We start from the raw sequence: 71,875 nt of genomic DNA on the forward strand, positions 1-71,875 counted from the left end.
AAACTGAAGAGAAGTGAAGGAGAATGAATAGTGCGGACATCATTAGCATATTCCCATCAGTCCTCTTGGTGCTATTAGCTGAGACGTAGTACTCCATGGCATGGCGCTCCCTCCCCCAGCCTGACCTGCCCATGCAGCTTTAATGCTCTCTGATCCTCCTGCGACTTGGCATTCACAGCCATTAAAATCCTATCCTGTGACGCAAGGTGGATCAGACGTAAATGGAGACTGACTCTGGCCATTTGGTTTTGTGTTTCCCCTTTCATTTGGTTCGAGAGCCACCATGGCTCTGCAGGGCCCTGCCGTCATAGAAGAGGACAGGTCAGGTCTGTATGTCAGGACCCATTCATATTCACCTAGATCATGTCAAGTGTTGTGGGCATATCACACCCTCTCCCTGGACAGATTGTCCCTGGTTTAATGTTGATTAGCAGAGTGTGAAAGAAGTGCAAACATCTGAGGCAGCCCGGCCGGTGGATAAATATTAGTCATCCTTCTTTGGACAGTGGAGTGCTCTCTATCTACACATACAGCGAGTGTTACTAATGGCTCAGTGTTTACTCTCACTGTCTGTCACGCATTACTAAACACATGAGTGTAACGTATGGAAAGACTTTTTTACATATTTTCATTGAATTTGTTATATCAATATATATATTATTTTATATCAATACTACAATTAACACCCCATCGTACACCGCCCTCCCCACCCACACAAAAGGTCCATACAGTGCCTTCAGAAAGTACTAATACCCCTTGACTTACAATATTCCACATTTTGTTCTGTTACAGTCTGAATTCACACTTGATGTTTTTTCTCACACATCTACAGTACACAGAACAGCCCATAATGACAAAGTGAAAACATGTTTTTAGATAATTTTTTTATTTACTAAAAATGAAATACAGAAATATCTCATTTATCTGATTCACACCCCTGAGTCAATACTTTGTAGAAGCCCTTTTGGCAGGGATTACAGCTGTGAGTCCACACCTGCATTGTGCAACATTTGCCCATTATTCTTTAAAAAATTCTTCAAGCTCTGTCAAATTGGTTGTTGATCATCGCTAGACATCAATTTTCAGGTCTTGCCATAGATTTTAAAGTAGATTTAAGTCAACACCTTGTATTCAGCATAAAAAGTGAATTGGTTTGGCAATTTTTTTGCAGTATTACTTTTGTGCCTTGTTGCAAACATAATTTATTTAGGAATGCCATAACAAAGGGGTTGAATACTCAAGACATTTCAGCTTTTCATTTTGTGTTAATATGTATTAATTTCTAATAATTTAGAAAAACATCATTCCACTTTGACATTATGTGGTATTGTGAGTAGGCCAGTGACAAAAACTAAATGTAATCTATTTTAAATTAAGGCGGTAACAGAACAAAATGTGGATTAAGTCAAGGGGTGTGAACACTTTCTGAAGGCACTATAAGTTCTCCGTCTCCCCTGCTGTTAAGCAGTTTTCTTGACAGGGGTACAAACAAAAGTGTTGATATCTGTTCAGCCTGCATATACATGGCCTTTGGAAAGTATTCAGACCCCTTGACTTTTTCCACATTTTGTTACATTGCAGCCTTATTCTAAAACGTATTAAATACTGTAATTTCCGGACTATTGAGCACACCTGAATATAAGCCGCACCCACTGAATTTAAAAATATATATTATTTTGAACATAAATAAGCCGCACATGTCTATAAGCCGCAGCTGCCTACCGGTACATTGAAACAAATTAACGTTACACAGGCTTTAACGAAACACGGCTTGTAACAAAAATAAATAGGCTTTAACGAAACACGGCTTGTAACAAAAATAAATAGGCTTTAAAGAAACACGAATTGTAACAATTTTTTTTAATTTGCAGTAAACAGTAGCCTACCAAGAAAGTCATTGGTCACTATCTTCCTCCTCCTGTGCACTGAAACCACTGAAGTCATCTCCTTCGGTGTCGGAGTTGAATAGCCTCAGAATTGCATTCATCCGATATTGGATCGTTTTCATTGTCGCTCTCGTCACTGTTTGACCTTAACCCGTTCGGCAATTTCATTGGTCTAATGCCGCCAAAAAACTGAGCACGTCACAGAATGTGTTTTTTGCTGAAAAAAATGTGAAAGCGGGAAAAATCCATATATTAGCCGCGTCATTGTTTAAGCCGCGAGGTTCAAAGCGTGGGAAAAAAGTTGCGGCTTATAGTCCGGAATTTACGGTAGTTATTTTTTCCCATCACACAATACCCCATAATGACAAAGCAAAAACAGGTTTTACATTTTTTTTTTGCAAATGTATTAAAAATAAAAAAGCTGTATTCAGAGCCTTTACTCAGTACTTTGTTGAAGCACCATTGGCAGAGACTACAGCCTCGAGTCTTTTTGGGTATGACACTACAAGCTTGGCCCACCTGTATTTGGGGAGTTTCTCCCATTCTTCTCTGCAGATCCTCTCAAGCTCTGTCAAGTTGGATGGGGAGCGTAGCTGCACAGCTATTTTCAGGTCTCTCCAGAGATGTTCGATGGGGTTCAAGTCCGGGTTCTGGCTGGGCCGCTCAAGGACATTCAGAGACTTAGCCTGAAGCCACTCCTGCATTGTCTTGGCTGTGTGCTTAGGGTCCTTGTCTTGTTGGAAGGTGAACCTTCGCCCCAGTCTGAGGTCCTTAGAGCTCTGGAGCAGGTTTTCATCAAGGATCTCTCCATACTTTGCTCCGTTCATCTTTCCTTCGATCCTGACTAGTCTCCCAGTCCCTGCCGCTGAAAAACATTGCCACAGCATGATGCTGCCACCACTATGCTTCATTGTAGGGATGGTGCCAGGTTTCCTCCAGACGTAACGCTTGGCATTCAGGCCAAATACTTAAATTTTGGTTCCATCAGACCAGAGAATCTTGTTTCTCATGGTGCACCGATCTTTTATATAGACAGGTGTGTGTGCCTTTCCAAATCATGTCAAATCCATTGAATTTACCACAGGTGGACTCACAATAAAGTTTTAGAAACATCTCAAGGATGATCAATTGAAACCGGATGGACCTGAGTTCAATTTCGAGTCTCATAGCAAAGGGTCTGAATACTTATGTAAATAAGTTATTTCTGTTTTTTAATAAACATGCATCCTGGGGTATTGTCTGTGGATTAATGTAGATTAATGTAGATTAATGAGGAAAAATAGTATTTCAATCCATTTTAGAATAAGGCTGTGATGTAACAAAATGTGGAAAAAGTCAAGGGGTCTGAATACTTTCCGAATGCACTGTAGACACCCAGGTAGAACTCTGTGTTCAGTGCATGTGTGGGGTCCGATATGACCTTGAGGCTATTGGCTGCTGATGGTCTCCTCGAAAATGTCCTGGAGAGAGGATGGAAGTTTCATGCCTATAATCTTCCCTGCTGTCTTGGCCAGTCTCAAGATTTTGGCTTTGAGCTGCACTGTCAGGTTACCAAACCATGTAACAATGCCGTAGTGTAGGATTGACTCATTGGTGGATATATAAAAGAGGAGCATGGTCTGATTAACTCCATAGACCCTAAGGCAACACAGGAAGTGCAAGCGCTGTTGGATGCGTGAGCACTCGCTCTCCACATCGGTGCACCAGCACCACCCACTGTCAATGTGGACCCCCATGTACTTGTATGAATTCACCTGCTCAATGTTCTCTCTGTGTACCACAATGGGGCTGTGGTCCCCAATGGACTTAGGGTCAATGATCATCTCCTCAGTTTCTTTCATATGCAGTTGTAGGTGATGTTCATTAAACCATCTGGTGAATCCTTCAAACTCTGCCTTGTACCCGTTGGTGTCAAAGCCTTTGTGTAAGAGCCCTAGGACATCGGTGTCGTCCGAGAACTTAATCACGTAGTCGTTTGTATACTGCGTGAAGAGGAAAGGGGAATAGAGGATAGGGGAACACCATTACAAGTGTGAATCATTTTGAATAAGATGAGTTTTGTGGTGGCAGCATCATGTTAGGGGTATACTTGTTACCAGCAGGGGCTGGGGAGTATGTTAGGATCAAAAGAAAAATGAAAGGAGCAAAGGATAGGTAAAAAGTTAGAGGAAAACAAGCCATAGTCTACTGAAAAGCTAACCCTGGATAGTTATATTTTTCAGTGGAACAATTACACAAATTATAATGCCAAAGACACACCAGAATGGCTTTCCAAGAGTTGTTGAGTGTTCATGAAAGGGTCTTGTAGTCCCAGTCCTGACCTAAATCTGCTTGTAAATCAGTGACAAGAATTGAATATTGTTGTCCATCAATGATTCCCAATCAAATTTACTGAGCTTGAGTATTTTTGAGAAAAGCAATGGATATTTTGCCATTAAAGTTGTGCAAGGCTAGAAGAATCTTATTCAAAATGATTCACAACTGGAATGGCTGCCAAAGGTGCTTCCACCATATATTAACTCTGGGGTGTGAAGACACGTCATTAACACATTTTCATTTCTTATTTTTGTATTCATTTGTAAAATGTTTTATCATTTTTATTTTACTTTGAAAAAAAGGAGCAAATTGTGTAGATCTATAGGAAATAAAGCCTAGCCTTACTAGTCTCTTTTTAGATGACATTTTAAGGCAGCAAAATGTGAAGATTGTGCAAGGGGTGTGTAGACTATCGACTGTATGTAGAAGCATGCGCATGCAATCCCGCCCTCATGAAGTGCATTATCATCCCCAAAAATTGTTGATATAAAAATTGTTTCATTATTGATATCAAATATGTAATTTTATTGCTATAAAAAAAGATATATATCAATATAAAAAATGTATGAATATATGTTAAAACATCCATGTGCTTATGCTATTCAGGGAAACATGTAGACATAGTGCTTGAGAAAGAAATGCAGTATCTCAAGTCTGTGTATGGACATTGCACATTTTCACAGTAAAGCATTAAGATTTCTTGATTTAATTCCTTCCCCCCAAGACATGTTTTCACACTTGCACAAAATTGCTGTACGAGTGCACTAGACAAATTAGGTCAGTGTATCCTGAAATGATATCAAATGAACAAATCTAATACATTAAACATGCACAGTAGTGAATCCTTGCAGAAGCTTAAAGCCCTGCAGTTTGGTTTCATAAGGAGTGAGGGAAAGCCAGCCACAGTGCTCAGTCGACAGCTCCGTTTCCTACTTGCTGAGACTGCTCACACACGCTGGCTGGGCTACTGTACGTGAGTAAAACAGTGATTGGTCGTGGGCTCTGCCAGTCAGTGAACAAATCCCCTCTGACTTCCTCTCCTCCTTTCCTGATGCAGCGTGGGAGGAGAGGGAGGGGCGTGGATCTGTCTTCTCTCAGCCACTGAGCCTCTCTCAGCCTGCCTCCGCTTGCTCTTTAGCTTAGCTCGTCACCTGCCCTTGAGTTCCTGTGGATAGATGAGACTGAGAGGAAGCCGTTCTGTAGTCTGGCTCTTCTAAACCCTATCTCTGCTGTATTTTTTATCTCTGGGCTGTTTTCATTCTTTTTTATCCTCTCTGCTCTGGGGCTGTAGTGGAGTTGGGTGGAGTGGAGCATTTGTCCCTGGCTGGCGGAGCTCAGATGGGAGGCAGCTCTGCCTCTGGCTGGGACTGGGGATGCTGAACGGGGGGAGGGAGGGCCTGTTTCAGCTGGGACAGCAGCTCCAGCAGCAGGGGGAGTACCAGGCCGCCCTACACTGCTTCCTCAGCTCTCTGCTGGGGTTGAGGCACGTGCAGAGCTTCACCTCGCTGCCCAACTGCCTGCATCAGGTGAGCCAACGACCTTGATGGCTGGATGATCACTCACTCTCACACACACATGTATACATGCACATACACGCACAAAAATACAGACACGCATACTGTAGATGCATGTTTGCACACACAAACGTCCAGGGTCAACAGACAAATGCACACACTTGTGGTGTACATACATATGAGCACACAGACACAAAACACACTCACCACAATACTGATACCATAAATACTGTAACATATAGTACTGACACTTTTACTGATTTGCAAATGCAGTGTGTGTATATGCCTGTTACTCATACTGTACATTACCATATACTATACAGACACAAGTCACACTATATATACCAATACAACCTTCACCAATGTGAAACGTCATGTTGCCACTCACAGCACAGGATCAGCATGTTTCCTGTTGACAGTGCACGGTACAAGGTGAAGAGAAGGAGTCTGTCTGTCTCTCTAGCACAAGAACAGACAGAAAAATGTCAAATGGCTCTTTTGAATGTAAGTAATATGCCATAATGCCAAACTGGTAAATATGTCATCTACTCTGCGCGAATAAGAGTGTTTGAACTGGTCCATGTATAGTGTATAATACAGTATGTCAGTAGGGTATTACCTACAGTTCTGACAGAGAGGAGTTGTCCATTCCTCACCACAATATAGTAGCTGATATGAGAATAGTGGACATGGGAAGGCTCATACATGGTGATCTGAGTAGAATGCAGGTAGTAAATTCATTGTGTAGCGTATTCATATCATACAATCCTGATATGTGTTTTCCTCTATGATTACAGATTGCTGAACTCTTCATCTCCGAAAATAATTGTATCCTTTACACACCAACGGAGGCCTTGTGAAACCAAACCCCTAGCCCTTATCTGACCCCCACTTCCAGAGAACTATTAGTACTATCTTTGCATGAAAAGCCTACACCTGCGAGTATAATGGGGAACAAAAGATTGTTTCCATTTTTGGTGGCAGCGGGCATGGTGAGTTCCAGCACAAAATGTGATTTGACTGTACAGAGAATGCACTGTAGAAAGAGTGTCTTGTGCCAGAATATAATCACGGCTTTGTACCAGAATGCTCAAGGTTTTGAATAGGGCTCAAGCCCTGTGTCTTTCTCCTAAGAGGTTCGTAAGTGCTTATCTCCCCACAACACAGAGTATGAGAAAATGAATTAACCTGTATTCTGCAGTGGCTGTGTGACACCACCACCGCCATTATCCACGATAGGACAGTGCAGTATAGTGCTCAGATAAGATGGGTGTAGTGTTGCAGGATCTATAACCTCTTCCCATGGCACTCCTTTCTGTTACTGAGACACTGAAACACTTTACACGCCAGCTCAACTTATCTGCCTCAGCAAGACCTAGCTCTTCACAACCCATCTCCCAAAATAGGTTGATTTACTGGGCTGACTTCATCAATAGAGCTATTCATAGTCTGCTCATGACCTCAGATCTCATTTAGTTAAGAGGCTCATCGGTCATGGCAGGGTTGTCTTTGGACATGAACCAGACACATAGGATCATGAATAATTCTGGCAGAATTGTTAACAGTAACATTATATAAACGTTATAGGCAGAGGTCATGGGTTGTGTCTCCATGTGAGCTACTCTGACTACAGCAAGTATATCATTAACACTGTAATGATTTAAAGTAGATAGTTTTATTCATTCACAAAGTAATTTGAGTTGTTATTATGGAACTTTATGTGAAACTCAGTATGATCCAGACATGTATTTTTGTCGACACAGAGAATAGGCCAGAACAGTTGGATACATGACAGAGTTAGAGTCCCTGGTCCCTGAAGACGAATTAAAACAGGATAGTCATGTGGCTGGTTCAGAGCCAGAGTTGAACAATGCTCTCTGGGTTGTACAGTTGAAGTCGGAAGTTGACATACACTAGGTTGGAGTATTTAAAACACATTTTTCAACCACTCCACAACTTTCCTGTTAACAAACTATAGCTTTGGCAAGGTCATCTACTTTGTGCATGACACAAGAAACTTTTCCAACAATTGTTTACAGACAGATTATTTCACTTATAATTCACTGTATCACAATTCCAGTGGGTCAGAAGTTTACATACACTTTTAAACAGCTTGGAAATGTCCAGAAAATGATGTCATGGCTTTAGAAGCTTCTGATAGGCTAATTGACATCATTTGAGTCAATTAGAGGTGTACCTGTGGATGTATTTCAAGGCCTACCTTCAAACTCAGTTCCTCTTTGCTTGACATCATGGGAAAATCAAAATAAATCAGCCAAGATCTCCGAAAGACAATTGTGGACCTCCACAAGTCTGGTTCGTCCTTGGGAGCAATTTCCAAACGCCTGAAGGTACCACGTTCATCAGTACAAACAATAGTACGCAAGTACAAACACCATAGGACCACGCAGCCGTCATACCGCTAAGGAAGGAGACGCCTTCTGTCTCCTAGAGATGAACGTACTTTGGTGCGAAAAGTGCAAATCAATCCCAGAACAACAGCAAAGGATCTTGCTGGAGGAAACAGGTACAAAAGTATCTATATCCATAGTAAAACGAGTCCTATATCGACGTAACCTGAAAGGCCGCTCAGCAAGGAAGAACCCACTGCTCCAAAACCGGCATAAAAAATCCAGACTACGTTTTGCAACTGCACATGGGGACAAAGATCATACTTTTTGGAGAAATGTCCTCTGGTCTGATGAAACAAAAATATAACTATTTGGCCATAATGACCATCGTTATCTTTGGAGGAAAAAGGGGGAGGCTTGCAAGCTGAAGAACACCATCCCAACCATGAAGCATGGGGGTAGCAGCATCATGTTGTGGGGGTGCTTTGCTGCAGGAGGGACTGGTGCACTTCACAAAATAGATGGCATCATGAGGAAGGGAAATTATGTGGATATATTGAAGCAACATCTAAAGACATCAGTCAGGAAGTTAAAGCTTGTTCGCAAATGGGTCTTCCAAATGGACAATGACCCCAAGCATACTTCCAAAGTTGAGGCAAAATGGCTTAAGGACAACAAAGTCAAGGTATTGGAGTGGCCATCACAAAGCCCTGACCTCAACCTATAGAAAATTAGTGGGCAGAACTGAAAAAGCGTGTGCGAGCAAGGAGACCTACAAACCTGACTCAGTTACACCAGCTCTGTCAGGAGGAATGGGCCAAAATCCACCCAATTTATTGTGGGAAGCTTGTGGAAGGCTACCCGAAACATTTGGCCCAAGTTAAACAATTTAAAGGCAATGCTACCAAATACTAATTGAGTGTATGTAAACTTCTGTCCCACTGGGAATGTGATGAAAGAAATAAAAGCTGAAATAAATCATTCTCTCTACTATTATTCTGACATTTCACATTCTTAAAATTAAAGTGGTGATCCTAACTGACCTAAAACAGGGAATTTTTACTAGGATTAAATGTCAGGAATTGTGAAAAACTGAGTTTAAATGTATTTGGCTAATGTGTATGTAAACTTCTGACTTCAACTGTATTTGGGGAGGTTCTCAGGGGAGTGAGGGAGGTGAAGAGTCAGCCTAATCTAGCTGACTGATGGAAACGAATAGATTCACAAGCACAGACTCCATTGCATCAACTCAGCATCAAATGCCAGAATAATAACTCCCTGTTGCTGAAATTCTTCTCAGAGCTGCCAGAATTCAGAAGTGACCTCTGTCCCTCTGGCCAAAAGCCATCTTGGCTCCACTTTTGTTTATTGACATTTCTTCCATGGAAAGTGTACTCATCCGTCAATTCCATTTCACTCGCAAATGAATTTGAAAGATTAGTGGAATCTGTGTGGGTACAGGTGGTCACGGGTCAGGTGACAGAGGAATGGATGAGACTGAGGCAGGAACGAGATCGGGTGATGGCGATTTCCTCCTTTTAATGAGTGGAGATCTGTCGGACATTTCCACCTGACCTAATTAAAGCGCCCCTGGCCCAGATGAGCAAGAGGCCATGAATTAAAGGATTCTTCCACCAACACCATGGTCCTTTTCTACTGCCACCCCGAAAATGTGTTAAATTCCACACTCCTCAAAAAGGCTCATTGCTCCCCGTGTTCTGTCATCTCAGGGAGAGGAATTAGTCAGGCAACTGGCCGGATATACAGTGAGGGGAAAAAGTATTTGATCCCCTACTGATTTTGTACATTTGCCCAGTGACAAAGAAATTATCAGTCTATAATTTTAATGGTAGGTTTATTTGAACAGTGAGAGAGAATAACAACAAAAAAATCCTGAAAAACGCATGTCAAAAATGTCATAAATTGATTTGCATTTTATTGAGGGAAATAAGTATTTGACCCCTCTGCAAAACATGACTTAGTACTTGGTGGCAAAACCCTTGTTGGCAATCACAGAGGTCAGACATTTCTTGTAGTTGTCCACCAGATTTGCACACATCTCAGGAGGGATTTTTGTCCCACTCCTCTTTGCAGATCTTCTCCAAGTCATTAAGGTTTCGAGGCTGACGTTTGGCAACTCGAACCTTCAGCTCCCTCCACAGGTTTTCTATGGGATTAAGGTCTGGAGACTGGCAAGGCCACTCCAGGACATTAATGTGCTTCTTCTTGAGCCACTCATTTGTTGCCTTGGCCGTGTGTTTTGGGTCATTGTCATGCTGGAATACCCATCCACGACCCATTTTCAATGCCCTGGCTGAGGGAAGGAGGTTCTCACCCAAGATTTGACAGTACATGGCCCCGTCCATCGTCCCTTTGATGCGGTGAAGTTGTCCTGTCCCCTTAGCAGAAAAACACCCCCAAAGCATAATGTTTCCACCTCCATGTTTGACGGTGGGGATGGTGTTCTTGGGGTCATAGGCAGCATTCCTCCTCCTCCAAACACGGCGAGTTGAGTTGATGCCAAAGAGCTCCATTTTGGTCTCATCTGACCACAACACTTTCACCCAGTTGTCCTCTGAATCATTCAGATGTTCATTGGCAAACTTCAGACCGGCATGTATATGTGCTTTCTTGAGCAGGGGGACCTTGAGGGCGCTGCAGGATTTCAGTCCTTCACGGCGTAGTGTGTTACCAATTGTTTTCTTGGTGACTATGGTCCCAGCTGCCTTGAAATCATTGACAAGATCTTCCTGTGTAGTTCTGGGCTGATTCCTCACCGTTCTCGTGATCATTGCAACTCCACGAGGTGAGATCTTGTATGGAGCCCCAGGCCGAGGGAGATTGACAGTTCTTTTGTGTTTCTTCCATTTGCGAATAATCGCATCAACAGTTGTCACCTTCTCACCAAGCTGCTTGGCGATGGTCTTGTAGCCCATTCCAGCCTTGTGTAGGTCTACAATCTTGTCCCTGACATCCTTGGAGAGCTCTTTGGTCTTGGCCATGGTGGAGAGTTTGGAATCTGATTGATTGATTGTTTCTGTGGACAGGTGTTTTTTATACAGGTAACAAACTGAGATTAGGAGCACTCCCTTTAAGAGTGTCCTCCTAATCTCAGCTCATTACCTGTATAAAAGACACCTGGGAGCCAGAAATCTTTTTGATTGAGAGGGGGTCAAATACTTATTTCCCTCATTAAAATGCAAATCAATTTAGAACATTTTTGACATGCGTTTTTCTGGATTTTTTGTTGTTGTTGTTATTCGGTATCTCGCTGTTCAAATAAACCTTCCATTAAAATTATAGACTGATCATTTCTTTGTCAATGGGCAATCGTACAAAATCAGCAGGGGATCAAATACTTTTTCCCTCACTGTATGTCCGGTTCTTTACCTGGATCTCCACTGATCTAACGCGACCATCGGTCCCAAGCATGGTCTTAGTGATATGGCCCACTGGCCAGGAGGCTTGAGGCATCTGAGGGTCATTACTACTATGCCAGTACTATCATTACGACTTGGCTAGTTTCCAGGCTGGCCATTTCTCGTTGCCATTTCCCTCTGTGCTGTAGGCTTGGTAGGTAATCCCAAATTAATCGGGCCCAGAAATTGTCAGCCAAGATCTGGCTGTGTCGCCACCGGCATCTGCCAATGAGGTTGGTATCAGCATACATGGCTTGAGGAAGTGACGCTTCTCAGCATCCCATTAAGAGCATATTCGGTGTAACCGGATCGGGGTCAGCGATGTCTGCAGAGAGATAGCCCAAGGGTTTGGAGTTCAGTATCCCTTCCACCTCTATCAGGATGGTCCACAAGACAGTTTCAGTGACAGTTTGGTCCCCCAGGATGACTCGTAAAGCCGTCTTTACTGATTTGATCTCTCGCTCCCATGTTCCTCCAAAATGAGGAGCTCCTGGAGGGTTAAATTTGAATGAGATTTGTTGGTCTATCAGCTGATCCTGGAGGCTGGGTTCCATGGCTTGGAAGGCTTCCTCCAACCTGGCTTCTCCTGTCTTGAAACGTGTGTCCCTGTCAGCCAGGATCTCGTAGGGTTTCCCCCTGTCGGGAGATAAACCGCCGTAGGGCCATGAGTAAGGCTTCAGTATCCAAACTCTCCAGTAGGTCCAGGTGGACACATCTAGTTATCAAACACTTGAATAGAATTCCTCCAGCGCTTTTCCACTCGACAACTAGCTTGATCATCAAGGGGCCAAAGCAATCTACTCCTGTTGACCAGAAGAGTAGTTTGAGGAGGCGCAAGCGAGCAGGGGGTAAATCTGCCATTTTGGGCACAGTGGCTCCAGCCTGCCATCTCTGACATTCCACGCAGGCATATTGGTGCTTACTAATGGTTCCTCGTCCTCCAAGTATCCAGTACTTCCACCTCATCTCCACATAGACTCTCTCTGGCCCTGGGTGGAGAAGCCTCTCATCATAACTCTTGATGAGGAGGCTGGTAATAGGGTGTCTGGAGTCAAGGATAATTGGGTGGATAGCATCGGGATCCAAGACTTCTGCTTGGTGCCGCCTCCCTCCGACTCTGATCTCTCTGAGGATTTGGTCATATTCTGGGGCAAGAGAGAGAAGACGGCTGTCCTTAGCTACCTCCCTACCGGCTTTCAGAGCTTTTAGCTAATCAGGGAAGATAACTGCTTGTGCATGGTGGAGGAGTAGTGTCTCTGCTGCAAGGGAGGTGGGTATGGAAGCCACCCCATCTGAGGTCTGGTTCGTGGCGGTGATCAGATCCGGCAGTGTTGGGATTGTGCTAGGTCAGGGAGAGCTGTTGTTGGCTCCGTAGAGATGCTGTAGCATTGGGCGGACTTCCTTATCTCACGAGCTTCAGTTGGTTGTGGAGGGGCCGCACGACTGGGGGCTGTCGGCCACTCGTTCTCTGGTTGGGACAAGAATGGTGGTCCCAAGCTCCAGCAATGGGGTTGAGCCAGTTCCTTATTAAGGGTTTTACCACGAGTTACGTCATCAGCAGGATTGTTTACGCTGTCAACATACCTCCAGTCCTGGACTTCTGTTAGGTCTTGGATTTCCGCAATGCGAGTTTCGACGAACACCTTATACCTGCAGGACTCTGACTTGAGCAAGTTCAGTACAGTGGTCGAATCACTCCAGTAGATGACCCTTTGGATTGGCAAGGTGAGCTTGGCTCGCAAGGTAGAAGCCAACTGGGCTCAGGAAAGGGCAGCGCTGAGTTCCAGCCGAGACATTGGCACCTGCTTCTTGGGTGCGACCCTGGACCTGTCCATGACAAAGGAGACATGGGTGTGGCCTGCCTTATCCTCCCCTCTTAGATAGGAAACCGCCCCATAAGCTCACTCCGAAGCATCACAGAACACATGCAGTTCCGGGCATGATCTCAGTTGGTCAGCACAGGGTGGTACATAACATCTTGGCATTTGGACTTCAGAGAGCTCCGATAACTCTGTTTCCCAACAGATCCATTGTTCCACTAGGTCAGCCGGGTGGATCGGTTCATCCAGTCCCTCGTGGTCTGCCACAGGTCCTGGACTAAGACTTTGGCCTGGGTTGTGTATGGCAGGATATATCCAAGGGGATCATATTGACTGGCCAGATGGTAGATGGTGCGCAGAGTGGGGGTTTCGGTACTCATGGCTGAGCAGTGCTTGTACCCCAGGGTATCCGGTATGCAGCTCCATCTCAGTCCTAGAGTGGGCTCTTGCGGGTTAGCGCCAGACTGCGATAGCCATAGTTCACTGCTACTGGACCTGGCTTGTGGCGGGAGGTGCTGGATAACCTCCGCTCTGTTACTCGCCCACTGTCGGACCTCGAATCCCCCTTTGGACAGGAGATTCCGTACTTTATCAAGGAGTGCTTTCGCTTCAGCCGTGGATGGGACGCTCTGTAAGCAGTTATCCTCATAGAAGGCATTCTCCACTGAATCCCATACTTCTGGGTCACTGTCTGGGTGCTCCCAGGCATGTCTCTGCAGAGCGTATATGGCACAGCAAGGACTGCAGGTGGTGCCAAATGGGAGTACTTGCCATTCATAGATTGTGGGCTCTACGTCTCGTTCTATATAGACAGTCATTCAGGCTTTGACCAGCAGCTTGGAATGAACAGTTGATAGACAAGTCTGTACTTCCCACCGTGTTGCTGGATAACATGGTGAGGGAGATACCAGGATTCGCTGAGTGGGTTTCCCTCTTCATGAGCTGTCACTTTGGTGACATAGCCTGCCTTCACAAGGTTATGAATCTCTCCGTTATGAACTTCAGCAAGCTCAGGATTCTTCACCAGGCGTCGCTCCGTTCCACGCAGTAGTGGGAGTACAGCCCGTGTCGTGGTTACCAGAGGAGGATGGTTGGGCACCCGTAGCAGTGTGGTCGCGTACCTCTGAACGCCATCCATTTCAGTGGTGGTAGTGCGCTTCTCCAGGAGATCTAATGCATAGGAGTCATGTTTCGAGCGGGTGACCTCCTGTAGCTTCCGGTTGGAGAAGGTGTCCATCTTCCAGAGCATCTCCACATTCTGAAGGAGGTCAGTGGCTGGACAGGGGGATGGAGCTGGATTGCATCCAGCTCAAAGGACCATTGAAAGATTAGTGGAATCTGGGTGGGTAGCTGGACAGGTAGGATGACTGACAGTGAAGGTGAACAGGTGGTCACGGGTCAGGTGACAGAGGAATGGATGAGACTGAGGCAGGAATTCCTTTAACCATAAAGTGGTATATTTACTGGGTAGTGTGGATTCATGAACGCACAGAACGTCTGGATTAGACGGAGTTAAGGAAGAGAAAGCAACGAGATCGGGCGATGGCGATTTCCTCCTTTTAACTCTTACATCTAGACGTTCCGCTAGCGGAACACCTGCTCCAATAGCCAATGATGGGCGTGGCGCGAATTACAAATTCCTCAAAAATACAAAAACTTCAATTTTTCAAACATATGACTATTTTACACCATTTTAAAGACAAGACTCCCCTTTATCTAACCACACTGTCCGATTTCAAAAAGGATTTACAACGAAAACAAAACATTAGATTATGTCAGCAGAGTACCCAGCAAGAAATAATCAGACACCCATTTTTCAAGCTAGCATATAATGTCACATAAATCCAAACCACAGCTAAATGCAGCACTAACCTTTGATGATCTTCATCAGATGACACCCCTAGGACATTATGTTATACAATACATGCATGTTTTGTTCAATCAAGTTCATATTTATATCAAAAACCAGCTTTTTACATTAGCATGTGACATTCAGAACTAGCATACCCCCCGCAAACTTCCGGTGAACTTACTAAATTACTCACGATAAACGTTCACAAAAAACATAACAATTATTTTAAGAATTATAGATACAGAACTCCTCTATGCACTCGCTATGTCCGATTTTAAAATAGCTTTTCGGTGAAAGCACATTTTGCAATATGCTCAGTAGATAGCCCGCCATCACAGGGCTAGCTATTTAGACACCCAGCAAGTTTAGCACTCACCAAAGTCAGATTTACTATAAGAAAAATGTTATTACCTTTGCTGTTCTTCGTCAGAATGCACTCCCAGGACTTCTACTTCAATAACAAATGTTGGTTTGGTCCCAAATAATCCATAGTTATATCCAAATAGCGGCGTTTTGTTCGTGCGTTCAAGACACTATCCGAATGGTAAAGAAGGGTGACGAGCACGACGCATTTCGTGACAAAAAAATTCTAAATATTCCATTACCGTACTTCGAAGCATGTCAACCGCTGTTTAAAATCAATTTTTATGTCATTTTTCTCGTAAAAAAGCGATAATATTCCGACCGGGAATCTGCGTTTAGGTAAAAAGACGAAAGAAAATAAAGCATGGGGTCGACTCGTGCACGCGCCTAAGCCCATTGTCCTCTGATCGGCCACTTACCAAAGGCGATAATGTGTTTCAGCCAGAGGCTGCCTCGATATCATTCAGCTTTTTCCCGGGTTCTGAGAGCCTATGGGAGCCGTAGGAAGTGTCACGTTACAGCAAAGATCCTCAGTTTTCAATAAAAAGAGCCAAGATGAACAAGAACTTGTCAGACAGGTCACTTCCTGTATGGAATCTTCTCAGGTTTTTGCCTGCCATATGAGTTATGTTATACTCACATACACCATTCAAACAGTTTTAGAAACTTTAAGGTGTTTTCTATCCAAAGCCAATAATTATATGCATATTCTAGTTTCTGGGCAGGAGTAATAATCAGATTAAATCGGGTACGTTTTTTATCCGGCCGTGAAAATACTGCCCCCTAGCCATAACAGGTTAATGAGTGGAGATCTGTCGGACATTTCCACCTGACCTAATTAAAGTTCCCCTGGCCCAGCTGAGCAAGTGGCCATGAATTAAAGGATTCTTCCACCAACTCCATGGGCCTTTTCTACATAATTAGCCAATAAAACTGCAGCATGTTTTCTGTTACACTATTGTATAGTCTATTTTAACTGAGAGTGCTGACTCTATGAGAATGGTGGCACAAGGCACATTATGCTTCAGACCACCCTTTAGAAGGAAATCTAAACCTTGACCCTGTCCACATCACATGGGTGCTACATAATGGACCTCGGATCATAGTGAAATTTCAAAGCACTTTCATTTCAGATTGCACATTTCACTTTGGGCTGATTTCTGTAACTTGCTTGAGGCATCACGTTGTATTGAATGCTTTTTCATGAAAAACTAAAGAGATGGATTGAGTGGGTACAGTTAATATGCCAGGAAATACAATGCAGTTATATCTGTTTGGTAATCCATACTGAATGTATTAGTTGTGAACGCATCTCCAGACATCTGATTTATTGGCCTGTGAAAAGTGCTGTGTCTGTAATGACCATCAACAGTCATTACATCAGTGGCCCAGAAAACCCTGGAGTTAACCCACAACTGTCTGTCATCAGCCCAATATGTCTACCTCAGCCGGGCTTTTATATACGAGCTATAGGGCTTCATTTTTGGCTGCCATTAAGCGAGCGCAGTTTTTTTCAAATCCTAGAGCCAGGATTGGTAATTTACCTGTCTAATATGACCTTGCATGCACTGAGATGGGAAGGGTGGCAATATCAGAGGTGTGTCCTTGTGCACCAAAGTGCCAATTTCAGTATGCGCTGGTGAGGATATTTAAGACCAACCCAAAGCTGGTTGTAGTGGTAACTTGGTTGGTTATGGCACTGATTTTGTCAACGGAAGGGCAGCCTATCCAACCAGGACGCACAGTGGCCATATGCACATGGAACAAGAGGGATGTGCTTTTCATGCCCGTAAACCTTGTATTGAGGTACATAAAAAAACAAATGTTTTTGCCCATTTAGTTTAATTTCATTAGAAACCAAGCACAGCAATGAAGGCTGTTTTTTTTGTCATGCCCAATGCATTCGCCAAGTAGTTAAGACTATCGATAAAGTGTTTGGCTTACGAGACATTTAGAAATAAATCTTAATCACCAAAGTTTTATTGAAAGATCAAGCTTGGCAGCTAAATGCCCATCATGGAATGAGAGATTAGATAATCTGGTGACACCCGTATTTAGATTTTTTTATTTATTTTCCTGTAACAACTGCTTGTTTTACATTTCATTTCATTAAAAAACTTTGCCTACATGCTTTTGCATTATTCACAATTCACATACAGTACCAGTCAAAAGTTTGGGCACACCTGCTCATTCAAGGGTTTTTCTTTATTTTACTATTTTATACATTGTAGAATAATAGTAAAGACATCAAAACTATGAAATAACACATATGGAATCATGTAGTAACCAAAAAAGTGCTAAACAAATCAAAATAGATTTTAGATTTTAGATTCTTCAAAGTAGCCACCCTTTGCCTTGATGACAGCTTTGCACACTCTTGGCATTTGTGAGTAGGTGTGTCCAAACTTTTGACTGGTACTGTAGGACTACCTGCAGTGCATACTCCATTCGTATGGTGCCCATGCCTCTTGTCCAGTTACCAAAGATACGGTCCTCCAAACATAGGCTATTCAAAAATGTCAGTCCAATAATGCCATGTCAATGGTAGGCCTATGCTATATCTTGCTTATTGAGAACGTGCCTCACACAAAACAATTTGTGGGAGCCTAGTATTTTTTGTTTGAGGAAAAGTGTGATGCGTAAAGATATTTCGGCCTATACTCCTTGAAACCAATTTCATCAATGTTGACTGTCAAAACACTGGAGCTGTGTTCGAATACCCATACTAACATATTGTATACTACATACTTAATGAGTATATACTACATACTTTATACTATTAGTTAATTTTTGTATACTGTAAATGAACAGTATCCTTTCAGTTGAGCATACTAGCGCTTCGCCTGTCTACCGGCAGTTGATGCTGTCGCTATGCAACCTCTTGCTAGCTTGTTAGCGTAACAAATTACTATCTAGACATCATACGACTTCGGGTGTGTTCGTAAATTCAATCTGGAGTGCCAGAGCACACTCTGGGCATTCGCCGCTCTCGGAGTGTTCAGAGTGCACACTGGATGCTTTGGCGGAGGAGTAGGGTTGATCCAAGCATTCTGACCTCACAAAGGCAGTCAAGCACCCAAGCTAACTGGCTAACGTTGGCTAGCTTGCTAGCTACTTCCAAACACAATTGAGAGAACACCTCACTTTGACCATTTTACTCGCCCTAACAGAGCTGGTTAGGCTGTTTTCATGTTATCCAGAGCATTGGTGAGCCGGTTATATTCAATGGTGTTGAGCATTCATAAATTCATCAGTTATTCTGTGCTCTGGCACACTCAGACGAGAGTGTTCTGAAATCGGAGTAGATAGCCAGAGCGAATGAACAATGTCCATTGAGAACGCACAACGACTATACCACTTAGCTAAGTTAAGAATGACGTGAATAATCAAGTCAATAAACATTGGGTAGATAGTTAGATAGCATATAGATAATATACTGGCACGTTCGATGTATTAGTAACCAACTAACGTTACTTTAGGTAGCTAGCTAACATACCGGTACATACTGCTATAATGCTATGTTATGCCGTTCATAAGGATAGCGTAGCTAACAAATTGTCGGCCAACGTAACTTATTTGAAAAGTCATTACATTATTACATTGCTCAACATTTTCTTAACATTTGTCATAATAAGTTAAAGCAATGAATTTGTATCTGCTCTCGTCGGACTTCGGCTGCATATTTCCGCCATTTACTTCAAATCTGAAAATGTTGGGAAGCCACGCTCATTTTCAGAAGAATTGCATTATGGGCCCTAAAAGCACGGAAATAGTGTCCACTGCTTGTATACACCATACACTACCGTTCAAAAGTTTGGGGTCACTTAGAAATGTCCTTGTATTTGAAAGAAAAGCAAATTTTTTTGTCCATTAAAATAACATAAAATGTATCAGAAATATAGTGTGGACATTGTTAATGTTGTAAATCACTATTGTACCTGGAAACGGCAGATTTTTTATGGAATATCTACATAGGCATACAGAGGCCCATTATCAGCAACCATCTCTCCTGTGTTCCAATGGCACGTTGTGTTAGTTAATCCAAGGCAAATTGATCATTAGAAAACCCTTTTGCAATTATGTTAGCACAGCTGAAAACTGTTGTTCTGATTAAAGAAGCAATAAAACTGGCCTTCTTTAGACTAGTTGAGTATCTGGAGCATAAGCATTTGTGGGTTCGATTACAGGCTCAAAATGGCAAGAAACAAAGACCTTTCATCTGAAACTCGTCAGTCTGTTCTTGTTCGGAGAAATTAAGGCTATTCCATGCAAGAAATTGCCAAGAAACTGAAGATCTCGTACAACGCTGTGTACTACTCCCTTCACAGAACAGAGCAAACTGGCTCTAACCAGAATGGAAAGAGGAGTGGGAGGCCCCGGTGCACAACTGAGCAAGAGGACAAGTACATTAGAGTGTCTAGTTTGAGAAACAGACGCCTCACAATTCCTCAACTGACAGCTTCATTAAATAGTACCCGCAAAACACCAGTCTCAACATCAACAGTGAAGAGGTGACTCCGGGATGCTGGCCTTCTAGGCAGAGTTACAAAGAAAATGCCATATCTCAGACTGGCCAATAATAAAGAAAATATTAAGATGGGCAATAGAACATAGACACTGGACAGAGGAAGATTGGAAAAAAAGTGTTATGGACAGACGAATCTAAGTTTGAGTTGTTCGGATCACAAAGAAGAACAATTGTGAGACGAAGAAAAAATGAAAAGATGCTGGAGGAGTGCTTGACACCATCTGTCAAGCATGGTGGAGGCAATGTGATGGTCTGGGTGTGCTTTGGTGGTGGTAAAGTGGGAGATTTGTACAGGGTAAAAGGGATCTTGAAGAAGGAAGGCTATCACTCCATTTTGTAACGCCATGTCATACCCTGTGGACGGCACTTATTTGGAGCCAATTTCCTCCTACAACAGGACAATGACCCAAAGCACAGCACAGCTATGCAATAAATATTTAGGGAAGAAGCAGTCAGATGGTATTCTGTCTATAATGGAGTGGCCAAAACAGATCTCAACCCTCTTGAGCTGTTGTGGGAGCAGCTTGACCGTATGGTACACAAGAAGTGCCCATCAAGCCAATCCAACTTTTGGGTGGTGCTTCAGGAAGCATGGGGTGAAATCTCTTCAGATTACCTCAATAAATTGACAACTAAAATGCCAAAGGTCTGCAAGGTTGTAATTGCTGCAAATGGAGGATTCTTTGACGAAAGCAAAGCTTGAAGGACACAATTATTATTTCAATGAAAAATCATTATTTATAACCTTGTCAACGTCTTGACTCTATTTCCTATTCATTTTCAACTCATTTCATGTATGTTTTCATGGAAAACAAGGACATTTCTAAGTGACCCCAAACTTTTGAACGGTAGTGTATTTTGGAGAATTTAGTACAACATCCGGGAACTTTTGGCATACTAACAATATCTATACTATGACCAATAAACATCCTACATACTCAATTTATGTCATAAATAGTACCGTTAGTGCAGTTAGTATGAGTATTCGAAAACAGCTTTGATGTTTTTTTACTGTTGTATTACTCATTACTGTAGCCTATGACATTTCATAAACTGTAGTATCAATCCACAATGGACTAGGATGAGTATATTCTGTGCCCCCAGCCGAATTGGAGTTGATGACAATGCAAAGACAGAACTTGAAACAACGGCATGCAGTATTAAGCCATGAAACGCGTTGCAAAATGCATCATTCGAACTGTATTTCTATATTTTGAAAGTTATATATCTTAAACTTGATTACTGACATAATGTAAAAAATACCAAAATATATATTTTTTGCGTGGAGTTTTTAAACTACTTAAATTCAAACATTATGGGTTAAAATACACATATACACTGAGTGTACAAAACATTAGGAACTTTCCATGACAGACTGACCAGCTGAATCCAGGGGAAAACTATGATCCCTTATTGATGTCACTTGTTAAATCCACTTCAATCAGTCTAGAGATGAAGGTGAGGAAATCACGTTGCAAAGCACCATATGGTGACAAATTTTTTAAATATTCAAATAAGTTTTTAGACAATTATAACTCAAAGGAAGTAAATTGAAAGAGAAATGTACTCTTCTGGAGTTTATTGTTTATTCAAAACAACACGAAAAGTCTGAAATGGCAATTGGAGTTACATTTAAGCAACTCTCTGAGGGTTGGATATTTACTCCATTTAGTGAAGTTTTAAAACCCAAAAATATCAACACCATGACCAGAGTAGTTTTAACACAAAATGGGGGTGGGACCATATAAACTCCATTACATTTGACTCCATACGAGTTGAATTAACTCTTGAGATTTTACTGTGGAGTCATAAAAGTTAGCCTCTTTCCTTTCACATGGACAGTTATGATTGGGATTTATAGGCTACTGTCTTCATAGGCTACCATTTTGTTATGTTGTTGAAAGAGGAGGCTTACATGTGCCCTTAAAACTGGGCTCAAGGGAGTGGTGCAGGCAGAGGACTTTCTTAGTGACACCATGAGTGAGACCAGCTGCTGTGTTTTTCAGATCCAGGTCAAATCATTGGTTTGTTTTTCAGCTCTGACAGAGGTAGAAAGCTGTAAACCACATTCTGGTGGCCTGTATTCCCTGTATACGAGACATACTTTAAAAAAATGCTTTAATTTGTATCTGTGCTACTTTAACAGAAGTCAATAGGTCACACACAACAATTCAGAAATAGAACCAAGCAAAGGCTGGTCTCACGTGCAACAGAGAGCTCCTGCTTTTAAGTAGGCCGTTTATGCAGGGCTGTATGTCTGTGTTTATTTTAAGCACATTTTCCTTGCCAAGTGTAAATGGTGTTGACTTACAAAGGGATGCATTTATTTCAGCATGCAGAATGCCTTTGACAAAGTGAACAAACTCGGCTCCTGAGTCTATATTTAGGGAAAACACATATTTAGTGTGTTATTATGGAATCAGATACAAGAGACTCTGGCACATCAACAAACAAGAGACTGTCCAGATTATTATAGTTCAGGCCTTCACAGAGAATCTTGGAATCTATGATTACAGTTGCTTGTCTGTTTAGAATGTTGGAATCTATGATTACAGTTGCTTGTCTGTTTAGAATGTTGGTGATGAGCTTGTTACTTGCTGAGGTCACGTTCAGGAGCCATTAAAAACAACAACACATTGCAGTTGAGCCTGGCGACAGCACTGTTTCTGACTGCAACAACTGACTTAATCCCTGAGACAACTGATCCTTCACCTATATAAACAGACGGCAAGGCCCTGCAGTTCATTCAGGCTGAGAAGCTGTTCTATGAGGTTGCTCTGATCGAGCTCACTGCTGTTCAGGGGAGCACAGGCAAGTACATTTAGATCTATACCATGGGGGCATTAAGGGAGTATTATCACTATAACTTGGGGATTAGGGATTGTCGTAATGGTACCCAAGGAAATGCAATTGCTAGAAGCCAACTTTGCGGTATACAGTATGATATACAGTGGGGGGGGTTTACCTGCTTTTTGTTATATGCAAATCTGAATTGATACGAGTGAGCAATGTGTGATTCTGTACAATAGAGAAACAAACCTCCACCAGAGAGCCTGGCGTATTCCTTACAGCCCAACAGGCACCATGTGATTTATTTAACCTTGGTCCATCTTTATTTGCTGTAAACATAACATAGCTCTGAGACAGTGTTCAACTCAAGTGTCCAGTCATCGGTCACCTGCTGCCTCTCTGCAGATGTCTGCATTCATCTCTGTCTTTCTGTCGGTCTCTCTGTCTGTCTGCCGGGAGGCTGCTCTCTGTCTCTCTTTCTCTGCCTGTCTGACAGGAGGCTGCTCTAAGTTACTCTGCCAGGAGGCTGTTCTCTGTCTGTCTGCCGGGAGGCTGCTCTCTGTCTGTCTGCCGGGAAGCTGCTCTCTGTCTGTCTGCCGGGAGGCTGCTCTCTGTCTGTCTGCCGGGAGGCTGCTCTCTGTCTGTCTGCCGGGAGGCTGCTATCTGTCTGTCTGCCGGGAGGCTGCTGTCTGTCTGTCTGTCTGCCGGGAGGCTGTTCTCTGTCTGTCTGCCGGGAAGCTGCTCTCTGTCTGTCTGCCGGGAGGCTGTTCTCTGTCTGTCTGCCGGGAGGCTGCTCTCTGTCTGTCTGCCGGGAGGCTGCTCTCTGTCTGTCTGCCGGGAGGCTGCTATCTGTCTGTCTGCCGGGAGGCTGCTGTCTGTCTGTCTGCCCGGGAGGCTGCTGTCTGTCTGCTGGGAGGCAGATCTCTATCTGTCTGCCAGGAGGCTGCTGATGCTGCAGCAGCTCAGTGTTGCGTGGGCCGGAGATAGCAGGAGTTATGAGACAGACAGGGAAGACTAATGGCCATGCTAGGCATTATCTCATAAAGAGTTGTGTGGCGCCATGGAATACTGAGGCCCCTGATTCAGCACTGTGCCTGCTTCTCTGCTTCTGGCATCACAATCACTCCACCAACCTTCTGTCTCTCTCTCTTTTCAATCTCCTGTTCAAACCTTTGCCCATTTCCACATTCTCTCATTCTCCGTCAAATATATTGGACCTACCCTATTTCCAATTCTTTCTTTTACCTCATCCTGTTCAAAGTTTCCGTCTGCTTATTGCCATTTCTGAACCACTTTACTCTTCTGTTTACCTACCTGTTACATTAGGCTGTAAACGTTTCTATGTAGGCTAATCTCCACTCCCAACAGGGTCAGGTCAGTTGTGTATTTGCCTGTGTAAGCTGGTAGCTGTGTCACTGCTCTTGGGGGCGTGGTGAGTGTTCTGTTTTGACTCACAGTATCTTCTCCCTGCCCTCTTACCTCTGCTCCCCTGCTCACTATCCTGTTGGCTCCACTTTACCCTGCTGTTCAAACTCCACTCTCATCTCCACACTGCCAGCCCTGCCAGAGACCACATCGCCAGCCTTTTGGAATCTGTTTATTTGCCGTGGAGAGAGACAGAGACAGAGCGAGAGGGAGTTAGAGGGATAGAAAGAGAGAGAGGGATAGAGCGTGAGAAAGAGAAGGATACAGACAGACATTAGCGGGCAGCTGACTGCGTCTGATTACATGACCTGTGTGTGTGTAACAGGCCCCCAGGAGGAGGCTTTGCTGGGCTCGGCGGGGACAGGATGGGCGTCCTCAGAGGAGCTATCGGATCAGGCCTCCCAGGCACAGCACCTGGAGCAGCTAGCCCAGCTCTGCATCGTCAGTAAAAGGTACGTAGAGATGAATAACGTGAAAGGCTGTTTCCGCTGTGTGTAACAGTACTGTATGTAATTAAAAAGAGGCTAATTTATTATGTGTTCTGTGTGTCTAAAGGTTCTCTGGGCCCAGTGAACAAGTAGAACACAAAATGTCCTCACTTGCAATAAGGACAGTGTTGCTTAGTACTGTTGGTTTTCCTCTCATTAAAAAAGATGTCTAGCTGTTTCTGTTCTGCTGACCTTTCTGTACTTTTGTTGGTCTATACTGGGTTTCAAGTAAGGACGGGATGAACAAGTAGAGAATTATCTTGTTAAAATGCAGAAAACATTAGGAACTGCATTTTTTATATCGATAATGCAATCTTTAATATAATTGTTTTTATTTTTTATATCGCTAATTACATTTGTAATATCAATAATATAATTGCGTATATTAATAATTTTCCAATTCTGCATATATTAGTATACACCAGTGGTGGAAAAGTACCCAATTGTCATACTTGAGTAAAAGTAAAGATACCTTAATAGAAAATGACTTAAGTAAAAGTCACCCAATAAAATAATACTTGAGTAAAAGTCTAAAAGTATTTGGTTTTAAATATACTTAAGTATCAAAAGTAAGAGTAAATGTATGAATAATAAAAAAAATCCTTATGTTAAGCGAACTAGACGGTACAATTTCCTTGTTTTTTTACATTTACGGATAGCCAGGGGCACACGCCAACACTCAGATATCATTTAAAAACTAAGCATTTGTGTTTAGTGAGTCCGCCAGACCATAGGCAATACGGATGACCAGGGATGTTCTCTTGATAAGTGTGTGAATTGGACCCTTTTTATCCTGCTATGCATTCAAAACGTAACGAGTACTTTTGGGTTTCAGGGAAAACAAATGGAGTAAAAAGTACATTATTTTCTTTAGGAATGTAGTGAAGTCAAAGTAAAAGTTGTCAAAAATACAAACAGTAAAGTGAAGTACAGATACCCCAAAAAACTACTTAAGTAGTACTTTAAAGTATTTATGCTTAAGAACTTTATACCACTGGTATAAACTGAGTGTACAAAACATTAACAACACCTGCTCTTTCCATCACATACACTGACCAGGTGAATCCAGGTGAAAGCTATAATCCCTTATTGATGTCATCTATTAAATCCCCTTCAATCAAAGTAGATGAAGGGGATGAGACAGGTTCAAGAAGGATTTTTAAGCCCTGAAACAACTGAGACATGGATTGTATGTGTGTGCCATTCAGAGGGTGATTTAAGATTTAAGTGCCTTTCAACAGGGTATGGTAATAGGTGCCAGGCGCACCGGTTTGAGTCTGTCAAGAATGGTTGCTGCTGGGATTTTCACACTCAACCGTTTCCCGTGTGTCCACCATCCAAAGGACATTAAGCCAACTTGACACAACTGTGGGAAGCACTGGAGTCAATATGGGCCAGTATCCTTGTGGAGCACTTTGGACAACTTGCAGTGTCAATGCCCCGACGAATTGAGGCTGTTCTGAGGGCAAAAGAGGGTGCAACTCAATATTAGGAAGGTGCTTCTAATGTTTTGTCCACTCAGTATAGATGGTATAATATACAGTATTGACCAGGGGTATTCAACTATTACCCTACTAGGGCAGGAAACTGCTGGTTTTCTGTTATACCTGATAATTGCACCCACCTGGTGTCCCAGGCCTAAATCAGTCCCTAATTAGAGGGGAACAATAAATAAATGCAGTGGAACTGGCTTCGAGGTCCAGAGTTGAGTTTGAGGGGTATAGAGGCATAAAAAGGCTGTAGTTATATTTATGCTGTGTATTTTGATACTCAGTCTAGCTCTTTATACTTTTCAAAGGCTGTATATGAGAGTATAATTTCTTTAAAAGGTGATTAACAGTGATATTATTGTGCCAGAGGCTATCTCACAGAGACATTGTTTGCATTGTTTAAATAGAACATTTCTGAACTGTCTATGTGGTGGAACTGTCTCCAAAATTGTTAGCTTTTCTTTTCTTATTTCTAACAGAAATGTACTGTATTTAAACCATAGACTGTCTCACATCTTCAGTTGATTGAACTCAGTAACACATTGCCCCTCCCCCTGATTGTTAGTGAAAGACGGATTATATCTTTATAGTGCTTTGAACATATGTCATTAGGATGGACATTTCCTCATCCAATAAACAAGTGCAGGAATAAGTGTTTGCATCTGTGGCCCCCATGCAAAAACCACCGGGTTGATTTCACTTGTGGAGTTGGAGAAAAGGGCCACCATCTCTAACGTTACCGGAACACATGGATCTGGTCCTTGATGCAGGGGTACTCTGTTAGGCCACAAAGACAGAAACATCAACATTTATTTGCCCATGTTGTCATTGGTTGGAAGATTAAAGCATTAAGCCTGATTGTCTTGAGAGGGTGGAAGGGGGGGACAGGTGCATAGGGAGAGGGGTGTGATGGTTGGATAAGGTGAGGAAGCTGGTTAATCTTGAATGAGATTGTAGAGATTGTCTATGGCTGTACCCAGGGTCTTGGGTTTCTGGGCAAACAAGGACAAGAAGATTGTAGAGATTGTTTATGGCTGTACCCAGGGTCTTGGGTTTCTGGGCAAACAAGGACAAGCACTAGTTGGTTTCTGCTGTTTGACCTCATTCTTGTACTATACTTTTGGTTTTGGGTCTCCAGCACAATGGTCTCATAGACTAGACGTAAGATAGTAAATGTAAATGTAATATATTGTTATGATTGGTATGGTTACATAAGACAGATGATTACTTAAGGCAAAAACTAAAGTGGGTGGATTGGTCGGCGTATAACCCAAAGGTTGCGAGTTCGAATCTCATCAGGGACAACTTTAGCATTTTAGCCAATTAGCAACTTTTTTACAACTTACTACTTTTTAGCTATGTTGCAAGTACTTGTTACTTAACACTTAACCCTATTAGCTTACCCTACCCGTAAACCTAACCTTAACCCTTTAACCTAACTCCTAAACTTAAACCTAACTTTAACCCTAACCCCTAACCTTAACCCTATTAGCTAACCCTACCCGTAAACCTAAACTTAACCCTTTAACCTAACTCCTAAACTTAACCCTAACTTTAACCCTAACCCCTAACCTTAACCCTAATTAGCTAACCCTACCCATAAACCTAAACTTAACCCTTTAACCTAACTCCTAAACTTAACCCTAACTTTAACCCTAACCCCTAGACTAGCTAACGTCAGCCACCTAGCTAACGTCAGCCACCTAGCTAGAATTTGTGATCTAATAAGAGATAACTGGAAGAGATGGACAGGAACTTCTTTTGGACTAATATAACGGGCTGTTGTAGTTGCCAGCCCCCATCTTCTCTTGTGGTGCTTCCTGAATCTTTCAACGCTGTGGCAGGAAGTCCTTCGGCCGTTGAAAGGCTTCTCTGTACTTTGGCGATAGGATGTCCTCAAAGGACATTCTAAACAGTGCAAAAGGACACCTGGCCATGACTAATTGAAGGGAATAATGGTTTTGGAACAGCGATCCTGAAATCTGCCACACTAAACGGGGCTTGCTCTCATCTATGGCCACACATGAGGGTGATGAATGACCTTGTGGGGTGTTACCCGCGGGCAGATACAGATACAGATACAGAGAGCGTAGCAGAGTTGGAATCAAGAGCCATTCTATGCTCACCTAACTAAGTTCCAAAGGGGGATAGCCATGGAAGGGTGCAGAGTAAACCAACCTGTGGGGGCCATGGCATTTGTAATTCACCCTGGAGCCAGGATGAGGGCAGCCGCTTGGCGGTTGGCAGGTCCTAGACTATTCCACTGGCTTCATAAGGTTGGGTCTCTGGCCCTGAGCCCACAGCCCAGCCTCGTTGCTCCAAATCTAATCACAGCTCAGCCCACGTGTGTTTGGATTTGTCATGCTGCTCTGCTTCAAACACTGACATCGATCCTCACACCTGACAATGCAGCACATCCCACTAAGCTTGATTAAGGTCAACCATTGTTGTGCTCCCTGAAAGGACTTATTTATGGGATTAAATTAACCAAGGGTGTCAGACAATATATATTTCAGCCCGAAACCAAGCCCAGGTTGATTCTTTGGAATGACATGAACTGCTTTTTCTAGTTCAAGTATTATGAGCATACTGATACAAAAATAATCTACTGATACTACTGATACAAACTACTACTGATACAAAAAGAATCCATAAAATGTTACTTATCTATGTGTTCCTGTCCTTTGTCTTTCAGACCTCATCTTGCTTTAGAGTACAGTGGGAAAGCCACTAAGATCCATCAGAGGGCCTTTGGCAACGACCACCCCATCACAGACAGGAGTCTGGAGCTGCTGGCCACCGTCTACGCAGAGATCGGCAAGACAGAATACTCAGGTAAAAGCCATAGCCATGCTGAGTAAAGACAGAAAAGCCATAGACATTTTGAAATGGTCATGAGTGTGGCTGAGTGTGACAGCATGTACTGTACTGTCAGTATGACAGACAAGCCTTCCTTCCAGCACATATTTGATAGTTTGTGGTTAAAAATGGACACTATACACTGAGAGGTGATGTAGTGTAGACCTTGTCACCACGTTAACACAAAGCACTCTCCAGTGGCATGACAAGCCCAAGAACAACCACCTTGCTTCAGCTCACACACCGCACTGTAAGTGGCATACAGAATTCCAATTAACCTTCGTACTGTACGATGTCAGCTCAAGGAAATGTTAAATTAAATAACACACTCACAGAGCTGTTGGACATCAAAGTGGTTTTATATAGAGCTGAACATAAAATACTTTGACAGTTTGAGGCCACTGTAATGTTGCGCACATGCTTCGCTTGCATGAAGAGGAAGATGCATTTTCTATTATTTTCCAAAGTTGACATTTTTAGGGAAGAGAGGTCTGCATTGGGTAAAATGTGCCCTAGATGTTAAGATCAACTGCTGAGTCAGCTTTCACAGACTAGGGTGCTCAGTAAAGCAGGTTATGTAGAACCTGGGTTGCTAAGACAACAGTTCACATTGTACGTTGTTATTCATTCCGGTTGACCTTCTTGGCCATATCCTTGGTAAAATAGATTTGTAAATAAATACAGAGAACAGCTGAAGCAAGAACACAGCTTGTCTTTGCAATGTAATCCAGGTCACTGTCAGGGTACACATTTCATTCAAATGACTCTTTCTTTTCTCTCTGTGTAACCTTAACTTTAACCTTAACAAAGCGTGATTTCTCTGTGTAACCTTAACGTTAACCTTAACAAAGCGTGATTTCTCTGTGTAACCTTAACGTTAACCTTAACAAAGCGTGATTTCTCTGTGTAACCTTAACGTTAACCTTAACAAAGCGTGATTTCTTTGTGTAACCTTAACTTTAACCTTAACAAAGCGTGATTTCTCTGTGTAACCTTAACTTTAACCTTAACAAAGCGTGATTTCTCTGTGTAACCTTAACGTTAACCTTAACAAAGCGTGATTTCTCTGTGTAACCTTAACGTTAACCTTAACAAAGCGTGATTTCTCTGTGTAACCTTAACGTTAACCTTAACAAAGCGTGATTTCTCTGTATAACCTTAACGTTAACCTTAACAAAGCGTGATTTCTCTGTGTAACCTTAACAAAGCGTGATTTCTCTGTGTAAACATAACTTTAACCTTAACAAAGCGTGATTTCTCTGTGTAACCTTAACGTTAACCTTAACAAAGCGTGATTTCTCTGTGTAACCTTAACGTTAACCTTAACAAAGCATGATTTCTCTGTGTAACCTTAACGTTAACCTTAACAAAGCATGATTTCTCTGTGACTTAAAATCGCTGTCATGGAGTTGTCATTATGGGTGTGTGCTGCACGCCTCCTATAAATTCCTTTATTGATAGTTGGGCCGTCTACATGTTGCTTATTCATTCTATTGCACAGCTATCATAACACAAAGCTAGTGTATTGCTTTGTAGCTGTGTACATGGCCATGATGAAGTCAACACAGAAATGTTTGTTTTGTATTTTGAACTTTCATCTTCAGCTCCATCTACCCAGTATTTGTCTGCATGTTTACTTGTACCTTGACTACAGGTTCCATTGACAGTTAGAGACTAATGTTTACTCATGGTTAACTCCTTAGACTCCCTGGGCCAGTGTGTGTCAGTGCTGTCCAAGAGGTTTGCTGCTGCCGAGTCCTTCGGAGACAAACTCAACAATGGTCTTCCCCATTCCCACTCCCATTCCCATCGGGAGAAACACTCCGAGGTCTGGCACAGGAAAGACCCCAGTCCACAGGATGACACACCAAAACCGAAGGTGACACTCTTTTGTTAAGAATACCTTTTTTTCCAGTCAATGTACTTAAAACAGGTGTCCATTGTGTCCTCACTTCTAATGATATCTCATCCACTCCTCAGGTCACCAACGGTAAAATCCCTACGTCCATACTGAAGAGGTCTGGCTCAGGATCAGACTCGGAGCCCAGCCACAGACGGAAAGGCAAGCGACAGGTCCGCTTCCGGGAGCCTGAGACCACTGTGCATGGTGAGAGAGACAGCAGGATAAGAGATCAAATACCAAACATAGGGAGGCCATGAGGACAAGACCTGTCCTAACTTTAAAAGTCTGGGCCCATTCAGTGCATGTAACGAGCCGAGGAGAGATAAAGCGTGTGTGTCAGACTATAGCTGATGGAGAGGGTTACCCTCCGGTGCATTCTCACCTCTACCCAATCACTCTGACTTCTTTACTGCACTCGGAGGCCCTGGTCTGCAGAAACAAGAAACACATTTATCATTGGACTGACTCAGCTCTATTCCACTGGGTTTGGGGAGTTAAACACTCACTATAACAAAATGTATTGTCAGGCGTGTGCGTACTTGTGCTGAAGTCAGGTGCAGGAGAGCAGAGAATAGTGAACAGGCGCACACTTTATTTCGGCAGGAGAGAGATACAGACGAACGCAGCTGTGTCCAAAAACCTCCAGCCAACAAGGCAAAGTGTAAAAACGCGCAAAACAGTCACAATTTATCAACTGTATACAAACCGGCTTCGTGAAATAACACGGGAAAAATGCACGCAAGCCTAGTGCGTACAAAAACACGTAACACACAAACAATCTTACACAAAGACCTGAGGGGGAACAGAGGAATAAATACATGTAGTGTGATTGGGGAATGAAAACCAGGTGTGCAGGGAACAAGACAAAACAAATGGATAAATGAAAAATGGAGCGGCGATGGCTAGAAAGCCGGTGACGTCAAACGCCAAACGCCGCCCGAACAAGAAGAGGAGCCGACTTCGGCAGAAGTCGTGACATGTATAAAACAATGCTTAGTAATACATTGGTGAGATATACTGCTAAATCTACTGTTCTCCTCATTCTCTATGGGGCAATGTACCTCACAAAGGGGTCTGCATTGTTATGGCGTAGCTGTAAAAGAAAATGAACAAGATACAGTAAAATCCTGTGATTAGATCGTAAAACACTGTCCCTTGAGGATACTGTAGTATTTAATGCAATGCTGAATTTAGAAAATGAACAAACATGATCAAGTGATTTACACTTCATGATGAATTATGTATGCAAATCTGTGACACAGAGATAGCTAATTACGTGCAGCCATCCATTGTAGCTGTATGCCACCAGGCATGTGTGTACTGTGGCTGCAGCTAGATGTCTAGGTGCAATGTGAAGCTGTTATTTACTTGTTTATTATCTATCGGTTTCGCAGACGTTCCATACTATGACTGTTTAGTTGGTAAGTCTGTCTGAGAGTGGTCCCAATTATTAACTTACTAAGAGCATGAAGCAAGTGTCACCCTCACTGACTGGTCATTACTGACTTGTAACCCATTTATGGAATACTGTTGTGTGGTGATTCATGTGAAAATATGCCATCATAGACATTTTAATATTGTACTGTGATGCATGGGTTTTCCTCCCTCCAGTGAGTTCGTTTTGCATGGCCCGTTGCCCCAGGTGGGAGGAGTTTGCACATTAAGTGAAATCTTCACCCACCGGGGCACCGGACCATGCAAAATGAACTGGCCCATTTGTATCCACTGTTGATATTGCATATTCCAGTCCAGTATCTGGTGTGTGGAACTTTTTATCCAGTTAACAAAGAGCCATAACCAAAAACACAAAAAAGCAGGCCTCTAGCTACAATGGGTGGAAAAAATTAATTTTGGCATCAGGAAGATGCCAGGCCCCTCACACCTGAACGGGCAGACTGGATGAACCATTGAAATTCATAAATCATTCAACAGTTTGTTGTTGATCTCTTTTGGTTCACAGCCTATGACACGTCACCGCCACGCCCCCACCTGGCCCTGTTCACCTGCTTGTTCCTGCTGATGTCACTGCTGGGCGTGGTCATGTACAGCACGGACCGCCGGCGCCCACAGCGTGTGTGTGAGGAGCTGGAGGCCTCACTGGCTGTCTACCTGATACACATGAAACAGCTGCTGTGGGGCTGCTGGATCTGGCTAACCATGCAGTGACTGGGAGCCACCAAAGGGGGAGACGTGGAACACTGAATTCAATCTCTTCCTCACTACATGTCTCTTAAGGTGTCCTTACCCAGCTTGGTCCACGAGCACACCTCAGTCATACACACTGACTATCTATCTATGGTGTTGAGATGTGCACCCCTACTGCTATGCTCACACCCATATATGGAGAAATGGGTAATCTCAGAGATACAGTACGTATCCTCCATGCCTGTACACTGGTGGTGGGTATGCAGCCATGCTTGTTTTGTCGATAAGACGTTTTGCACATCAGCAATGTTGACGCTCACTGATTATGCTCACTTAATTGCTACAATCATTTACATTTTCCATTCTTGACGCAATCTATTGTATGTGAGTAAATGTTTAATGGAATGCAAAATCAATTGTATTTATTTTATTACAATACTACAGTATGTAATTTTGTGTACTTAAAAGATTACTACAGATATGAATGTGTATATACCGTATAGTAAGGACTATCACAATATTACGCCTTGTTATTGCACATAATTGAATGTAGAAAATGTGAAAACTGCTTTAAATTGGCAAAAAACACCCTTACTGTCTAAAATAAGGATTATGGATTGAGTCAAGCACAATGTGACCATTTCTGAAACAGACACAGGACTGCTTCAATTCACAATGCCAGGTTGATCTAGCAAATTGATTGACAAAGCCATCTTTCTTTTACAGCATAAATACTGTAGTCTGACCATTTTTAGGTCAGATAAATGTTGTGATCCCAGTTGGACAAAGATGACAACTTTAGCACAATAATATGAATGCTCTCTTTCCTGGGAATGTACTCAAATTCAATGAGTGATTATGATTTTGACAGTGTACCTCTTGGTAAATGCTAAAATGCCACAAGCAATATCCTCTATCCTCTAAATGTGATTTATTTCTTATATACTGCATATCTGCATCTACTCAAATATCCAATACTTTTGTTTTCTTTACAGTACATTTTGAAAGGGCTTTTGTTGCATTTCTATTTTTTGATTGATCCGATATTCAGGTATTAATCTTAATGTCAAATGCTTTTAAAGTTGTGGATTATTTGGGGATTGAAACATACTTTAAATTAGTGCAAATGTTTATGATGCAAAGTAAATAAAAGGAATGTACATTAACTGTACGGTCCAATGATCTAGGGTAAGATGCAGCAACATTATGCCACTAATTGAAGCATCACTGTGGGACCTTCATTAACTGGCACCATTCAAATATAGAGCATTTAGAAATTGAGTCTCTTCTTTAACTGTGTTGAGCTTTAAAGGGCAATGTGATGCTTATCAAATACATGTCAATCTGAGCAATAAAACACAAGACATTGTTTCCAATAATACATACTCTTTATACAGCTTTCAGGGAACACAACTATAGGAAAGAGTCAGTGTTGGAAAAAATCTGAGCAATACGATGCAACCAATGTCTGAATGGAAGAGATACTGAGACTGAAAGTTTTCTCTGCACTCTCAAGCGGAACTACTGTCATTAGCAACACAAATACCTAGCAAGTAAACATGGCCTGTATCTGCACATTTTGGTTAGTAGCTGCATTTCACTGCTGACAATCTGTATGTGGTCACTTTGAAAAAAGTGCCTTTTAGAAGGATTTCTTAGTTTCTATATTTTTTTATTTAATTGAATTATTTTAAATAAAACTGTCATTGCATACCAAAGTCAGTGAGGGTGGTGACTAGCTTTTTATAGTCTGACATGCTTTTTTGTGTGTGTGTGTGTGTGTGTGTGTGTGTGTGTGTGTGTGTGTGTGTGTGTGTGTGTGCGCGCGCGCATGCATGCGTTGGTGTGAGAGAGAGAGCATGCATGTGTGCAATAAAATGATGATCCATCTTTCCACGCCGCAGTCTACATTTCCTTACGCACAACAACACAGAACTAGCCTTGGATAATGTGTCATCCCGTCTATGTTAGACTTCTCACTCACTGTCCAAAGAAAAATGTTGTGTCAAGATTGTGTCAAATAACAAAGGAGGGGCCAGCCTGAGCTTTTATTATTATCAGGATGAACAGATTGACTGATTTAGCTACTTATGTGATTTTCAGGCATTTCATCCTGAGATCTGTTCCAGTCAGTTTAAGTTCATTGACAAAGTTCTTACAAAGTACACTTTTCATTTTTTTTTAAATACTGTTTGGTAATTGTAGATACTGCATAATAGACTGAAAATCACACATCATACTGTTGCTGCATGCATGCAAAGAATTCACACATTACTGAAAGCCTATCATGAATGTATTCGACTGTTACAAAATAATATATTGCCCAACACAAAACAATGTCAGCCTGCTCACACTGTCTATATTCACACAGTACATGCAAAAAATGAAAACAAATAAAATATGATCCATTTGAACCGTTCTTTAACCACCTTGTGTGAGTCATCATCTATGTGCAGCTAAATGGGAAATCACGGTAAAAACGAGTCTCAACGCACCATTTCTATCCTCATTAAATGGCCTTGATTTTCTGAGCTCATTGACGCTCCAGTGTGTGCCTTGAAGGGCAAGACATGTCAGCAGTAACTCATTATCAAATATAAATATAGCAAGTGGACAAATGGAATGAATCAGCTCCACAATACAGCCAGAATCTCTTTACCCTACAGTGCTTTACAGTCAACAGCAGCGTTTTCAATGGGAAAATCAGGAACCATATCTGAGGAGGAGTATGTCCAAGCAAGATATAACAATGCACTCTAATAACAGTTCATGGATTTCATTTGATTGTATATGCACTGAGTGTACAAAGCATTAACAACACCTGCTCTTACCAGGTGAATCCATCTGAAAGCTATGCTCCCTTATTGATTGATGTCACCTGTTAAATCCACTTCAATCAGTGTAGATGAAGGGGGGATATAGGTTAAAGAAGGATGTTTAAGCCTCGAGACATGGATTGTGTTTTGTGTGCCATTCAGAGGGTGAATGGGCAAGACAAAAGTTTTAAGTGCAGTATGGTAGTAGGTCTCAGGCGCCCCGGTTTGTATCAAGAACTGCAACGCTGCTGGGTTTTTCACACTCAACAGTTTCTTGTGTGTATCAAGAATGGTCCCCCATCAAATGGACATCCAGCCAACTTGACACAACTGTGGGAAGCATTGGAGTTAACATGGGCCAGCATCCATGTGGAATGCTTTTGACACCTTGTAGAGTCCATGCCCCAACGAATTGAGGCTGTCTGAGGGCAAAAAGGGGTGAAACTCAATATTAGGAAGGTGTTCCTAATGTTTTGTACACTCAGTGTAGATTGACAGGGACTGGCAGTTGGGGTAGGATAGGAGGATATGTGTCAGTAATGTGCACGTGCCCTCTTGGTGTTAGATCATGCCACTCTTAAACTGGTTGGCATCGGAGCCCCGGTGGGATGAGTGTCCCAGCAGCAGCTCCTTCTCGTGGATCAGACTGTCCAGAAGGTCCTCCTGGCGGTAGTTGTGGTAGACCTTGAGGAAGGCCATGACCGTGATGCCCAACCACGTCAGCCACGCTGCCCACAGACCAAACTGCACAGCAGAGACGGGGGGCAGGGGGGGGACGTTTAACAGACATTACATAGCCTCGCAGACTTAAACAAGCGCTGGGAGTTTCCAAGTTCATTGCAAATGTTTTAATAAGTCCCCGGTACAGTCTAAGATATCAACCCAGTGTATGACAATATACATCCGTCTGACCCTTACCTGGGCAATGGCAAACTGGTCATAAAACGAGGAGTTGTCCAATCCTAACTCCAGATCAGTGTCCTGCATGTCCTCACAGCTGAGATACAAGACAAAGTTAGTTTAGGAAAATAACTCTTCGGACTGTCCAAGAGCCATATGATGAGGTCATGAGCCTCACCTGCTGGGCATGCCCCCCCCCTCTGTGATGGCGTCACACCACAGGTTGAAGCCCACACTGATGATGGTGCTGGAGAGGAACACTGTGAACACCACCAGGGAGCTGATCAACAGATTCAGGAAGGCATTGAACAGGGAACTGCACTCAGAGACAGAGTGAAAGAGCAAGAGAGAAAGTGAGAGAGAGAATGTAAGACAGTTTCAATAATGTAATTGTTCTATCATTACCATCCCTGGCACATTTGCCTAATGTTGTATGTATTGGACTTGATTAGATGATAATTAATTTAACTGTGACTATGTTGCATTCTAATGGACGATATGACCAATAGAAAGAGATTGGTGGTGTACCTGTATGCCAATAATTAATGAATTCTTAGTTTTAGATAGATGTTTTTTAAGTGGATGGATAGATTAACCTATCCACCCTATGTCAGAATGAAACAACGACAGACTAATGAAAACCTCTGCATTGCACAGTGGCAAAACGGTTTTTATAAAGATTGCAAGCGTCTAATCATTATATAAGGCCTATCCATCAATGCAGTTTTTGTGATTGCACCTCTGTTGAAAGGCAGAAAATGGCATGTCTTCCCTCGGGCTGATTGAACATATTGATTAGGGAGCAAAACAGCGAGATGGGCAGATTTTGCCATAGCAAAAACATACGTTTACATTTTTTTAGGTCTAGATCTGTAGACCTCAGAAAAAGCAATTGAACGAACGGCTGTAATTAATGAAGAAGGATCACTGATCTTTCGTGTGTGGGAGTGGATGGGCATGGGCTACTTGAAACACATCCCATCTATTTTTCCCCATTTAAATAATTCAGATAGAATAAACACAAAGAAAACCTGCAAATCAAAACACAACAACCACAAGTGATTAGGACACTCACTCGTCGTGGCCTTTGAAAAGAAACAACAGCAGTCTCCATGACTGCACTGCGGACAGGATGAGAGATGCTATCCCGACAAAAGTGATGAAACTGCAGGAAGACTCCGGTCCCCACTCCTCAACGATAAAGCGCTGCTTTGAGACTGTGATGTTCTCATTCTGCCACATACCACGCGTGAAAAGCAAGCATTTTCCATGAAAGTCCTCCGTGTTTTCGGAGAGAGGCACTACGGCAATAAAACCAAACACAAACGCCAAAAAATAGAGGATGCATTGGGCGAAAATTAAATTATCAAGGGCCATTATTGCGTCTCCTTTCTCTTACTGCGTTCGTTGCATTGGCGATTGCGCAGTAGAGACATTTGAGCGTGGGCGCAGCGTCAGCATCATTCGTGCTGGAGCAGCAGGCTCAATGGGACCGATTCAGACAAAGCCTCGTTTACATTAACCATAAGCACTCCTCCTTTACATTGCACCGGTTGTCATTCATTTCAATGTGGACGCCGACAATGGAGTGGAATCGCAACGCCCCCTTGCGGTTGAAGGCTCTGTTGCGAGACATATACTTTATATTTTTCCAAACTTTGTGTTGTCTTCAGTCCAGCCAGAGGCTGCATTCCAAACACTTAAAAAACACACCCTCTCACCTCAGCCCTCAAATTAAGTGTACACTTCTGATGACGTATCATGACGTCTGACGAGTTGACACTTGCAAGGCAAGGGGTGAGGGAAGAATTAATTAATTTTAAATGGACCACTCTTGCCCGGAAATGTATCACTACTCGTTCATCCCACTGTTGTGTTTTCAGTCATCATGGAACTGTTGTGTGTGCCTTATATTCACTACAGTTAATTATGATTGCATTTCATGTTTTGGCTAGAAGACAACGCATCCACAGACATCGTATGTTAGCCATCCTACTAACGTTATATCGAAAATTACAATGTATAAGTGTGATGTCAGGGAAAGTAATGTGCACAAGCTAAAGTTTCCAAAAGATAACCAAACAAAAACATTACTTTTGATACGTGTTTGAGCCGTCCTGTGCATTACTAGCACAATTTCTAACTTATTTACATTCATTTTTACTTACACGTGTATGTTAACTTCTCCATATTAATGTAGGTTTTAAGTTTTGGCTGACTTTTCTTAGCGGATGTACAATCATCGCAAATTAAATTATGGGGTGTTTCAGGCCCCGGAGTGAACATAATTGTACACTCACAAACTCAATCAAAAATGAGGGCTGATGGGCTTACGTTGTCAACTTCCCTTGCATGGCTAATAATTTGGACCAACGACAAAGATGCCTGCGGGGATTCTCCCAAGGGCATAAGGTGGACGCAGCCAGAGTCTGGCAAAAAAACAGGAAGTTACCAAAATCACAGAAGAAGATGGCCTTATGGGATAGCTAGCAAGTTCTAAGCAAGTATCCATTCCTATAAGTGAGTACAAGTAATGTTAAATAACGTTAATACACATTGGCTGTTAAGCCAATTATATTAAATGACTGTTGCCTCCAGTATATGTTAATTGTGATGGTAATGACATTTGTTTTTGATGGTAACTATTAGGTGGAGGTCGCTAGCTACAATGTGGTATCTTCAACCTAGCCTAGCTGTCATAATAGTTGAAGCCGTGTTGAATGGACCAAACTGCAGGCGGAATGTGGATACTCATCTTTTAATGTAAAGAATAACAAATGAAAGCAAAGTATACACAGGAAAACAATAAACACGACACTCACGACAGTCTAACAGGCTTACTACAAACAAAAGGACTAGCAGTGTTAGCACAACCACCCACAAACCCAAGTGACAAACATACTCCTAAATATATGACTCCCAATCAGGAACAACGATCTCCAGCTGTTCCTGATCAGGAGTCACAAGACTAACACAGAAACAGACATACTAGCCACGTCCTGACCAAAATACTACACCACTACTCCCTCTGCTGGTCAGGACGTGACACTAGCTTTTAGCTAGCTGGCTGCTCTGCAAGCTAGCTTGACTTGCTATAAAGTTAGAGAAACAAGTTGATGAACAAGTAACTTAAAACCTGATTTATTATCATCTGAAACAATATGTTTCTCCTGTCTTGAATTGAAAAGGTAATATTTTGCAATCTCCCAAAATAAATGTGATCTCTGATGAGAGGCTCTAGTGATGCTACATTTGATGCTCGGAGGCATGCATAGAAATTGCTAAAGGCATCTACAGGGAATATGTAGACTGGGCCGACGGAGCGTAGTGCAGTGTTGCAATATCGTTTCTCATCATAAAAGAGGTGGCTCCTTGTAGTGGTCCAGTTGGAGTGAACCGTGCGCCAGGCTCCAGATTTAAACTGCTACTGTTACAATGCCTCCTAGTAGGAGGGAGGTGCAGGAATCAGGAGCAGGAGAGCAAGGAAGTTCAAGTGGCACAAACATTTATTATTGTAGTCCCGACTCAAATACAACATGAGGAAAAAACACGCAGAAAACGAAGTCGCCACACACAGGGAAACTAACTACACACGGAGGAGAAACCTCAACTCCTAAACAAAATCTCGAAAACGGTAAACACTACTGAATAAAACGAAAACCCTGTGGTGCGAACACACACCCCTAACGTAGAACACATACAAACAATCCCGCACAAAGACTAGCAGGCAGTGGGATGTAAATAAACCCACCGAAATCAACTAAATGAACACAGGTGTGAAAAAACAGACAGACACAAATGAAAATGAAAAATGGATTGGTGGCAGCTAGTAGGCCGGCGACGACGACCGCCGAGCACAGCCCGAACAGGGAGAGGAGCCACCTTCGGTGGAAGTCGTGACAGCTACTATATGGTCTGCATTCCATAATGATTCAAATAGGCTATATGTGACTTGTATCAGGAAACTAGGCATATGTCGTGCGTCACTACTTCATAGGAGAGCAATTTGAAAGTAAACTTACATTTTTTATCAAAATGCGTTTTTTGGCAGAAATGCCTTCTGGAACATGTGAAATTTTATGTGCCTTAATACTAAACTTCTATCCCATCTGTAAATGCGAATAAAATTGTTAAATTACAAGCCTAGTTGGTTTAGCCATGGAAAAAGGTAGGAACCTTCCCGCTAGCCATGATTGGCTGAGATAATGGATGGGCTGGACATGCCGAGAGATGAGTTCGGATTGGTCTGCCATGTAGCACGCTTTTGTCTATAATATGAACTGCTCAGTATGTGTAGGTAATCCTTTCTAACGCTGCATTTTTGAAAGATTTCACGTAGTAGAACTGCAAAAGTGTTGGTCTCCACTTTCTGGAGGACCGAGTTTTGAAATTTGAGTATGATAGCTAAGGAGATGGAGAAAATGCAGGTGTTTGATTGCAAATGTGTAGAGGGAATCGAAAAGAGAACACACAGAAGGTGATAGTATAAAACACCTGTCTCAGGATTACATTAATTAAGGGCAACCATGGCATTCGTGACAGAGAGGGAGAAGCATCCATCCATGTAAGATAGTCTAGCTAGCTACATTTTCAGATATTACACGTTTCTAATTTTGTCAGAAAGTCATTTTTATTTCAAGTTAAAGCATACTGTTAGCTGTCTAGGTAACGTTAGCTGGCTGGCTCACTAGCTATCATTACGTGTATGATCTATGTAGTAATATTATTCATATCTCAGAGCCATTTGCATTGCTAGTTATAGCCTAATGTTAGCTAGCTAGCTAACATTGAACCTGGTTGGTTAGCTGCCTGCAGATTCATGCAGGGTAGTAACGTTATGAGTTGGGATTATGGTTCATTGTTTAGCTAGCTAGCTATGTCTAAACAAAAGACTCAACTATCTATGGAAGTAACCATTTCAATAGAATGTTCTTGATGTCAACTGCGACAACTGTCGATAGACATAGCTGGTAAATTCGCTCTGGCTATCTACTTCTATTTCAGAGCACTCTCGTCTAAGTGTGCCAGAGCGTAGAATAACTGATGTATTTATGAACACTCAACACCCGTTGAATATGGCCGGTGTCAGTAAACGTTGGCAAAAAAGTTAAATTGTTGCCAGCAGCACAGTTGCAGTCACCAACACTCTGGATAACATAAAAACGACCTCAGATCTGCTAGGGTGAGTAAAATGGTCAGAGTGAGCTGTTCTCTCATTTGTGTCTGGAAGTAGATAGCAAGCTACAAACACACACAACCCTAGTATAAACCAGCTTCTAGTATTGAAATCTTTCCCATTGTTCCTTGAATGTAATGTATGATATACCATTTTGTACCTCTGAGTCTCTACTTTTATCCAATTTATAAAACACAATTTAAATGTTTTACATAAGATCGAATCGAGCCGGTCAACAATGGTGGCCATCAATGGTGGCCAAAGGAACAATGGTGGCCATCTTGAAGCATGTGGGGACAACAGACAAGGATAGGGATTGGTTGAATATGTCCGTAAACACACCAGCCAGCTGGTCTGCGCATACTCTGAAGACGCGGCTGGGGATGCCGTCTGGGCCGGTAGCCTTGCCAGGGTTAACACGTTTAAATGTTGTACTCACGTTGGCCACAGAGAAGGAGAGCCCACAGGCTTTGGTAGAGGGCCGTGTCAGTGGCTCTGTATTGTTCTCAAACCGAGCAAAGAAGTTGTTTAATTTGTCTGGGAGCAAGACGTCGATGTCCGCGACGGGGCTGGTTTTCTTTTTGTAATCCATGATTGACTGTAGACACTGCCACATACATCTCGTGTTTGAGCCGTTGAATTGCGACTCTACTTTGTCTCTATACCGACGCCTTGCTTGTTTGGTTGCCTTGCGGAGGGAATAGCTGCACTGTTTGTATTCGGTCATATTTCCGGTCGCCTTGCCATGATTAAAAGCGGTGGTTCGCGCTTTCAGTTTTGCGTGAATGCTGCCATCAATCCACGGTTTCTGGTTAGGGAAGGTTTTAATAGTCACAGAGGGTACGACATCTCCGATGCACTTGCTAATGAACTCGCTCACCGAGTCGGCGTATACATCAATGTTGTTGTCTGAGGCTATCCGGAACATATCCCAGTCCACGTGATTGAAGCAATCTTGAAGCGTGGAATCCGATTGGTCAGACCAGTGTTATATTGACCTGAGCATGGGCATTTCCTGTTTTAGTTTCTGTCTATAGGCTGGGAGCAACAAAATGGAGTCATGGTCAGACTTGCCAAAGGCAGGGCGGGGGAGGGCTTTGTATACATCACGGAAGTTCTAGTAGCAATGATCCAGAATACTACCAGCTTGTGTCGCTCATTTGATATGCTGATAGAATTTAGGAAGTATTGATCTTAGGTTAGCTTTGTTAAAATCCCCAGCTACAATAAATGCAGCCTCAGGATGTATGGTTTCCAGGTTACATAGAGTCCAGTGAAGTTCTTTCAGGGCCGACGAGGGATCTGCTTGTGGGGGTATACACGGCTGTGACTATAATTGAAGAGAATTCTCTTGGAAGATAATGCGGTCAGCATTTGATTGTAAGGAATTCTAGATCAGGTGAACAAAAGGACTTGAGTTCCTGTATGTTGTTGTGATTACACCATGAGTCGTTAATCATCAGGCATACACCCCCGCCCTTCTTCTTACCAGAGAGATGTTTGTTTCTGTCGGCGCGATGCGTGAAGAAACCGGGTGGCTGTACCGACTTTGACAACATATCCTGAGTGAGCCATGTTTCCGTGAAACAGAGAATGTTACAATCACTGATGTCTCTCTGGAAGGCAACTCGTGCCCTAATTTCGTCCACCTTGTTATCTAGAGATTAGACATTGGCGAGTAATTTGCTCGGAAGCAGTGGATTGTGTGCTCGCCTTCCGAGTCTAACCAGTAAGCCGCTCCGTCTGCCTCTCCTGCGGCAACCGCGTTGTTTTGGGTTGGCATCTGGGATAAGATCGCATGTCCAGGGTGGAGATCCGAACAAAGGATCCGCTTCAGGAAAGACATATTCCTGGTCGTAATGATGGTAAGTTAACATCGCTTTTATATCCAATAATTCTTCCCGGCTGTATGTAATAACACTTGAGATTTTCTGGGCTAACAATGTAAGAAATAATACATAAATAAACAAATAACTGTATAGTTTTCTAAGGACCTGAAATGAGGTGACCATCTCTGTCGGCGCCATTTTCATCCTCAAGGCACACCTGTTAATTGAAATGCATTCCAGGTGACTACCTCATGAAGCTGGTTGAGAGAATGCCAAGAGTGTGCAAAGCTATGAAGAATCTCAAATATAAAATATATTTAGATTTTTGTAACACTATTTTGGTTACCCAATGATTCCATATTTGTTATTTCATAGTTTTGATGTCTTCACTATTATTCTACAAGGTAGAAAATAGTACAAATAAAAAATAAAACTTGAATGAGTAGGTGTGTAGGGGGGAGATCAGCTTTAATATTGTAGATAGAAGCCACAATCTATCTGCATCATTTGCAATCCCTAATATATATTTTTTTGTAAATATTTACTGTATATTATTATTATTTTTTACATATTTTCCTCCTTTATTATTTTCCCCTAAATTTATAGCGATCCTCAGGAACAACCACACTAACATGACAGAGGAAAGAAAGGTCATTAGAATGATAACTAACACTAAAGTGACAGTTATAAATGTATGTGGGTATAACTGACGGTGGCTACCAATATTGCCTAATATTTAACACAATACAAATTGTAAAAAATACAGCGAAAATAATTAAAACAACTGTTGATGCAATATGAAAAACAAATGGTCTAGTAATCATAAACCCAAATTGAGAACCTTTTGTTTGATTAAGGGTGAATTCGTGTGTGAGAGATATATTATGCATAACCTACCTAAAATCATGAGATTGCTATGTGCACTGGTAAGACCAGGGATATTGCCTCTGCGTATTTAAACAGGTTGGAAGAGGAAAGACTAAGTAACTATTGTGACTTCGTAGAAAGTAGAGAATGAAACTCATTCTATCCTCTATTTCCCTTTCTACCAAGATATACACTTGCTCTTATTCAAGAAAGCACACCAGATATACCCTGGCATTATGTGGCTGAGTGATGAGGAGAAATGTAAATGTTTTTTTGTCCATTGTGTATTTCCGTTTGCAGAATATTTAGATAAAGCCTGAAATAAAAAAGGGCTAACTACAGTTAAATAGTAAAAATATTTAGCTTCTATGTGGTAAATTGCACTTGTGTATATAGATTGTGTATAGGATTGTCTCCCATATGAATCCTCTCTTTGCGCCAGACTGGGTTCTGACTTCTGTTTATTTTTTTTCTGTATATATTTGTCAGTATATGGAATGTACAGTTGAAGTCGGAAGTTTACATACACTTAGGTTGGAGTCATTAAAACTCATTTTTCAACAACTCCACAAATTTCTTGTTAACAAACTATAGTTTTGGCAAGTCAGTTAGGACATCTACTTTGTGCATGACACAAGTCATTTTTCCAACAATTCTTTACAGACAGATTATTTCCCTTATATTTCACTGTATCACAATTCCAGTGGGTCAGAAGTTTACATACACTAAGTTGACTGTGCCTTTAAACAGCTTGGAAAATTCCAGAAAATGATGTCATGGCTTTAGAAGGTTCTGATAGGCTAACTGACATCATTTGAGTTAATTGGAGGTGTACCTGTGGATGTATTTCAAGGCCTACCTTCAAAGTCAGTTCCTCTTTGCTTGACATAATGGGAAAATCAAAAGAAATCAGCCAAGACCTCAGAAAAAAATTGTAGACATCCACAAGTCTGGTTCATCCTTGGGAGCAATTTCCAAATGCCTGAAGGTACCACGTTCATCTGTACAAACAATAGTACGCAAGTATAAACACAATGGGACCACGCAGCTGTTATACCGCTCAGGAAGGAGACGCGTTCTGTCTCCTAGAGATGAAAGTATACTGCTCAAAAAAATAAAGGGAACACTTAAACAGCACATCCTAGATCTGAATGAAAGAAATAATCTTATTAAATACTTTTTTCTTTACATAGTTGAATGTGCTGACAACAAAATCACACAAAAATAATCAATGGAAATCCAATTTATCAACCCATGGAGGTCTGGATTTGGAGTCACACTCAGGCTGATCCAACTTTGATGTAATGTCCTTAAAACAAGTCAAAATGAGGCTCAGTAGTGTGTGTGGCCTCCACGTGCCTGTATGACCTCCCTACAACACCTGGGCATGCTCCTGATGAGGTGGCGGATGGTCTCCTGAGGGATCTCCTCCCAGACCTGGACTAAAGCATCCGCCAACTCCTGGACAGTCTGTGGTGCAACGTGGCGTTGGTGGATGGAGCGAGACATGATGTCCCAGATGTGCTCAATTGGATTCAGGTCTGGGGAACGGGCGGGCCAGTCCATAGCATCAATGCCTTCCTCTTGCAGGAACTGCTGACACACTCCAGCCACATGAGGTCTGGCATTGTCTTGCATTAGGAGGAACCATGGGCCGACCACACCAGCATATGGTCTCACAAGGGGTCTGAGGATCTCATCTCGGTACCTAATGGCAGTCAGGCTACCTCTGGCGAGCACATGGAGGGCTGTGCGGCCCCCCAAAGAAATGCCACCCCACACCATGACTGACCCACCGCCAAACCGGTCATGCTGGAGGATGTTGCAGACAGCAGAACGTTCTCCACGGCGTCTCCAGACTCTGTCACATCTGTCACGTGCTCAGTGTGAACCTGCTTTCATCTGTGAAGAGCACAGGGCGCCAGTGGCGAATTTGCCAATCTTGGTGTTCTCTGGCAAATGCCAAACATCCTGCACGGTGTTGGGCTGTAAGCACAACCCCCACCTGTGGATGTCGGGCCCTCATACCACCCTCATGGAGTCTGTTTCTGACCGTTTGAGCAGACACATGCACATTTGTGGCCTGCTGGAGGTCATTTTGCAGGGCTCTGGCAGTGCTTCTCCTGCTCCTCCTTGCACAAAGACGGAGGTAGCGGTCTTGCTGCTGGGTTGTTGCCCTCCTATGGCCTCCTCCACATCTCCTGATGTACTGGCCTGTCTCCTGGTAGCGCCTCTATGCTCTGGACACTACGCTGACAGACACAGCAAACCTTCTTACCACAGCTCGCATTGATGTGCCATCCTGGATGAGCTGCACTACCTGAGCCACTTGTGTGGGTTGTAGACTCCGTCTCATGCTACCACTAGAGTGAAAGCACCGCCAGCATTCAAAAATGACCAAAACATCAGCCAGGAAGCATAGGAACTGAGAAGTGGTCTGTGGTCCCCACCTGCAGAACCACTCCTTTATTGGGGGTGTCTTGCTAATTGCCTATAATTTCCACCTGTTGTCTATTCCATTTGCACAACAGCATGTGAAATGTATTGTCAATCAGTGTTGCTTCCTAAGTGGACAGTTTGATTTCACAGAAGTGTGATTGACTTGGAGTTACATTGTGTTGTTTAAGTGTTCCCTTTATTTTTTTGAGCAGTGTACTTTGTTGCGAAAAGTGCAAATCAATCCCAGAACAATAGCAAAGGACCCTGTGAAGTTGCTGGAGGAAACAGGTACAAAAGTATCTATATCCACAATAAAACGAGTCCTATATCGACATAACCTGAAAGGCCGCTCAGCAAGGAAGAAGCCACTGCTCCAAAACCGCCATAAAAAAGCCAGACTATGGTTTGCAACTGCACTTGGGGACAAAGATCGTCCTTTTTGGAGAAATGTCCTCTGGTCTGATGAAACAAAAATAGAACTGTTTGGCCATAATGACCATCATTATGTTTGGAGGAAAAAGGGGGAGGCTTGCAAGCCGAAGAACACCCTCCCAACCGTGAAGCACGGGGTTGGCAGCATCATGTTGTGGGGGTGCTTTGCTGGAGGAGGGACTGGTGCACTTCACAAAATAGATGGCTTCATGAGGAAGGGAAATTATGTGGATATATTGAAGCAACATCAATCAGGAAGTTAAAGCTTGGTCGCAAATGGCTCTTCCAAATGAACAATGACCCCAAGCATACTTCCAAAGTTGTGGCAAAATGTCTCAAGGACAACAAAGTCAAGGTATTGGAGTGGCCATCACAAAGCCCTGACCTCAATCCTATAAAAAAAATTGTGGGCAGAACTGAAAAAGTGTGTGCGAGCAAGGAGGCCTAAAAACCTGACTCAGTTACACCAGCTCTGTCTGGAGGAATGGGCCAAAATTCACCCAACTTATTGTGGGAAGCTTGTGGAAGGCTGCAGGAAACATTTGACCCAAGTTAAACAGTTTAAAGGCAATGCTACCAAACACTAATTGAGTGTATGCAAACTTCTGACCCACTGGGAATGTGATGAAAGAAATAAAAGCATTCTCTACTATTATTCTGGCATTTCATTCTTAAAATAAGGTGGTGATCCTAACTGACCTAAGACACTAGGATAAAATGTCAGGAATTGTGAAAAACTGAGTTTAAATGTATTTGGCTAATGTGTATGTAAACGTCTGACTTCAACTGTATGTATGTATGTACATATACACAGTGTGTATGTGTATATATATTATTGTACTGCTCTAGGGATGTAATTGTTTGGATAACCTTATTTATTTATTTATATTTATTTTTATGCGATGCGCAATACAGAGAACACCGGAAGAAGAATGATAATTTAATTACCATAGTGAATTATTGTAATGTTTGTTTATGTGTTGTGGCAGACCAGGGGGTTAGGTCAAAACGTTTACACAGATCAGACACAGACAGAGTAGGATTAGCTCAGTTTCAAAGGTGTTTATTAAAATAATAGTCCAAAAGAAAAGAATAGGTCTCCCCCAAGAGACCCTCTCCGGGATACCATCTTCTGGACTCCGGGTCTTGCTGTATCCTGTGGGGATCAAAAACTGAACTCCCTCCTGTTACCTCTGGTACCGTCCCCAACTAAACGGGAGTCCTTTCCTCCCTCAGTCTCTTCCCTGTGTGCTGCCCTTCTGGCAGCTTTATGGGACTTGTACATCTGGTGAGCAATCAGCCCTTGATTACTCACCAATCCCCAATCAGCCCCAATTAGTCCTGGCCGGAGAGCCCATCGAGACCTGGCACGTCCAGCAGATGGAGCCATCGCCTCGTGATGTATACTCCGTCTGTCACCAGGTCTCGATGAGTCTCCCCCTGGTGGCTGACCTGCTGTACGTTGAAGGGACAAGAACCATCTGGTGACCCGATCGTTTGTGTCCCTGGCCATCCAGACCAGAGGAGCATGGGTGAAGTGGGTACCTAACAGGTAATACTTGAGTGTGTCTAGTGCCCACTTCACCGCTAGACACTCTTTCTCAACAATAGAGTATTTTTTCTCTGGGTATCAGCTTTCGGCTGATGTACATGGGGTGCTCCTCCCCATCGTGTATCTGGGACAGAACGGCCCCTAGTCCCGTGTCACATGCATCCGTCTGGACCAACATCGGCACCTGGAAATCAGGCGTTACGAGAATCGGATGGGAGCAAAGCGCTTCCTCCAGGCGACTGAACGCCACTTCTGTCTCATCCGTCCATTTCACTGTTTTCTGGAGGCAGGCCCTGGTTAGATCGGTGAGGGGGAAAGCTATAGCCGCAAAGTTGGGGATAAACCGGCTATAGTATCCTGCCAGTCCCAGGAAGGACTTGACCTGTGTCTTGGTGCGTGGAACGGGCCAGTCAAGTACCACGTGAACCTTCCTCTCCTGGGGCTTGACGTTCCCTCGTCCGATCAAATACCCCAGGTACTCCACCTCCTCAAACGCTAGTTTGCATTTCTTGGGGTTCGCGGTCAACCGGGCTTGTCTGAGCGCATCCAGCACCGCCTGGAGGCGCAACAGGTGCTCTTCCCAACCTTGGCTGTGGATGATGTTATTATCCAAATATGCCACTGCGTACTGCTGGTGTGGTTGAAGTACTTTGTTCATCAGTCGCTGGAATGTGGGCGGGGCTCCGTGGAGACCGAATGGGACCACCCGGTACTGATACAATCAGTCTGGTGTCGAAAACGCTGTCTTGTTCCGGGAGGAGGCTGCCAACGGTACTTGCCAATATCCTTTGATCAGGTCAAGAGTGTGCTGATGTACCGGGCCTTTCCCAAATCGGTCAATGAGCTCATCCACCCTCGGCATGGGGTAGGCGTCAAACAAGCTTATGTCGTTCATACCCCGGAAATCATTACAGAAGCATAGGCTACCGTCCGGTTTGGGCACCAACACGATGGGGCTCATCAACGACCCCCATCCTCAGCATGGCCTCCACTTCCTGTTTCACGACCTTCCTTCAGGCCTCCGGAATCCGATAAGGCCTCTTTCGTACCGTTTCCCCGGGCCGGGTACGGATGTGGTGTTCAATGAGGGTCGTGTGGCCCGGCTTCTCGGAGAACACCACCGTGTTCCGATCGACGAGCTCCCTGAGCTCTTGCTTCTGGGCCGGGTCGAGGTCCTCATTGCTCGGGACCACCACTGGTACCATTGGCGTCCTGGGTCCCGACCATAACACGGCCAAGGCTGTCCTCTCATGCCATTTTTTCAACAGGTTCACGTGGTAAATCTGTTGGGGTTTCCGTCTTCTGGGCTGCCGTATGCGGTAATTGACAGGTCCCAGCTTCTCGATCACCTCGTAGGGCCCGTGCCATGTTGCCAGGAACTTTCGGCCATGGGGATCAAGACCAACACCCTGTCTCCCACCTGGAATTCTCGGGGCTGGGCTCCCCGATTGTAGACCTGGGCTTGGGCGCGTTGGGCCTTCTCCATATGTTCCCTCACGACTGGCCATATGGCTGTCATCCGCTTCCTCATCGTCTCCACGTGCTCTACCACGCTGCGTAAGGGGGTCGGTTGGGCTTCCCACACCTCCTTGGCGAGGTCCAGTAGGCCGCGTGGCCTCCTCCCGTAGAGGAGTTTGAAAGAGGAAAACCCCGTGGAGGACTGGGGCACTTCTCGGATTGAGAACATTAGGTGGGGTAGTAGCTGGTCCCAGTTCTTCCCGTCCTGCTCGATGATCTTCCGCAGCATTTGTTTGAGCATTTTATTGAACCGCTCGACAAGCCCATCCGTCTGCAGGTTAATGACGGAGGTCCGGATCTGCTTGATCTGCAGGAGAGCACACAAATCTTTCATTAGGTGGGACATAAACTCACTACCTTGGTCTGTCAGGATCTCGTTCGGGATGCCCAGCCGGCTAAAGAGGTGGAACAGCTCCCGGGCGATTCCCTTGGACACCGTTGCCCGTAGGGGAAAGGCCTCGGGATACCGGGTTTTATAGTCTAAGATTACCAGGATGTACCGGTGTCCTCGTGCTGTTCTGGCACCGACTCCAGACCCATAGATACAGGTTGGTCAACCGTTTGCTTCCGGGCCGCTCAGGTGATGGGTCGTCCTCAGTCTCGTCTTCGGACGGCTCGTACCTTCTTCCTCAGCTTGTGCCCCACAGGGCCGCGAACAGTGGACAATCTCATCCCACTAGGAGAGGTACCAGCAACTCTGGTACTGCACCCACCATCATCTGGCAGTTCCCTTGTGGTGTCACGATATTGGCCCATACGGTTGGATACCGCTTTGTGTCCCCGTGAATACAGGAAATGGACATCTCCCTACCACGTTTGGTCTCCTGGTTCAGCAGGCTCATGGTTACGAGGGTAACCATACTTCCGGAGTCCAATAGAGCTTCCATGTCATGTCCGTCAACCTTCACCGGGACCATGGGTGCAGTTGATTTGTGGTGTGCCCAACAGGAGGTGATGTAGTTCACTGCGTGACCCACCTCGCTTCCGGGGATGGCTGATGGCATCGACTCCTCTCAAGCCGGGCATTTCCAGGCCATGTGCCCCCGGGCACCACACTCAAAACACCTCCTTTGGTCTCCATCTACCTGGGGTCATTGGTGGCGGGTCAGCCCTACCCCAGCCGTCTCTCCACGGGTTTGCGGTCCTTTGGCCCTGCCGACTGTTGTTTCAGGGTACCCCGCATTGGGGCTGTCCTTCCGACTCCTCGAATGGGTCGCAGACTCGGACCAGCTCCCACTCAGCAGGGCCTGTGTGTTCTGATGTGTCTCCACTGCTTCCAGGAGGCCCTCCAAGATCTGGGGAGTGCATAGACTCGCTGCCCTCTTCATGTCATGGGGTAGTGCCCGTAGGAAGCGATCCATGGCCACTTTGTCTAGGATGAGAGGTGACGCGTAGTAGGTCGCTCATCTGGGCTTGGGGGGATGCGTCGGCTACGAACCTCCAGTTGTGGAACAGTTGAGCCCTATGGGCCAGGCTGTACTCAGAGGCTGAGTATCTCCCATTTGAGTCCATCGTAGTTAGCCGCCTGTTCATCGTTCAGGTCCCAATATGCCTTTTGGGCATTCCCAGAGAGGAACGGGGCCATCAGACTGGCCCACTTCTGCCTTGGCCATCCTTCCTGTAGTGCTGTTCGTTCAAACGTACAGAGGTAGGTTTTGATGTCATCATCTTCTGTTAGCTTGATTAAAAACTGGTTTGGATGTGATTCAGTAGACGCTCCTCCTTGTAGCTTCCTGATTTCCGCAATGAGGCGGACGTTTTGTAGACGCTGCTCCTCCAGCGTTCGTTCCTGAACCGCCTGTTGGGCTTGTTGAGCCCGGATGAACTGAGCTATCAACTCGTCCATGCTGATGCTGCGTAAATGTCAACCTTGATCTGACCACGTTGTCAGAGTGCCCGCATTCTCCACCTCTTGTGGCAGACCAGGGGGCTGGGTCAAAACGTTTACACAGATCAGACACGGACAGAGTAGGATTAACTCAGTTTCAAAGGTGTTTATTAAAATAATAGTCCAAAAGAAAAAATAGGTCTCCCCCAAGAGACCCTCTCCGGGATACCGTCTTCTGGGCTCCGGGTCTTGCTGTATCCTGTGGGGATCAAAAACTGGACGGGAGTCCTTTCCTCCCCTCAGTCTCTTCCCTGTGTGCTGCCCTTCTGGCAGCTTTATGGGACTTGTACAGCTGGTGAGCAATCAGCTTTTGATTACTCACCAATCCCCAATCAGCCCCAATTAGTCCTGGCCGGAGAGCCCATCGAGACCTGGCACGTCCAGCAGATGGAGCCATCGCCTCGTGATGTATACTCCGTCTGTCACCAGGCCTCGATGAGTCTCCCCCTGGTGGCTGATCTGCAGTACGCCACAGTGTCAATTAATCCCATAAGGGATTGCCAATTGCCGATTTGACACGAAAATAACATTTCATTCATTCATTCAAAATATTATAGAAATCATAAATGAACTCGGTAGGTTTGGTGCTATACTATAATTTGCACATTGCTACAGATGCCTTTTGCTTGGTCAGCATTTCATAAACTTCACTGTGAAAAAGGTGATATGTTGATATGCTTCAGTTTGCTGCCATATGAGTGGTTTCACGTTTGTCTCCAGTGATCATAAGGTAAAATTGATATAAAACTATTGTCATTTATATTTACAATCCCCTTGTCCAAACAGCTTACTCATGTACCTAACTCTTATCAATAGCTCTTATCAATTTGTAAATAACCTTGTGTAAAAGTGGTGGAATTATGAGGGAAATAAGTCAAGGTCAGAATACGGAGTGTCTGTAGAAACACCTTCATTTAATAGATCTCCACCCCAAACAAATAGCGGGTGAATAGCATGTTATTCTCATGCTTAAATTAAAGGTCAGAATGCGCATAGAGAGAAAAGTGCATACAAAAGGAATTACTTTCCATTTACGCGCGCTTAACTTGGGTCAGAATTCCCCCCAAATAGCCTACTCATCATCAATGTTAATTCACTTGCTAATTATCGCTTTAATAATAATACTGTTTTCCATTGAAAGTAAGCCTACAAAAATGCCATATAAGGCCCTGTACAAGTCAATTTGCATTCATTTGGCATGCATGGTTTCCTAGATGACTGGACCTCTAATAACATATTCAACCTAAGACAGTGCCATTTGTCATGTGGTTTGGTTTCATCAAAGTAGCTTTGCAGTCAAGGGAACAGTGCACGCTGCACATGTACATTCACACTCATGTGTACCCCCACATGCATGCACGGACACACACACACACACACACACACACACACACACACACACGAGTGATGGTTTCCTGATACGTGGTGACAGCCTTCAAGGAGACGTAGGTAACTGTCAGACTCATTGGTCATGCTACAGTGAAGCCATCTGGTGTACAGTAAACCCAGGTACTTCTCCCTCCCCTTCACTCCATCCCTCTCCTTCTCAGCCACCCACCCAGCTCCATGTCCCTGCCCGAGACACTGCCCTCCAGTGGGCATGGTACCTGATGATCTGCCTGCTCTCTGGTCTTAACCACTGTCTTGCCTTTCCCCCACTCCATTCAACATCAGGTAGGATGCCCATGAAACGACATTGTTTAGTCTCCCCTCGACCTAGGCTACTGTTGAGGATGATTTCAAGCCCTTATTACAGATGACAATATTAGGGGGTGCAACAGTGTATATTTCCATACAGCCGTTATCTGTATGAGGTAATTTTATATTATTGTGCTAACTCAGTGGAATATTCTTTAGCAGCCACCTAATGTATATTAATCTAAACTGGAGGAAGGTTAAGGACGCTCGTTTTGAAGATGATGAGGGCAGAGATGAAGTAGCAATGAAAAGTACATAATAAGGGTCAGAAAGAGGACTCACATGGAGAAATGTTCCCTTAGTAAGTATTAATCGTCCTGTATTTTCCAGAGCATGCCTCCAGTCGCACACAAACAAGTCTTTATAAGAACGGTTTACAAACATCAGGCAGACATTTGTATCCATCATGTTTGGTTGGACTTTTTAGTCTCGTCTGCGATGCACATGATTTATGTGTCATTTTGTTGCTGTGCAGAGCCCAGGTTTCCACGATTGTTATCAGTTTTCAGATTAGTGTGAGTTATTGGATGTGTGTGGTCAGAAAATGGATTTCATTCCCAGACTGCATGCCCTGATATCTTTTTGAGCATCATTATTTCCAGACAGGTTTTTGTTCCTTGAATATTTCCACTTTATTTGTGCTCATATCGTGAATTACTATACAATGCTTTTTTTATTTGCACTGTAAGATGTGGATTAAGATATTCTAATATATGAAAGGTTTTTGGTATTTTCAAAAACATTCAACAGAGCAGACAAGCCTAGTCATGATTGCTGAGGTGTAAACTAAAGCATCCAAAACACCAGCTGGCCTTGTCCCTCCGGCCCATCCCCCAACTCGGTATCAGAGTTGTCACACCTGGTGAGGTCATGCTGGGAGGCCCAACAACTCCAGAAGGTAACACACACACACACACACACACACACACACACACACACACACACACACACACACCTCTGAATAATGCAGTGTGTGTGTGGGCCCTGCTTGTGGACGGGAGACCCAAGGGAGACCCCAAGCAGAAGTGTGTCAAGTTGAAATGTGTGTTAAGTTATTCAACCCCCTCCACCTCCCAAATCGAGAGATGGGGGAGGGATGCTAACCTAAATGCAATCCCAGGGTACTGTGCAAATGTGAGGAGAGAAAGCAGCAGCAGCTAGCATTGGGAGGTCATCCATTTTTCATGAGTTGGAATAGCAGCATGGCAAACATCCTTTTTAAAAAAGGGGGAAAACTGACAACAGTTAACTGATGTCCAAGGACACCATTTGGTGCTTTTAGAAATAGTTATAACAGAGTTTATCTTTATTCTTAGTCAGTCCAAACGACCTTGCATCTAGTCAGATCATTGAGACAATACATACAGTGCATGACACAGAATCCACTGGGTTCAAGAAGTAGGCTTTTCAATCATTGAACCCTTATAAATAATTACTAAGAGATTGACTATTGATGAGCTGTTTCTGGTGTATGTAGTATAACTGTATAAAGAGGAGGGGGTCAAGAGATTCGACCAGCAGCCAATAGAAGGGAAGAGGTCTCCAAATGAATCAGGACCTGTCACAACAAAACTGACAAGTCAGATGGAGAGGTGATGATGAGAGGTGACAGTAGAGGTTATGTGGTATAGCAGGGTCACTGGACCAGAGGCCATCCATGACAGCCATGGTGACGATCACCACCGTGCTCAGATTGTAATCTTTTTAGAGCTAAAAACACGTCATGTGTGTAGATGCAACCACACCGTTTGATTTACTTGTCCATGCATAATGTGAAGCCATTACTGTGACAAATCAACAAAAGCATTTCTGTGAAAAAAGAAGAAGAAAACAATGTTAATAACAGTCTGCAGTCTGTAGATTTACTGTGGTTTGAAGTTTAGAACAACAGTAGCATTATACAGTCTTTGGACAATTTAGATTTTACAGAGACACTGATTGTTTGTCACTCTACAGTATAGATGTTTTCACCCTGGCTCCCCGTTGGCCCGCCACACCCTGCTCCGCCCGCTGGTGGGGAAACTTCCCAGAACCCCTCTGACCCACAGGCTCCACTTTCTCTGCTAACAACAGAACCACAACAAATAGACACAATCAGGCCCTCATATCAGCTGTCAGAGCAGCTTACCGATCACTGTACCTGCACACAGCCAATCTGTAAATAGCATAACCAACTACCTCATCCCCATATTGTTTTTTATCTTCTTGCTCTTTTGCACCCCAGTATCTCTACTTGCACATCATCATCTGCACATCGATCACTCCAGTGTTAATGCTAAATTGTAATTATTTCGCCTCTATGGCCTATTTATTGCCTTACCTGCCTTACACTTCTACATTTGCACACACTGTACATAGATTTTTCTATTGTTATTGATGGTACATTTGTTTATGTGTAACTCTGTGTTGTTGTATGTGTCGCACTGCTTTGCTTTATCTTGGCCAGGTCGCAGTTGTAAATGAGAGCTTGTTCTCAACTGGCCTACCTGGTTAAATAAAGGTGAAATAAAAATAAATATCCTGAGTTGGGGAATGGAGGGGGGATGAAATATCCTGTGGCCATTAATCTTTCCTCGGGCGTTGAGGGTGACTGAAACCACAAGGCCAGGCACTGATTAAATGTTTCTAATAGAGGCCATTCATCTCCCTGTAAAACTCCTCCATGTGTCACCACCACACAGACAACTATCTTTGTTCAGCCTGCCTCTCTCCATAGAGACATCGAGGTTTTCATAATGATGCACACAAGTTGATCAACAAGCTAAAATCTTACAGTGATGTCTTTGGATCTGTACAATAAATTACAAACTTACTTTTAGATTACTCATTTGTTGATGAGCATCCCCTTCATGAACATCCCAACCTTGTTTCAGCATAACCAATCTGATCATGACGTTATAAAGGATATGAATATTTCCGAATGTATGTTTTACATTAACGACCACATGTTTATGGTCATCGTGCACTCTGACTATCCATAGCTGCTGTTGTTTTAATGGAAGATGGTTCGATAATATGCTACTTAGTATGACTTGTGTAGACACGTTTATTTTTACACATTTGTCATCAATATCTCCCAATCTGCTAATTTATCAAACCCCAAACACTTTTGTTCTCTCTGTCTACCACAAGTGGAGCCAGGGCCTAGATAGATGATCAAATCACCACACCAGACTGGAATACAGATTTGTGGCCATACAAAGAGGTAACATTGAATACAACATGGAATAAAACCTCCAGGTGATAGTAATCTTTATAATATCAATCTAAGAAGACGGCCTACTGGGGAACAGTGGGTTCCTTGCCTTGTTCAGGGGCAGAACAACAGATTTTTACCTTGTCAGCTCGGGGATTCGATGTAGCAACCTTTCGGTTACTGGGCCAACGTGCTAACCACTAGGCTACCTGCCGCCCTAATGGGGCGTGGCTGGAGTGGAATTGGTGGAATGGTATCAAATACATCAAACACATGTTTTCCATGTGTTTATGCCATTTCCTTCGCTCCGTTTCGGCCATTATTATGAGCCGTCCTCCCCTCAGCAGCCTTCACTGCCCCAGGCCCAGCGGTGATCAGCGAGGCCCAGCAGAGCTCCATCTGCTCTGGGTAACACCAGTGGCCCCTACCAGGGAGAGCAAGGGGTGGTGGTCACGGATGAGTAACTATGACAAGGTTGAGAGAGTCCTGGTCTGACATTACATTACACCACCTTCTCTCTGCACTTCATCCTTCATCCCCCCCTCTCCCAGCAGTGGAGACTCCCTGCCCACCAGTACATGCACTTGAGTCCCACTCCGGGCACAGACTCCCCACTGAGTGACAGCAACAGGCCAGAAATGGCCACACACACAGACACACACTTACAAACACACAAACAAGCACTCATTACATGCACTCACATGCACACACACACACATTTACTCTGAAGAGAGGCATTCACTGTACAGTCTCCAGCCAGACGTGAAAAACAACACTAGTTTCCTTCCTGGGCTGCTGCTGCTGCTGTTTCTAACGCTCCATCAATCTAATGTTCCAAAGGGCAACTCTCTTAATGTTCCCCGTCACAATGACAAAGGAAGATGTTACTAGAGGCATTTATTCTTCAATACAAACTCATACACAAAAACACACCATCTGCATGTATATCAATAAATAATTACCATTTTTATAAAATCGGCAAATCTGTGCAAAATGACAAACTATTAATTATTTGACCTTTGGTAGCTGTGACACTAAATAGGTTTTCTAAATGTAAGATGGATATAAATAACAAGCTAGTTTATTTTAATATAATCATAAGATAAACGTAAGATAAAATAGTGCATATGTGGAGTCTGCAGAATGTGGCACTATGAAGCACACAAAATGATTGATTTGCATATAAACATACAGTAAAAAAGCACTACCTTTTGAGATGGTGGATACCTGCTCTATGGTGGATACCTGCTCTATGGTGGATACCCGCTCTATGGCAGGTAATAGGCCAGTGGATGCCCTTTAGGTCTCCAGGGCTTGTTTCCACCAGTTGTCCAGCTTACAGTGACCCAGCCTATCCTCTGGGGTGCATCTGAAGCATGCTGCCGCCTCCTTGTGCAAGGCCTTCTCCCCTCCAGGTAACCTGTCTCTGGATGTCTCTGGGGCTGAGGAGGGGCTGAGCTGGGGGATTGCGTCTGGAGTTGATCATGTGGGACAGAGGGACTCCAGGGATCTGTAGCTGTCTGGAGCGTACGGACCTCCGACGGGGGATGAGCAGGGAGGAGTCCTGGAGAGAGAAGGACCGGATATACCTCCTAGAGCCCCCACTGTCCAGTTCCCCCTCCAGGGTAGACCCTTTCTCTGTATCTGGGCCACTGGGCCCTGCACTTCCCAGCTCCTCCAGAGAACAAAAGGTCTGGTGGAGCTCAGAGAAAAGGTCCTGGGTGGTCTCAGTGAGGGCACAGGATGTCAGGATCTCTGGTTGGTCCACTGCATCCTGGGAGTCCCGGCGGAAACATTCCATTGCTTTCTCAAGCTGTGGAGGGTCAGACGCCCTCTGAACAAACACAGAAACCCAGTTGGCCAATACTGTAGGTGGTCTGCATAGTATGTACAGTATTTATGTAATTGGACAGTAGAGGTCTGTCACCTGTATTGGCTCCAGCTCCAGGAAGCAGAGAGATGAAGCAACAGCAGCCCCAGAGAAGGGGGAGGTCTGGGGGAGGAGGTTCTCTGATTTGTCCCCTCCAGGTATGACGCTCCACACATCAGTCACATTTGGTGCATGAATGATTTCCTCAGTCACATCCTTGTCGTAGTCAATTTTATCTGGATTATCATGAACAAAAGTCATTTTCGATGGCCCCCCTACCTCTGAGGAAGCACAGTTCCCGCTCAGCCCAGTCAAAACTGTTCGCTGCTCTGGCACCCCAATGGTGGAACAAGCTCCCTCACGACGCCAGGACAGCGGAGTCAATCACCACCTTCCGGAGACACCTGAAACCCCACCTCTTTAAGGAATACCTAGGATAGGATAAAGTAATCCTTCTAACCCCCCCCCCCTTAAAAGATTTAGATGCACTATTGTAAAGTTGTTGTTCCACTGGATATCATAAGGTGAATGCACCAATTTGTAAGTCGCTCTGGATAAGAGCGTCTGCTAAATGACTTAAATGTAATGTAAATGTAAATTTAGTTAAAGGGCCAATTATTTAATTATCTCTCAGTTAAGTCATACAGCAGGTATAGTGAAAACACAGGCACAACACAGAGTGTAGTAACATTTGAAACACACCATGGTCAGGTGTCAGGAAGTTGTGACTCTCCACTTGGATCTCAGAAACAGAGGGCACTGATTGGTTGTCCTCATTACTATAGAACTGAGGATGGAGTTTTAGTCTGCTCAGACTATGTCTGACAAACAAATGATCACATAAAGAACACGTCCTTATCTTACTGTACTTTATAACACAATGCTGGCCACAGAAAATAGTGGAATATTGGACTAATCAGTCTGTTGAAAAAAAAAGTAAACATAGCCATTGTGTAAATGTATATGTAACATTCTGTCTAATGTTACATACACATGGGGAACTGCCTCCTCTTTCACAATTACGAGGTCGTCTCCTGGCATCACAGGTCATGATCTCCTCTACTCCCCCTAATGGAAACATTACAAAAGAAACAAAAAAAACACACTTTCAAGAACTCAGATGACCAGAAAATGTTATGTTGGGGTAATATTCAATAACTTTGTTTCAAAAAGAGCTGACAACTTAAATCTTGAGTATCATACAGCTCCAGTCAGTGCATCTGAACTCACACTCAGTGGAGAACACCAGCTCCTCCACATTCCTGCTGTCTAGACTCAGGCTGTTGAAGGAGACAGGGTCTGTGGCGCCCTCTAGGGTCAGAAGCAGGTCAGGGCAGCCTGGGTGGAGTTTGTCTGCTGGGAGGGATGGGCTGTCATCCTGCCTGCTGTGACACCCTCCTCCATCACTAAGCAGGGAGGAGATCTGCTGCAGCATCACTGTGCTTCCATACACATATGGGATGCCCCATCTCAGAGGGGGCAAAGAGGAGGCAGCGCTGAAAGAGAACATAGATTCAGAGCTCTCCTTGGATGGGGATTGAGAGGAGAGGTGTGCCGGAGTCCAGTGTTTCTCCTGCATTGAGACAAAGATATTCATTATTTTAATAACCATCATTGCCCAAGTATTATACCTCAGCACACTCACTCTCAGACAGAGCCACAGTAGTAAAGTACCTCAGCTATAAGAGGCAGGCCGTCATTAGGTGGCTCTGTGTCTCCCTGCTCTACCAGCCTGTCAGTCATCATATCCACTGGGGAGGGGCTAGGGAGGAGGTGCCTCAGGGCCTGGGTGGTCAGACTCAGCTTCCGTCAGCTCCCTTTCCTCTCTTGGTGCTCCCCTGGCCATGCCGCCTCCTCACTGGGCCAGCGGTTATACCAACCACACAGTGGTATTGGGTACTGCTTTGGAACAACATTTGTGGGGTCATGTTTTATTGACTGTACCTCACTGTTGGCTGGAGTTGTCTGAGTTCAATCATAGATTCCCTGAGGAGTCTGATCCAATCCTCTGGAGAGAGTGTTGCTGGTGTGAGACTGATACTGCAGGGCAGAGAACGGACGAATGGGAACCCCTGCAATTCCCAACATTTCAATGACTTTCAGAATACTTGATAGTGATGATGATATTTCTGAAATCAGTATCAGTCACAATCACTGATCTGTACCTGGCTCTTTCACTGCCATAGGGATCCCTGTGGTCCACCAATGCTGAGGAAACCCCTCTATTCCACACTGACTCTCAGTCTCTTCTGACTGATTAGTACAATGGCCTACATCCTAATAAAGATAGTCATTTTCTATTGAAAAACTGACATAAACACACTGCATGTACTGTATATGCCTATATGTATTTACATCTGTTATGGTATGTGTTACAAAAGGGATCACCTTCCATACTGCTTCCATGCAGTCTGAAGCCTCCACACATAGGCCAAGCCTCTCACATCCATTGAGGAAGTACCTGACCATGTCATCACTTCCTGTGTGACCTTTCTTTAGGAGGGCCCAGGCATCTGAGACATGGCTGAGGGGCAGAGAAAACTAGATTGTATGGCTTACAGTTTTCATATTCAGAGAGACAGTATTTCATACACTAGTCTATGCAGTATAGTATATCTTTGTATATCTATACCTGTTCTGTAGGAGTACATCCACAGAGAGCTTGAGGTCGTAGGGGCTGTTTGTGGCTGGTCTGATCCAGTATAGATACTTCAGCGCCAAGCGGAATGCTTTCTCCTCAGCAGGCTGTGGATGATGCAGCGGTGCTGCCAGGAGAACCAGGGTGGTTCAGACCTGGGGCTCAGCAGCAGCTCCATTGAGCCCTACACAAATGTTAATGACATATACTCTTAGCGCCTTTTTTTCTATCTAGAACCTTAAAGGGTTCTTCGGCTGTCCCCATAGGAGAACCCTTTGAAGAAACATTTTTGGTTCCAGGTAGAACCCTTTTGGGTTCCATGTAGAACCCTTTCGACATAGAACCTGTAACAAAAAAGTGTTCTACCTGGAACCAAATGAGTTTCTTCTATGGGGAAAGCCAAAGAACCCTTTGGGAACCCTTTTTTCTAAGAGTGTAGCCATAGGGCACTCTAACCCCCATTTTGGCTCTATTACATCCCGCTAGAAGGCATGTACACTGAGTGTACAAAACATTAAGAACATCTGCTCTTTCCATGAAAGACTGACCAGGTGAATCCAGGTGAAAGCTATGATCCCTTATTTGTGTCACCTGTTAAATCCACTTCAATTAGTGTATATGAAGGGGAGGAGACAGATTAAAGAAGGATGTTGGATGGACATGGATTGTGCCATTCAGAGGTGCACCGGTTTGTGTCAAGAACTGCAATGTTCCATGCCCTGACGAATTGAGGCTGTTCTAGGGGCAAAAGGGGGGTTCAACTCAATATTAGGAAGGTGTTCTTAATGTTTTGTTCACTCACTGTACACCAATGGACTAAATGGTGCTGTGACACTGGTCAAAGGTCAACATACTGATAAGTGTCCATGGTCGAGCAGCCAGAAGGCCCGGATCTGCTCTGAGAAGCTGGGAGGGATGGTGAAAGCATGGCAAAAGGACTGCAGGAGGTCATTTTCGCACTGTAGAAAATTGGCCTTGTCCAAGATGAAGTACATGAGCTGTGCACAGGCTGTGTTAAGTGTAGTTTACATGATCAAGAATACTGTATATTCACTTCAGTTCACATGACAGTCACGGTCATACCTTTGAGAACACTTTATGGATTCTCCATGGTTGGATACAATGGCCTGAACAGATATGTTGTCAATGCGAGGCACCAGCACCAGCTTCAGCAAAGCCTGCAGTTTAGGGGGTGGGTAACCCTGGTCGGTGCGGTCCTCAGAAGTCCATATGGGCCAGTGTTGTTAGTCCATCTGAGCCACCATACTCTGGATCAGTGAATTCCACCTTTCACTTCCCTTCTCCTCCAGACTAATCAAATGAAGAGAGATGAAAAGGGAGATGTGGAGAATAGATCAAGAAATAATGATTAGGGAGTAAAAGAGGAAGACAGAAAGAGAGTGAGAGAGAGAGAGACCGCCTATCAGTGATTTAAGGATTACCCAGAAGTGTGGAGACAAGCCCTGCGGTGGTTCTGATCCATCTCTCTCCATATCTGAGAGATCTGCTTTATTTCTTGAGCATCTGAGAGGAATAAATACGTATAAATACTATAGACTAACCCTAACCCTAGAGTGGTAATACATTGTACCTACAGCTGAAGAGCCAACCCTAACCGTATCAATAATCCTAACCCTAGCTATAACCCTAACGGTAACAATGCAACACTTGTTACACTGTACTTATACGAATAGTTACACAGTAATAACAAATCTGTGATGTAAAGTGTGACCGGTTTGTAAAGTTTGACTGTGTGTGTAAGATTAGCGTATGCATCCTTACCAGGGTACTTGGGCAGGAGTCCGGTGATGCCCCACCACTGTACCAGCCGACCCAGCCAGATGTGTTGCTTCAGAGCTCTGCGTTCCCGATTCCAGCAGTCCTGCCTTACTGCTGAGGAGCCACAGTCGACCCTGCAGACACATGGAATCCCCAAACCTACACACACACACACACACACACAGGAGAGACAGCCACCAATTAATCAGAAAACAGCTCTCTTTGTAGAAACAACATTTCCAATCCTGTTGTAACCATTTGTCCCCATATTGTTACGCCAGTCCCAGATGTTAAAACTAGGTGTCTAGGTAAGATCATTGTACAAAACAAACTAGCGAGTTGATATCATTCACACAACAATCTGATCATTGTGAGAGACATGGTTGGAGTAGTACTGTACCATGCCTCCTCCCCCACTGGGCCAGGGTCAGCAGCTGTGGTCCAGGAACATCCACAGGCCCTGGCAGCTGCTGAAACCTGGAGACAGGGGAAGTGAGGGGAGGGGGCAACCCAGAGAGAGGTGACAGGAGAAGACCTCAGGAACACAGCCGTGTAAAGAGCTGGGTTCAATAACCTTTGGGTCTGTTTGGGATGGCTGGTACTTGGGCTGAAGTCAAGCAGACAGTAATTTGCAGTCAATGGATTCTCTGTCGGGAGCATTACTGAACATAATCCCTCATATCCATAGTTGGTTATAAACCTTCTCCAAATAAATGCATTAAATACATCAACAATAAGTCATGTTGTTGTATTGAACTACAAACCACAGGCATCAGAGAGGATAATTGGTATTTAGATAAAGTACAATAATGCATAACATACAGTACCAGTCAACAGTTTGGACGCACCTACTCATCCAAGGACTTTTTCTTTATTTTTACCATTTTCTACATTGTAGAATAATAGTGAAGACATCAAAACAATGAAATAACATATATAGAATCATGTAGTAACCACAAAAGTGTTAAACAAATCAAAATATATTTTATATTGAAGATACTTCAAAGTAGCCACCCTTTGCCTTGATGACAGCTTTGCACACTCTTGGAATTCTCTCAACCAGCTTCATGAGGTAGTCACCTGGAATGCATTTCAATTAATAGGTGTACCTTGTTAAAAGTTAATTTGTGGAGTTTCTTTCCTTCGTAATACGGTTGAGAAACAGTTGTGTTGTGACAAGGTATAGTGGTATACAGAAGATAGCCCTATTTGGTAAAAGACCAAGTCCATATTATGGCAAGAAGAGCTCAAATAAGCAAAGAGAAATGACAGTCCATCATTACTTTAAGACATGAAGGTCAGTCAATCAGGAAAATTTCAAGAACTTTGAAAGTTTCTTCAAGTGCAATCGTAAAAACATCAAGCGCTATGATGAAACTGGCTCTCGAGGACCACCACAGGAAAGGAAGACCCAAAGTTACCTCTGCTGCAGAGAATAAGTTCATTACAGTTACCAACCTCAGAAATTGCAGCCCAAAAAAATGCTTCACAGAGTTCAAGAAACAGACACATCTCAACATCAACTGCTCAGAGGAGACTGCGTCAATCAGGCCTTCATGGTCGAATTGCTGCAAAGAAACCACTACTAAGGGACACCAATAAGGAAAAGGGACTTGCTTGGGCCCAGAAACACGAGCAATCGACATTAGACCAGTGGAAATCTGTCCTTTGATCTGATGAGTCCAAATGTGAGATTTTTGGTTCCAAAGAAGGTGAACGGAGGATCTTAGCATGTGTTTTTCCCACAGTGAAGCATGTAGGAGGTGTGGGCGTGCTTTGCTGGTGATACTGTTGATGATGTATTTAGAATTCAAGGCACACTTAACCAGCAAGGCTACCACAGCATTCTGCAGCGATACGCCATCCTATCACTTTACAGAATGGAAGACCAATGTTATGGATATGGCTTTAAGAACGTAGTTAACTTGCAGTGCCGTAAAGCCTAGAGGGCTACTATTCATGCCTATGATATCCACCATCAGATCCAAGTACAGCAGACACAGCGAAGTAATAGCCCATTTTACCACAGAACTAATATGTGATCAGAAGCTGTAGTCTCTAGCACTTACCTTCCACAGTATCCGTGCTCCCCTTCCACTCAGGGATCAGGCCATCTCTCTCCCTGTGGATGTGCTGACTTGACTAGTGTGTGTCCACAGTAGAACTCTCCTCTTACACAAGCTCCTTCGGGCCATGATAATCAAGTAATCTCAATCTCGCTCGAGATCTCATTGGCTGATTGGCAGTGTGGATGTGTATGGACGTGTGCGTGAGAGACAGAGAGTGTGACAGGAATAGGAGAGTGTGTGAGGGGAGGAGTAGGTGAAAATGCTTTGTTGCAAATTCAATTACACCATGAGGATAAAGGAGATTGTATTAAGGTCTTTGGAGCTTTTGATTGTCAGTGTTAAGTTTTTCTTGGCCCATTTCCTTTCCCCTCTGAAGCATACATAGTGTCACCAAAGCACTGACTTGTGGGTAGCAGAAATGTTGTTTACCTGATCACATTAAGGCATATTATCAAACAATCTGACACATTTTCAGTGTTTGCTTATGAGCTTAATATTGTCCTCTTTGATATTGTGGCAATAACACTTGTCATCACAAAGTTATGTGTTGCCTTACTTGGCCTCAACCTGTTTCAGGAATGGAGACTCACAGACCCAGAAGAGGGCTCACTGGACACAATACTATAAGCACACACATACATACAGACATACACACCCCTGTAAACCCCTACTTTTCTTACCTTTGTTTCATCTCTGTCACTATATGAGTTTACAAGTGACCTTGTTTCCTTTGCTTCAGTGAAGCTTCCATTTAACAAAAAGAATAGCAGAGCACCGTTTAGTGTAAATGGAATAGGCTATTCATACTTTAGTCTTTGAGAAAAAAAATGTATTTGTCTATTCATTCAATATCAGCCACTCTGTCGAACGCACACACACACACACACGACCCTTGCCCAATAACTCTTTGTGGTGCTGCAGTCAGATTTGTGCAGGTGGCAGAAGGTACATCCAAATCCTACAGGTCTGATTAGAGGGGATTATTAGGAGGGTCAGGGGGCTTTGGCCAGCGGACTCACTCTGATGCTGCTGCGGGCGGGTGTCTGTCTACTCCTTCTGTGCCACTACGGCTTGCCTCTCTCCAGGCCAAGTCTTAGGATGTCTGTCAGTGAAGAACAAAACAAACCCCTAAACAGAGATGGGAGCCAGATCAGACGGACACCGTGCATGTTGCTGAGATAAGGTAGGTCCCACTGAATGCTGCTGTTTAATGTATTTTTTGTTGAATTTTATAGTCGATTCTATTTCTAGTTTATTCCATTCTATTTCTTCAGATGAATTGCTTAGCAAAGTATTATGTTGATAGTGGGTTCAGCAGAGGTGACATAGTCCAGAGGTGTGCATTATCCAATTTGGTCATTTTTAATATTTGTGTAAAAGCTACTGTATGAGAAAATGTTCCTGCAGTGATTCAGATATTCATTATTATGTTTGATCATACCTTGTGGTGCAGGGCTGCCAACACTTATAAATAGGAGACCCCTACTCAAGAAACTGATTATAAATCACTGAGCTAAACTGCTTATGTGAGGGTGTGTGGAAACCTCCCATCTACAACCCTGGCCCCTCCCTTTATCCATCCACAGCCCATTGTGCCTCTTACTCCTTCCCCTACCTCTATCCTCTCCCCCATCCAGCGTCCTTCCAGGACATTGGATAAAACAAAACAAACATATTTAAGATGGCCGTGCTGAAAGTGAAATTCACCAAGACCAACAGGGACAAGCTTGCCCAGGTGCTGTGGATCCTCAACTGGGTTTCCGTGGTGACAGGGTTGATTCTGTTTAGCCTGGGGCTCTTCCTAAAGGTGGAGATCAACAAGCGCTGGGAGCTTATGGCAGAAAGGGACCTCCACTACGTCCCCAACATGCTCATTGCCACAGGCCTCATCGCCTGTGGCATCAATTTCCTGGGCGGGAAGATCTGCTACGACTGTGCGGACACCACTAAGTTCCTGCGCTGGAAGCTGCTGATGCTGCCCTACGTCATCTGCACCTTCTTCTTCACCTTCTGCATCCTGGTGGGGGCTCTCATGTGCTACAGCATGCTCGGGGAGCTGGAGGAGGCTCTGGACCTGGGTCTGCGGGAGGCCATGCGCTATTATAAGGACACGGACACACCAGGCCGCTGCTTTCTGAAGCGCACTGTGGACCTGCTGCAGATCCAGTTCCAGTGCTGCGGCAACTTCGGCTTCAGAGACTGGTTCCAGATCCAGTGGATCAGCAACCGGTACCTGGACATGTCCCACAGGGAGGTTGTGGCGTAAGTACAGACTAGAATAGTGATACCCTACCTGCCAGATCAGACACAGAGCTCAGCTCTGTGCCCATATATACTATGACCTTAAGGTTCTTGAATTTGAGGCTCTAGATGCCCCAAGTGATCAACCCTCTGTCTCGGTCTCTCCCTTTTCCCCTCTCCACGTCTCTAGCCGGCTGAGGAGTAACGTGGAAGGGAAATACCTGATGGACGGGGTTCCCTTCAGCTGCTGTAACATTAACTCACCACGGCCCTGCATCCAGCACCAGATTACCAACAGCTCAGCCCACTTCAACTATGAATACCAGACAGAGGAGCTCAACTTGTGGAGGAAGGGCTGCCGCCAGGCCCTGCTGGAGTACTACACCCACATCATGCAGTCCATCGGCCTCACCGTCCTCATCATCTGGCTGTTTGAGGTAGGCATAGGGGTGTCCTTACAAACAGACTGATGTGGTTTGAATATAAGTAAACATGGTGCCTGAGACTTACCTGACATACACCAAAACCATTATTTAAACTCAGCAAACCACTAATTATAAAGAACTCAGAATACTGCAATGTAGATTGTCTGACACCTTGTACTTGCAGGGAAGTGTTCAGGGCTTCTAGTCCACCTCCCATGCACTTTATCCTCCCTTAGCGTGATAAATATAATTGTTCATTCACTTTGCATGCTCCCTAATCCCACACCAAATCTCTTTTGTGACATTGGCTCCGGGTTATCCATGCTCAGCTTTGTGTGTGGACTCACCCTTTGTCCTCTACTGGGTCACATGGAGCTGTCCCAAAATACACATCCCAAACCTACAGCTACTTCTGGGACCCACATATTTTACTCTGGTCCACTATAAATGATAAACAAACGTTACAGTCATCAGTATATTACATGGTCTAGGGATTTCCTCAGTAATGTTTGTGTGCTGTTGTAGCTGTCGGTGCTGACGGGGGTACGTTACCTCCAGACATCCCTGGAGAACGTGCTGAGACAGGGGGACCCAGACTCAGAGTCCGACGGCTGGCTCCTGGAGAACAGCTTTGTGGAGACAGCCAGATCCAACTTCAATATTATAAAGAGCTTGGGGAAGTGCAACCAGATTGACACAGCCAACAACGGCGACCCCAACATCGATGTCCCCTCCACAGCCTACTATGGACCAGACAACCTGCCCCCAAAACAGATTCCTGTGGCCAGTTGACACCTGCTCAGACACCTTATATAGCCCACTCCACAGAGCCCTCAAAAGGTGAGGGATCGGGTAATACACATCAAAAGTTTGTCTAAAGAACAGGAACTGCCTCGAACAATAAAAGCTTGCCTGAAAGAAACATGGAATTGAGGCGGAATTAGACAATGTGGCAAACCAAGCAATGTTTGTAAAAGGGAGGACTGCCATCACAGGGGGGGATTTGACGCAAAAGAGAGAACCCATAGCAGATTGGTACAGAACACGATTATAATAGATAACATGGAAATGGATACCAGAGATTGTTTAGCAAGAGCATTTAAAACAGAATCAATGTGTCATCGATTCTATGCCATCATCACCTTGTTACCTTCTTTTCATATACCCATAATCAAATTCATTTAAAAGAGTGAAAGCCAAACTGTGTTATTCCGCCTTCAACTTGTGAACCCTTCATTGACAATCGTCTACAGAAATACATTTAGGTCAAACATTTAATTATTTCAATAGATCCAGAGACTTGTTAACTGAAATAGCACAGACATAAAATAAAAACAAAGCAGTCAGTCACTTCAAGTTCCTAACTACATTTAAATGTGCCTCAGCCTGAATGTAATAAGGACGTTGGTCTAAATGAAAATATGCAGACCTTTCCCACTGTATTGGGACAAGCTTGTAGAAAAACATGGCAATTAAATATGTGCCGAGTCTTGATAAAATCCCGATTTAGGCTTTTACAAATATTCACTCTAGTTTTCTACAGCTATAGACCAATGCAACTCAGCATGTCTTACTCATTATAACCAAGCCTTCAAGAAATCTTACAAATATGTCAACAGGGGGAAGGATGCATGTGAGTTAGAGGGGTTTGTGGGATAGACATTGCCTACAGATGGAAATCCTAAAGGGAAAGAGTAAATAAGCTTATAAATACAAAATCATTTTGGAATGTATACAGTTATCAAGATTTTGCTGATAGTTGCTCGTTGGTTTTGTTCAGTACAAGATAAACAATGACTGGTAAGACACATTCTGTAGGAGAAATGTGAAGACCAAGCACACAAGTGTTGGCACTTAAAATAAATATCACTGGTGCCATTTTCCTACTGTACTGTACCATGTCTTTATTGTCTTTCCATGATATGTGATGAACTTGTACAATAAGTATTCCTGTGCAGCAAGTCTGTATGCATAGTAGTGACAACCAAGATTGAGATTTCTAAGCAATAGCAGAATTGAGCTAAGGACCCCCACTGCCTCTGATTATCCCTAATCTGTGTCCGAATGGGATTTCACATTTACCTCTCACCTCCAATCAATCAGCGGACACACATAGTCTATTATGGGCACAGAGGCAGAGCACACCAGACTACTTAAGGCTCAGTTTCAACTACTGAGTACTACAGATACAACACTACCAATCAACACGATATGCTATCTTGGATGAGGTATGAAAGAGGCTACCTTATTTCAGTCTTTAAGCAAAACTATATAGGGTCTGTGCCTGGTCCCTCACTGTGGAATGAAACAGTGAGAGGAAAGTCATATTAGCAGTCTGATTTATTAGACAGCACAGGTTCTGAGCAACAATCAACAGTATTATAGCTGCAGCATAAATACTTACAACAGTTAAGTGCTGCCAGGAAGAGAAGTTATTAGAGCTTAGTAGTAAAGTGGGTATTATACATGTAGGTAATTACTGCAGGGAACATGAGTTAAGGGCACTGAATAATAGGAATATGAGAGTTGATGTCATTGTGCAAGTCAATGACCTGACATACGACGTGATGGTGTTGATAAGATAAGTACTTTCAAGTCATACTTTTTGTGATTGACTCTCCTTTCAGACACTGAAGAGTAAGCAGAAACTGATGAACAATCACAGCATTTCTGGTCTTATTCCCAGTCAGACACAGAGGGCACAATAACTCATCATCTAGACAACAGCGTCTTCATTCAGACAGCCTTGTTATCATACAGCACTGTCAAGCAACGCAAATTAGGAAAAACAAAACCATACAATATATGCCCAAAACGTCATTTTCCTGAAAAGTTTGATGTACAAATATCAAGTGTATTATTATAGCGATGATTCTTTTTCATGTACCCTCCCATAAAATGTACATCCGTGTCTTAAATACACTAATGTTGTGGTGATGTCCTCTTATTTACTTGTTAGATTAGTCATGTGTACAGAAAGCATCTAATGACTATCAGGTTGGCAAAATAGGGAATTTCAGCCAAAATAAACATATTATGCACACCAAGGGCGAATGTTCAAAAGTACTCAGATTACAAGCAGCACAGTAAAAAAGTGAAAATTCTCATGATATACTTCTGTATTTGACCAGTATAGACATTGCTTGTATATCTATACATACATTATCTTTTCATATAATTGAACCAGGGTGATGGTCACTAACATGAAGAGGGGGTATGAGGCCTCTGTCACACACAATAATACTAACTGGACACCCTTTAACACCTCAGGTCCTATCAAGGTCCAATGCAGCCGTTATCTCATTATCAAATCATTTTTGTGTGACAATGAAGTACCTTTCTGTGATTGTTTTTAATTGAAATGGTCAAAAAGAAACAAAAATAGCTTCTTTG

General features: G+C 43.6%; 4 protein-coding genes across 7 annotated transcripts; 2 read left to right on the forward strand and 2 right to left on the reverse strand.

The window, feature by feature from the left end:
* The first annotated feature begins 3,218 nt into the window (after positions 1–3,218).
* On the forward strand, positions 3,219–34,871 carry LOC106611011 (uncharacterized). 4 transcript variants are annotated; one of them, XM_014210806.3, is made up of 10 exons: positions 3,219–5,728; positions 6,107–6,220; positions 6,514–6,544; positions 22,774–22,860; positions 24,590–24,716; positions 28,938–29,077; positions 30,805–30,980; positions 31,082–31,208; positions 32,399–32,425; positions 32,965–34,871. In XM_014210806.3, the coding sequence occupies exons 1-10, from the start codon at positions 5,576–5,578 to the stop codon at positions 33,168–33,170; spliced, it is 1,188 nt and encodes a 395-aa protein (XP_014066281.1). In that variant the 5' UTR covers positions 3,219–5,575; the 3' UTR covers positions 33,171–34,871. The 4 variants fall into 4 exon arrangements, with proteins under 4 accessions (XP_014066281.1, XP_014066283.1, XP_014066282.1 ...); XM_014210808.3 differs by lacking the exon at positions 6,107–6,220 and having other exon boundaries at positions 3,225–5,728; XM_014210807.3 differs by lacking the exon at positions 32,399–32,425 and having other exon boundaries at positions 3,240–5,728.
* A 307-nt stretch (positions 34,872–35,178) lies between these two features.
* On the reverse strand, positions 35,179–38,366 carry LOC106611012 (transmembrane protein 179). The gene is made up of 4 exons (XM_014210810.3): positions 37,941–38,366; positions 37,044–37,181; positions 36,884–36,962; positions 35,179–36,709 (listed from the first exon to the last, which is right to left on the reverse strand). The coding sequence occupies exons 1-4, from the start codon at positions 38,240–38,242 to the stop codon at positions 36,527–36,529; spliced, it is 702 nt and encodes a 233-aa protein (XP_014066285.1). The 5' UTR covers positions 38,243–38,366; the 3' UTR covers positions 35,179–36,526.
* A 19,992-nt stretch (positions 38,367–58,358) lies between these two features.
* LOC145857969 (uncharacterized) lies at positions 58,359–61,833 on the reverse strand. The gene is made up of 3 exons (XM_082955568.1): positions 61,005–61,833; positions 60,561–60,903; positions 58,359–60,398 (listed from the first exon to the last, which is right to left on the reverse strand). The coding sequence occupies exon 3, from the start codon at positions 59,259–59,261 to the stop codon at positions 58,812–58,814; it is 450 nt and encodes a 149-aa protein (XP_082811694.1). The 5' UTR covers positions 59,262–60,398; positions 60,561–60,903; positions 61,005–61,833; the 3' UTR covers positions 58,359–58,811.
* A 5,303-nt stretch (positions 61,834–67,136) lies between these two features.
* LOC106611009 (photoreceptor outer segment membrane glycoprotein 2) lies at positions 67,137–70,882 on the forward strand. The gene is made up of 3 exons (XM_014210801.3): positions 67,137–68,078; positions 68,248–68,494; positions 69,008–70,882. Exons 1-3 carry the CDS (start codon positions 67,498–67,500, stop codon positions 69,272–69,274), a joined length of 1,095 nt encoding a protein of 364 aa, XP_014066276.1. The 5' UTR covers positions 67,137–67,497; the 3' UTR covers positions 69,275–70,882.
* The last annotated feature ends 993 nt before the right edge of the window (positions 70,883–71,875 follow it).

Source organism: Salmo salar, chromosome 09, assembly GCF_965601325.2.
Source record: "Salmo salar chromosome 09, fSalSal1, whole genome shotgun sequence".
Lineage (NCBI taxonomy): Eukaryota > Metazoa > Chordata > Actinopteri > Salmoniformes > Salmonidae > Salmo > Salmo salar.

Coding starts and splice junctions, on each gene's coding strand:
- LOC106611011 (XM_014210806.3), top strand. CDS start 5,576: ATGCTGAACGGGGGGAGGGAGGGCCTGTTTCAGCTGGGACAGCAGCTC. Junction 5,729..6,106: donor TGCCCAACTGCCTGCATCAG/GTGAGCCAACGA, acceptor TGCCACTCACAG/CACAGGATCAGCATGTTTCC. Junction 24,717..28,937: donor CTCTGCATCGTCAGTAAAAG/GTACGTAGAGAT, acceptor TTTGTCTTTCAG/ACCTCATCTTGCTTTAGAGT.
- LOC106611012 (XM_014210810.3), bottom strand. CDS start 38,242: ATGGCCCTTGATAATTTAATTTTCGCCCAATGCATCCTCTATTTTTTG. Junction 36,963..37,043: donor GGGGGGGGCATGCCCAGCAG/GTGAGGCTCATG, acceptor CTTGTATCTCAG/CTGTGAGGACATGCAGGACA. Junction 36,710..36,883: donor ACCAGTTTGCCATTGCCCAG/GTAAGGGTCAGA, acceptor TCTGCTGTGCAG/TTTGGTCTGTGGGCAGCGTG.
- LOC145857969 (XM_082955568.1), bottom strand. CDS start 59,261: ATGGAATGTTTCCGCCGGGACTCCCAGGATGCAGTGGACCAACCAGAG.
- LOC106611009 (XM_014210801.3), top strand. CDS start 67,498: ATGGCCGTGCTGAAAGTGAAATTCACCAAGACCAACAGGGACAAGCTT. Junction 68,079..68,247: donor TCCCACAGGGAGGTTGTGGC/GTAAGTACAGAC, acceptor CCACGTCTCTAG/CCGGCTGAGGAGTAACGTGG. Junction 68,495..69,007: donor TCATCATCTGGCTGTTTGAG/GTAGGCATAGGG, acceptor GTGCTGTTGTAG/CTGTCGGTGCTGACGGGGGT.